Source organism: Nothoprocta perdicaria, unplaced genomic scaffold (genome assembly GCF_003342845.1).
Source record: "Nothoprocta perdicaria isolate Ctin4 unplaced genomic scaffold, notPer1 scaffold_9, whole genome shotgun sequence".
In the NCBI taxonomy this organism is placed as follows: Eukaryota; Metazoa; Chordata; class Aves; order Tinamiformes; family Tinamidae; genus Nothoprocta; species Nothoprocta perdicaria.
The window spans coordinates 3546143-3618231 of NW_020456198.1; the positions used below are offsets into that span (position 1 = coordinate 3546143).

At 42.0% G+C, this 72089-nt stretch overlaps 1 long non-coding RNA gene across 1 annotated transcript; it reads left to right on the forward strand.

The window, feature by feature from the left end:
• The first annotated feature begins 12764 nt into the window (after window positions 1-12764).
• LOC112958796 lies at window positions 12765-35281 on the forward strand. Its single transcript, XR_003251506.1, has 4 exons — window positions 12765-12848; window positions 29236-29346; window positions 33644-33753; window positions 34695-35281. It is a non-coding gene; the product is annotated as an uncharacterized LOC112958796 (long non-coding RNA).
• Window positions 35282-72089: the final 36808 nt, after the last annotated feature.

Here is a 72089-nt window from a genome sequence, read left to right on the forward strand (position 1 = left end):
TTGGCTTAGAGCTCCTTTCCTGCTATTTCCAGTGAGGAGAAGAACTAAAGTAACTGATAAGACCTGCAAAATGGCAGATGTGTGTGAGGAGAGGGCCCTGTGATTTGGTGGTTCCTTCCCAGAGTTGTCCCCTTTTGTCATGGAAAGTGCAACTCTATCTGCTGTTGTTTTCCTTGTAACTTTTTCCTTTGGGGGAGATTGTTGAGAGGGACTCCAGGACAGAAGAGTTCAGAGTGTTCGGTCTGGCACTTGGCCTCATCATAGGGACTGGTTAAGTAATAGACACCATCCATCTATTACCACTTTCCCAGCCATCTTCTCTCACTCTATCTGCTGTTTCAGATACATTAAAGGCTGCTCTTAAAGGCAAGGTAGATACTCGAATAATGCTTTTTCAGCCAAAGCAAAAAGGTACAGTTTTCCCACAGAGGCTGAGGACCTCCTTGTCTCAAATCTCAGGTGAAACAGTAGCTGGTGTTGTCTACTGCTGATTCCAGCAAGGAATGAGGATTATCAAACCTACTGGTACAGGTCTAGGGAGGTTTTGTGAAGAGCCCACATTCTCCTGAGAAGGAATATGCCTGGAAGTTACCTAATATATATGACATTTCTGATGGTGTCATCGTGTCAGAAGCAGGGGATCTCTAGCCTGAGCAGTTATGGTGGTGTTGGAAGAGAGACTTCTGTGGTAGTTTCTGACCACGCTTCCTGAGGATTGACCAAGGACAAAGAAATCTTAAAGGTTACTTGGACTTGTGCCATGTCAATGTAGTAACCGTGACTTATGTAACCCCTACTCAGGGCTGTGCTTAACAGGAGACTATCTAGGAATTCAGTGTTTATACACCATAATGTCTTGGTGTCTTTGCTCTGATCTTTTTTTTTTTTAAAGCATAAGGTTAAAAAACCTCCCACTTCAGCTTTAAAAACCTCTTTGAGTCATTGAGACTGAGGAATTAATGAGTTCTTTTTCTGTCTCAAATCTAAAATAAGTTACAGAATTAATCTTGACCCTGCTGAGGGGTCTGAGGCTAAAGTCTGCTTTGGTTCTTTGCAGTATTTTGCAATAGAAGTAGATGCAGAACAGCCAGCCTCTGGGGCAGAGGAAATCTGCTGTCACTCTAGTAAGCACTGGAGAGACTCCGGGTCCTCCTACAAGCTCTTACTGGGTCCCTGAAGTTGGTTTACACTTTTAGACAGATATCCAGCTATGTTGCAAGAAGGGAATGGCTTTTTACCCTGGACGGCACGCTCAGATAAGGATCGCTTGCTGCCAGAGAACCTGTTTTTCAGAGCAATGATACCAAGTGAACAGGATTGGTGACGAGGGTTTGCCTTTCCTAGGCAAGCTTCATCCCAGGAGAGAGTGGTGCACAGTAGTCAAGAGCTCTGACATTGCAGCAACAGAATAACCATGAATCTGGGGTACTTCGTGGCCTGTGAGTACTGCTGAGACTTTGTGTAGCTTCTGGCAATGGCTCTTGGATGGAGACATGGTGCCAGCAATTTAGTGATAAAACCATAGCAGCGGATGTGCATGCTTTACACTAGCTGAAGAAGTGATAGAGTTTGTATTAATTCTATGCACAGGGTGTAGAAGTTGCAGGCAGAATTGCAAGACCGAATTTTTCTGTAGGGAATACGTCTCCATCTGCTTAAAAAACAACCTGGGTTATAATGCTAAGCCTGCTGTAGCTCTAGTGTATTTTTTGTGCCTCTGTGGCAATAAGCCTGTTCAGTTACATATTGCTTTATGCATAAATCTCAATGCATATGCCATCCCACTCTACTGCACTCATTGGGTTACATTGATATATATTTAAGCAGGGCTTGCTCATGTAAAAAGAAAATATGTGCATCTTTAAACAAATTCTCCTTCTTTTATATTCCTGTTTAACTTTAGTGGTTTCAGCAAAGATCTGACTGTTACTAACCTCATGCTTTGGCTTCGCTGTGTATTATAAATTTACTGTGGACTTGCAGGAGGTCTTAGCAAAGCAAGGCTTGCCACTGCTCGTGGTAGAAGACTGGGAGAAGTTGTTATATTCACACAGGGGAAGTCATTAAGTTAAAGGCTGTGTGTTTTTTTTTTTTTGCTTGCAATACAGGGATTGAGATTTGCAAAAGCAGCACAGCTGCCTGCAATAATTGTCTTCTGATAGAATATGCATATAAGGTTGATGAAAGCTGTCGGAGTACCATAAGACTTAAATGTGCAGCCCATTGGCTGCATAAGCAGCACTGTAAAGCATTGGCACTGCCAGTGTTCTGGCTATTCCAGTTATTTAGAGTAGAACTAATATCTGAGTCAGATTTTTCTCTTCTTACAGTAGTTGCATTAACACTTTCCTGGCAATTTGTACAGACAAGGTAGTGACTCCTAGTGCTATTTGTACAAATAAGTGATTTGCATATCATAATGTAAAATATGCTCTCAGGTAGGTAAGTGAAGAGAAATGAGATCTTGCTATGTCATCAGCTGGTGTAAAGTGCTGCCTGTGATTACTTTTAATGGAGATGTTAATTTCGCAAACTACTTGAAAAAATAAATGCAAAGTATCAGCACATTAAAAATGAAATACTGAGCAGCACAGTGTAGTGTCAAGGTCAGTTTGCATGTTTGGTTGTACTGGAGACCAAACTCCGGATAACAATGCGTATAGGTACTCAACTATTCCTGAAGAAAAGTCAGGCACATGGAAAACAATATTTTTATTTTGGGGTGTAACTTACATACTACATTTACAGACTTCATGTAGTGAAACTAAAAGCATTTGTCATAGACTGAAACATACATGAGTAATGAATTGTATGTATCATAAAATAACATATGTTGTATTAAATTTCACGAAATGTTTCCAATAAATCATATGGATGCATATCATCCATTAGAGGGTAGGAGCTTTGGGGGTTTTAATCCCAGATTGAAAGCTTACTTCCTTTTTGACTGGAACAAGTCATTTAACTTTTAAGTCATCTTTTATTGAGAGTCATTTTTGTCCCTGACAATAGTGTTGTAAGGATTCTTTTTAAGTAATAGTCTATAAAATTAAGGAACAAAGGTTCTATAACAGACAAGTGTCATATAGAACTATTTATACACTGTGTATTTAAAACACATGCACCAGATAGGAGACTTGAGACAATAAGCTGTATTGAAGCACCATCAATCATACAACTTCCCTTGTCCCCAGAACAGCCCTTGGAGGTCAGTCTGTCACTCTGGCAAAGCACTAACTTGACCAGACTACAGATGCAGTCTGCTTAAAGAGAAACATATTGCCAGAATATGGTTGTGGTTAGGAATGATGGTGGAAAAATGGGCTTTTCTTTACTTGGTTGATGTCATCTACTTGAGAAGCACTGTCCCTAGTTGCTTCCTTGATGGCAGTCTCTCCTGTCCTCTCCCAAAGCAGCAGCAATGTGGTGCATTAGCAGTGTCGTGAGTCCTTCTCTGAAGCCAGGATAGAGGAAACAGGCAGTCATTGCCCTGTGCCATCTACTGATGGTAGACTGCAAAAAACCTTATCACCAGCAAGCAGCCAGGAATAGCCTTGTTTGAACTCCAAATATCAGACTGCCAGCTGGGAGGGGCCATTGTTTTATTTATTAACTGAAGAAAGTTGACAGGCGCCTGCTGAATGACAAGGGACATGGAATCAGAAATGTCATTCTTAAGCTTTAGTTCGATTATCTAAAAATACAATTTTATGATAACTTTTATTTTAAGATCTTTCTTGCAACACTTTTCCATCTTTGTCCTTCAAAGACTTCCAAGTAAGAGGGTTGTGAGATGGTTGCTGATACGAGGGAGAGCTTAAACATCAAGGTGTTGTCCAATAATAATAATGCATTACATTAGTAATGTGCATTACACACCACTACAATAGTAAGGCCCTAGTTTATGCTGTGTCTTTTTCTGGGCTCCCTGGTAGAGCTGGAGTAAATTCAGTGGAGGCAGCAGGACTGTGGGACATGGAGCAAAGAGCTGGGCCTGTTCAGCTTGGAAAAGGGAAAGTCTTCTAGAACCACCCAGGTGGTGGTAGAGAAGATGGAGGCCTTTTTCTCAGGGAATGCACAGCACTGGACACAGGTTGCTGCTGTTTAATTACTCCAATTTAGTCGCTTATAAAGAAACATCCAGAGGAGCCATATTTCCCCATTGAGTCCAGGTGATACCTACTTGCCCGACATTACCAGGCCTTGGTAACAGCTGAACAAAGTTGCCTTCCATGAGGATTTTCTGCAGGGTTGTGGCTAAGGAAAATTGGTACAGGTGTGATAATGGTGATTCTGATTGAGGAGCATCATGAAAACTACATATCTTGAGTCTGAAGGCCTAGTTCAGAGCCAGATGGAGCTAAGGGCAGGCTACTATGAATGTATCTCCAGTTGTGCTTGTTATTTTTAAGGACAGTGATCTGAAGACTTCAGCATTTTAGAATTGGTGTCTGTCATCCTCAAACTTGTTGATCCAGTCAAAAACATGACCTGTTTTACAAGGTGAGTTTTTGTGTGACTATTTTGATAACTGAAATTTGGGAAGAGTGTTAGCAACAGAAGTGCTTCTCAAGCATTAGTGACAGACAGCTTCATAGGGAAACCATGGTGAGAAATAACCATGGAAACAGTATCATCCGAGTCTGTGGCGTGGTGAAAACAAGCTCTTTGCTGCTGTTTTCCATTATCTCAGCTTGCATGTGGTGGCAGAAAACCAGGATAACTGCTAGGTGTGAAAGAGCTTACCTCTGAAGCAAGGAAAGGGTGGTTTGGCGCTGCTGTTGTGTGCACATCCGCAGTCATTGGCAAAACCAAGGTTTTGGGATGTGCCTGGAGGATCACGGCAGTTACTCCAGCCACAGAGGGAGGGTGATTACATGGCTCAGGGATGCCCAGTGCTATCTGCGTGCTCTTCAACCTTGTGAGGATTTCTTATCTAAAACTGACAGGATAGTGTTGAAGGGGAAGAGAAAATCCTTTGAATGTCATGGGCTTTACTAGATAAAGCAGGAGAGACCATTGCCCATTTTTACAGTTCTCCTAATAGTGTATAATCAGGAAAGCTGAAGATCTAACCCATCCATTGACAAAAGAGCTCTCATCCCTCATTAAAGTACTGGAGTGAGAGCTGCAATCAATTATAAAAGTGCCAAGGGTGATTTAAAAAAAAAAAAAGTTCTTTTGGGGATTCAGCTTCCTTTTTTTTCCTTTTTCTTTTTTTTTTTTTGCCTAGAAAAATCAAGATTATGACATAAGATCCCTAAGAAGGGAGAGGAACAAATTGGGGAAGAACAAGGCATTAATTTTACAGCAAAGAAACAAATAAAAAATGAAATAATGGAAGAACATCTCAGATATGGGGCAGCCAGACAATTCAATAGGAGATGAGAAGGATGTGTAGGACTGAAGATATGCACATCACATGCCAAGAGCTGAAAAGAAGGCATTCAAGAGCATGGTCTGTGGAGGTGTATGTGGAAGTATCTCCAGGTAGAAAAATAATTCAGAGGGGAAAGTCTTGATGAGATTTTTTTAGGGAACTTTTTCAGGCCTGAGTCAAAATCCCAGGTGCAGAAGCAGGTGAGCTGGATCCACATGCCATCACTGACATGCAAATCTTTAGCACAAAGTTTTGCTAGTGATCTAGACTCTACTATGAACATAGCTAAATTTCATTTTAGTCATTTATTTTCCAGGTTACAGTGCTTAACTGTTGTCTTTGAGAAGAATGGGAGAAACAATGAAAAGAAACATGAATATCTACAGATTTTTTTCTCTTCTTGACTCTCCTCCATATGCATTTAATTTTCTTACATTCTGAGAGCGAAGGCTCTGGAAGGCTTTGTCTGAAGTCCATAAAATTACTGTATGTCTCTGTATTACTGAACAGAACCAATTTTGTGTGTGACGGTTTAGTATATGCAGAGCTAAAACAGACTGTAACTTGAATAGAGATGTTTTACTCGGCCAAGACCTTAATATCATAGTATTTAAAAAGGGCAAATTTCTAAAGAGCAGAAACTGAGGAAAAGATCAATAGAGATGGAAAGGAAAGTCAAGTAGGAAGAGAAGAGCTGTTGAGAAAAGAGCTCAATTTCTTCCCTCTCTAAAGAGCCAAAATTTCAAGAGGGAGTTGATCGTGAGTTGCTTCAGATTAGATTTTACTTCTGATTAATCTATTCATCATTACCAAAGCCCAGAAAAAGAGCTGAGTAGTACTACCGAGTAAACATTTTCATTTGATGGGAAGGAGTTAAACAGTGTGGCCACACTTGAGGACACTATATTAAAGTGCTGACAGATGTCCAGGTCCACTTTCCTCCATAATTAAAGCATTATTTGAATAAAATCTGAAAGGCTGTTGCCAGATCTCTTCTTTCAACCTTCTTTCATTACATTTAAGATTCAGGTTTTGAATAAATGTTGGCAGAAACTTGAACCACAGTTAAATCCAGACTACATTTGACAAATAGAGAAGTGAGCACAACTGACACTTGTAGCCAAGTGCTCACTGGAGCTCTGTAACTCTTTGCAAGGGATAATTCAGTCATCGTTTGTGGTGTTCTTTGGGAATTAGCTTTTTCCCTCCTTTCATTTCCAGAAATGGGATTTTAGCAAAAGAATTTCATTTTTATTGTGTCACAATATTGCCCCCGAACTTTAATCAAAAGTAGTGTGCATTTCATTCATCTGTTTCTCAATCATAAGCAAAAACTTTTTGACACTTGCTTCAAAATGGCTGTTTTGCTGTAAAATATCAATCTTTTTTGTGGATGCTCATTCTAACAATTCAGCCAAGCTGATACACTCTGTACATGACTGTGTTTCATGAAGCCCACAGAAACAAATCTGTCTCCTCTGCTGTGATCAGAATCTTGTACTGTTTTTGCTGCATGACCTTGCAGTGAGATCTCCTCACCCAAAACTATGCTATTTCATGCCTATTAGTGTATAGAAATTGCTGATTGGGTTTCCACTTGCTTTTTGTTTCAGCGCTTCTGGGAGTGGGACCTGAATTTTCATTTGGGTTCCAAATCTGCTGGATGTTTTTTACTTTTCCTGTATACCTGTGGGATCCCAGCAGTGGAAGAGATGGGAAGAGGGAACTATTGCTAAGAAAGTGTCATACCTAGGAATGCATCTGCAATGCTTCATTCAGCAAGTGCGGATTAGGTACCTAAATTTATTCTCTGTTCCCCAGGGATGACACTATATCCCTGGAAGGCAGAGTAATAAACATGCCATCAAAGCTGGATTAAAAAAAATTCTACCTAGTGAACAGAAAGCCAGCTGAGTAGCTTTATTAGTGCTAAAAACACTGAGCATAAAATACAGTCTAAGTACTGTGGCAGGGTAGGGGAAATAAAAAGAGCTGAGGATAAGTCTGGTCTTTTTCACTAATCTAAAAAAACTATTTCAGAGTACACAGCTCTAAAATCTTCACAGCTGAGACAGGGCAAGGGGTCCTTGTCATGCTGCTGCACTAAATGCATGCAAGACATCCGCGCTTGGTGTTTATCTCCTTGCAACCTGCTATCAAGACTGGAGAAAGCCTCTGCTCCTCAGAGATGGAATTTGCCCTCGCCTGTCTCAAGGGCTGGAGCTGAATACAGGGCTCCAGCTGAGTCTGCTGGCCCGAGGTGAGCAATTGAGTGTTTAAATAGAACCTTTATTTTCTGATATGCTAACACTGCAGTTGATACTGCTTTAAATTTGGGGGAGAGAGGAAAAGAAAACCACTCACACACACAAAATAGTTTCTGGCAGTGAGCTACCTGCATTACTAATGTGTTAGGCTTTCTAAGTTTTGCTGTGATTTCACCGCAATGGTAGTTATTTCCTGGAGAGAGTGAGTAAACAAGGCTATATCCAAGCTTTCTACATCTGCTATCCTGCACATCCTTTTTTGTTTCTGCTTTGTTTTTTCTCTGCTTGTAATGATTATTAGCTGATGTTGTAGGTACCAAAGAAGATGTTTAGGTTCATGTTTGTTAGAGGAATGACAAAAATATAACAATGTAAATAAGGACTAAAAACTGTTGATTTGAATGCCAAAAGCAATATAGCAGAGGCAGTCTGAAGCTATGAAGGGAGGCAAAGCCTGACTGCTTGCCTAGAGCAGATCTTTTTGTGTGTATCTTGATGTCCAAAAATGCTTCCTCTTTGACTCTGGATTGTATCTAAACCAGGGCTGAGCAGAACTCCCTGCTCCAGAGGATGCCTTGATGGCCTTGTAGACAAACCATAGCCTGTTATAATCCTGGGTTCTCAGAGAAGGAAACATTTTGGAGCTATGTCAAATTTCAGCTATTCGCATCCTTTAGGAAAGGGAGCCCCCACTGCAGCAATGTATTTAACTTTCCCGTCTGCTGAAAACCAAGATACTGCTCAATTCCATAATTTTTATTTATTTTAACCTAAGCAGGCATGTTGTTGCAAGAGGAAAAAATAAATCTTTGGATAGCTAAAGCATCTAAGAGCAAAGTTTCTTCCCTTCCTGCCCCACGCTGCAGGCAGAAAGCTTAACTTGTGTTAGAATTGTGTTTTCTGGACTGGTGTGTGAATGAAATAGTACTGAGGAGTGAGAAAACCCCTCCACGGAGTAACTAGAGGGAGTACTGGAAATCAAAAGCACCTTGCTTGCTTTAAAGTAATCATCTCTGGCGAGACTTCCTGACATACAGGGAGCAGTCTTGGCTCAAAATGTAATTTCAGGATTGTGCAGGCCTTTTCTTTCTGTGTGCATTGCTTTTGTGCCACTCATATATCATATTTCTGCTTCGTGTTACATAGTTTCTCTTCTGCTGCTAGTGCTCTGTGGGTGTCCGTCCTCAGCGATTCTCTTGTTATGCATGTAAATAACAAAAAAAAAAAAGGCAAATTTCAAACTTTGAGGTCAGTTTGATTCGGCTGGTCGTCTTATGGAAGTCTCCGTAAAATGTCTGATTTGTGAGCCAAGCAATAAATTCATTCCTTGATGCTGAGATGGTTCTTAATCGAAAACTTTTGTGACTTTCTTGATGATACTAGCCTGAATTTGTTATATAATGATTCAGGGCTTTGCTGTAAAACTTCTAAACTATGTAATTAGTTTTGTACAAACTGTTCTTTTGGAATAAACTGGAGTCACTTGACCTTTGGGAGGGTTGTGTGGGTGAAGTGATTTATGTTTTTGTTCTTTGGGTTTCACATTAACAAGGCAATTGAGTGTGTGCTAAATATAAGATATGGAAATTGCTCTTTGGGTGCTTCATGCTGTGTTGCAGCTAGAAGCTTCTAGCTGCTTCTGCAACTATGCAATGGCAAGGAAGAGGTGTTTCCCTACAGGAGCTGTTGTCTCTTATAACCCATGTCTGCTGGATTTCTGTCTGTGCTGCAGCGTGGGAGCCAGGGCTGAAATTTTGCACTGAATGCCTTGTGTTTGGATGGCTCAAGATAGGTGGGATCTGTCTCTGTTTCTCCCTGGTGGAAGGAGGATTTTGGCCACTGAGGAAGAATGCAGCTCAACGGGATTAGCAAGGGGGAGCATTAGGGCCTAAGTGTCTTCTGCACTGATTATTGTAAGCTGCAGGGATAAACTTCTGGTGATTTTTAATAAGATAATGTTCTTCTAAGACCAGCCAGGGCCAGATGAGCCTGCTGAGGTCCCCTTCCAGCTAATGCATCTCTGGGTGCCCTGGCACGGAGGGAGAGCTCTGTTGTGCTGGGTAAATCTGCAGCACATTGCAAGGATGATGACTGAAGACTACTGCTCCTTGCTTTCTCCTGCCACCGCTCACTGTCATCTGTCGTGGTGATTTAAACCCAGCTCCTTCCTTCTCCCCCTTGCTGCCTCTGCTGTCACTGGTGGCATTTTCCAGATCCCTCTCCAGACTCGACTCTCATGCTGAGCCTGAACAGCCCCGCATTTTAGCTCGCCTTACAGCAACCACCTCTGGCAGGGATGATGTACAGTAGTCTCTTTTATTTACACTAGTGGTGCTTTAATGAGAAATACCCTGTATTTCTCCCTAAGAACAGGCCGGCTGCTATCCTATCGCTTGTCCTGGTTCCTGGGATGTCTGTGGAAAGGGTGTATGGATTTCTCAGACCTCCAAGTGAAAAAATGTTCCTGTAAATTTTGTCCTGCTGTTCATAGGTATATTGGAATCTATGAGATTTTTCTGTGGCTCGGAATGCCAGGCTGCTCCCTGCCTCTAAACAAGGCTTTGACTTATAGGCGTTCTGTGTGGAAAAACAGCAATCCATGATTTACAAGAGTATTCAGTCAACAACAATGCATTCCCAAGTGGTCACTAAAAAGTGCAGTAGGATGCTGAGGCTGTCTTAGACTCAAGGCCAGTCTTGTGATGCTCAAGCTTTAAATACTGCTCAAGGGAAGATCCAGATGAGAGCTACATTTGCTCTGCAGAGATGTAGCAGGGTGATATGAGACTCTCAATAAAAATGCAGCCTCTGGACCCTCCAAGAAGGTACCAAGCACTGGTAGGCTCAGCCCTGCCACATAACATCTGCAAAATTCAGACTTGATCCCCACCACACGTGCCCCAAGCTGTGGTTTCTGCTTGGACTTTGTCTTGAGGAAGGTGTAGATTTTGCTTGGGTTGGACGCAGCTCAAAAGATGCAGCCAAAGCCTGGCCAGTAACCTCCACGTGTGTCACATGTAACACACTGTTATGGTCGTGAATTCAGGAAGCATTTCCTCCTGCATTTGGATAAAACCAGATGCTCTTTTGCTTCCCTGAGTGCTCTAGAGATATCTGTGCTTGTCACTGCCAGCTTGAACAGCTTAGAGCAGCTGGAGACCTATTAGCTTTGGTGATTTTGGGAAGAGCCATTCCTCGCTGTTAGGGTTTGTTGTCTGGTAGTTTTCTACAGCTTTTCTGAGGAGTTCTTGGAGGTTTTTTGTTTTGTTTCGGGTTTTTTTTCCCTTCCTCCAACAAATCTTCTCTTGGGGTGTAGTTTGGTGTCAAAATGATAATATATAGGTGGCCATTTTTCTATTTGCTTCCTATCTACTCGCTGACACTGATGCCTTCCTGGAGGGAACAGACCCCTTGAGGTGAATAAAAAACCTCTGTAATAAAAAGGAAAAAAAAAAGTACTTCATGCTCTCTGATGCCAAAGGGGACATGCTTGCAATAGCAGCAGGTAGTTGCTGCCTGGATCTTTCTGCCAGTGCCTCTTTAGCCTGGCTTTTTGGAGGGGAATTTTTTGGCTTTAGTGATATACTTCTTGCAAGATAAGGAATTATGGCCTCTTGTCTGACAGGGCCTAACAAGTTTGCCCCATTAAGAATATTCCATTAAAAGTTTATCCTATGTGCTTCAAGCTGCTCGTGTCATAAGTCTCCAGATGTGTCTTTGAATTTGTCTTTATCCCTTGTTTGTGATAACCTTGCTTGGCAGCTTACTCTGCGTGCAATACTGTGTCCATTACCTTATGGAGTTCTGCTTCAGTGCCCTGCTCTCTGCCCTCATGTTTTTGGGTTTTTTAGTGTGTGTTTTTGTTTTGTGAGACACTCAAACTTAGGAAACACGAACTTGAAGTTTGTTAGGATTTTTTAGACTTATAGCTTTTTGGTTGAGGCCCAAACAAGTTAAAATACAGTTCAGCTATTTCACCTTATCGCATTGGTAAAATGCTGTATCTGCAGAAGCTGCATCCATCCCCCTGTTTCTGCTGTTTTACTGCTTAGTTATTCTGCCTTTGCTATTCAGTGAGTCCAGCAAAGCTCTTCTTTCCCATGCTTTGATTGAAACTTCCTCCCGTTTCAGCTGTGCTTTACCAAGAGGACTTTGTCCTTGGCAGCGAAGGAAAGACACAGCTCCTTGACACCGGCTCGTGAAGCCCATGCTGAGAATTCTTGTTTTAATACAATACCAGGCTTCCTAAGGAAGGCAATCAGGGCAGCATGCACACATCACCCGTGCCGTGTAAAGCCACTGCATCACTTGGACTGGGATGATGTCTTTTGTTAATGCACTCTCTGGACCCATTTGCATTCAGACATAGAGTGGAAAATTGTAAGGACTTCATGAGAGCTATAATGAGTAAAGCCTCTCAGGGGATGGTTTTGGGGGGCCTGTGTTTCCAGCTTGGAATTTTTGCATCTTTTTGCTTTGCTTGCAAATACTTTACTTCAAACCCTGCATTTTTCTTTTTCATTCTAGTTAAGTCATTTTAATTATTGGCAAGATGTTTTTTTTCTTTATGGCATTCTACAGCAGTAACAGTATCTCAGCTGCAGATAAAGCAAATGGTTAATCTTCAGTTTTGAAATGATCAGGAAACTGTCTGGTATTTATGTTCCATTTCTCCTGATGATGTACAAATATTTATAAAAAAGAGATGGTCCTTATCTTTCCCTTCTCAAATCTACTATCAAAGTCTGCTGCTGCTTGCAACCGCTTGCTGCATGATGGGTTTGAAACTGTTTAGAATCAGTTTCTACGGGGTTGAGTGACCTGGGTGCTGGGATCTGAATGTATATATGGGAACATACATCTTTTAGATATGCTTTCTCTCTCCTGCTCTGCTTTTCTGATTAAGCTTCCTGTCCTGTAAACCTATTTCTGATGTGAGTGCTATGCTCTTCCACGTGTTCTTGAATACTTTTCCATCATTGTTTTTTAGTTTTATGCAATAATGGGCAAATCTCTCTAAAAACTCACTGCCTAGAGAGTATGAAATAAGTGGAAGTGAACATTTCAACAGCATAAAATGCTGAAATCAAATTTTTATCTGCCCTGACAGGAAAAGAAAACATTAAAGAAAGAGCAAGCAAGAGTGGAATTAAGGACTACTCTCTCATGTGTTGCATGATCGAGAACCATAAGAATTTCAGGTATTCTTAGATTACATTATTCTCTAGCTTGTCATTAGCCATTTGAGATGAATTGATATCCCTTTAGTACTTTCGTTTCTGCAGTGTAAGAATGGCATTGAGTCAGGATGCTGTATGTTACCCTATGGATGGCCACGCTGCAGTTGTTTTGGGGAGAAACAGGGGAAGTTCTGCCTGGCTCATGCATGGGCAACCAGACGATCAGGAAAACTGATCTAAAAATTGCTGTCAGAATGGCTGAGGTGCTGCTCTCTTTCCCAGCAAGTATTTCTTCTGTTCTTGGTTAATTGTGTTAACACCTCCAGTGTTGCCTCTGGAGGTGAACTGCAGTGTTGCCTAATGGAAGGAGCATGAGAGTGAGAATAGATTGCCCTAAATTTTCATATTCTGCTATGTGAAGTAATTTTTGCTTGTTTTCTTAATTCTTTTAATTCTGACTGCAGTGGCCTACTAGAGAAAATAAAAAGCACCTTTAAAATACTTTTCTAAATGTTGCAAGATAACCATTGTGTACTACTCTAATACTTATACTGCTGTAAAGGCTGCTCCTGTTGTGAGACAAACAGGGTTCATAATCTGGTGTGGACTTCCAAGCATGCGATGGGAAAGTCCCAGTAGCCCCACACAGTAGAGGAGCAAAAACAGGAGCAGAAATCCTGCCATTGCCCTCCCTGCCCACCGTGTACTCTGCAAAATGGGGAATTCTGAGCATCCTTTTTCTCTAAATGACCAGAGAACCTGATCTGATAATTCTTTTTCTAATTATCTTGCATCTGTACCTTGCTTGATTTAGGCCTTAATGCGCTGAATTGTTTTGCTTACTCAGGTCCTTGGGTTCTTATCCAAGTACTCTCATAGACCTTTCCCCCTCGTTTGGACAGCACTTTTTCCTTCCTGGGCAGAAACAAAACATGGTCACTTTTTGTTTGTTTTTTTTTCTTGGTACTCCTCACCAAAAACTTCCTGTGTCTTTGTAAGCTTCTTCCCTCTTTTTCTTAAAGTTGTTATATATACAGCTACGAAGTCTTCCACTTCTTATCAAACATAAAGGTCTTGGGTCCTTCCTGAATATGGTGGTCAAGTATGTTTGCATGGACCCTACAGGAATTCAGAGTCTGATGCAGTGCTCTCAAGTTGATCGATTATTTTGTTTTCTGTGAAAGCAAAACACTTTGGACACCTTATTTTAGCTCCAAGTATATCTAGTGTCTCTTTCTTTGCTCTTAGCTGTCCAGTGTGAGGACAGAACAGGACCTGTTTCTAGGTGCTGGGATAATCCAGTCAAACGGCAAAGGTTGTGAATGGATCAACGGCAAAGGTGTGAATGGATCAGGCCTTTCTCCATCTTGGAAGATGAACAAGAGTCTGTGACTGTTAGATTGCTGGATCAAAACACTCGATATTTTATCAACAGAGAAGGGATGTGATTGATGTACTGACCAGTCTGGGCAATCTAAATGCAGAGATGTGTCTACTAGCAATGGGAAAAGGAAGGCTGACATCTCTTTGACAGGGTCTTAAAGAAGCTTTGTGCATCCTGGGGAATCGTTGATATCTAGCTGGAGGAGTCTGAAAAAATGAATTGATGCTGGGCAAAGGGAGGCTCTTTCACTGCATTCACTGCCAGTCATGTGTAGCGTGCCGTCTCCTACGAATTAAGGATGAAACAAAGGGAGGGGTTGAGAGGCATGACAAATTAAACCTCTGGATAACCCCGTGTCAATAAATCACTTGCCCCAAACGCTAGAACTTGGTGCATCAATATGCCAGGAAAAGCAGAACTTTACACTCTACTTGCTTGATGCTGCAGCTTCACCTGAGTGCATAAAATATCAAATTTTGGTAAAACTGTGCAGGGCTGTTACTTCAGGTTTCATCTGCAGGTGATGCATGAGTATTTTCAGACAAATGAAATAAATTTGCACCTTTGTTAATGCTCTTCTATTAGATTGAAGACACGATAGCTTCCATGAGTCTGAGTTGAATGGTTATTTTTATTATTATTGCTATTTTTTTATTTTCTCTTTGGACTAAAATGCCTCATAAGTAATCCTTTGAGATGGATTTTAGACTTCTATGTATATTTTTGGTTTATTTACCGTTTGTATTTCAATAACTTCTAGGACCAGGGTCATATTTTAATTGCATTTTTCTCTAGACATCTTTTTCGTAGTAGCATACCACAGCTCAGGTAGACTTAAGGCCTACAGAAGATATAATATTTTTAAATTATGTTAAAAATGCATAACATCTAGCTATAATGCTGCCTGGATAACTGGGTAAGTAGGAAATCAAGGGGCAATATCACTGCATGTGCAGTACCAAGTCTCCATAGTGAGAGAAATAATCTGGAGGTCATTCAGGCTCTTGAGAGCCCAAGCTGGGTAATGGGAATAAGAGATGCTGATGTGGATGGGGTGGCCCTGAGCAAAGCTCCAAGGAAGGACAGGCAGGGCTCTACCTGCCTGTTTGCCTTTCAAACTCAGTCTATTGATCATGTCAAACCAATTTGAAAGAGAAGGGAAGCTTCAAATATATTAAAATATAAATTCCCCCTTTCCGGGGGATTGTCCACCTTAGCTGCCTCATCCATGCAGGGCCAGCTGAAGGGTTTGCAGCTTGATCCAGGTCCTGGTAGCTGAATTCTGGAAAAGGCTCCAGGATGCAAGCAGATTCTGTCTCTTGCATCTTTTTCTGTTTTTCATTGTGGCTGCTCAAAACCCCCACCTTTAAGGTAAGGCAAGGGGACGAGGGGCCTGAGCCTGCAAAGCTGGGAGTCTGTGGGCTCTAGTCTTGCCAGAGGTTGATCCCACTTCTGCTCAGGGAAGCTTTTGGCCTTAGCTATTTTGATGAATCGGCATAAAACTGAGCACTTCTTGTAGCCTAAAACCACTCTCATCATCAAGCCTTACTGAACAAATGAGATATTGTTCGCTGTCTCTCTGAGCATTATTTATAAGAACTTTTGCTTTTTTCCCCCTGTAGCAAAGAAATATAATTGGAGTAACAACTGGTTTACCACTATCTTGTTTAGAAAAAATCTAATAAATGTTTAACATTTTAGAGTTCAGCACATGTTCCAGCAATACAGCATCTGCGTTTTCTCTTCTCTTTTTCTCTCTTTGAGCTTGGCACACAGAGTACCATTTAAATACCATGGTGAAAAGGGCAAGCATTCGATTTAATGCCTTTGAAATTATTCTGGAATTAAGTCCTGGGCTATATATCTCGGTCAAGCAGTGCTACATGTAGCTGCATGCAGCTAATGAGCCATCAAAGGCAATGTTTTAGATCCACATGTATACAGCACACAGTTCCTTTGTTTTTGCTCTCATAGTACAAATCACCAACCTTGATTCTTAATAAAATACAGGTAAAAGGAAAAAACAAAAGCAAAAGAAAAAAGACACTTGATCAGAGAGATCAAGTTTTTCTTGCCCTTGCTGCTATTTCTTTCATGAGCATTTTGTGCCATGTTATTTTGTAGTTCTTGGAAGCTCTGTCCCCCTTGCTGTGTTGGGAAAGGCTCAGGGTACAGTCCATAACAACTAGTCTTTTATCAAAGCCTCCGTTTGTGTTAGTTGACATACTTTTATGAGCTAAGAGATAGTGCTATCTCAAAGAGCTCACACTGAAAATGCACAAGATGGCAAGAAGGTGGGAGAGGGGAAGTTCATGCGGTGCGTGTGGCACAGGGGCATTAGAATCATCGAATACTTCTAATTATTAGATGGCTTCAGAGTAATGCATGAATTGCTTGGCAGCTCTCGATCAGCCCCGTTCCTCTGTGCAGAGCCCTGTCACCCTGGTGAGTTCATTCAGGAAATGGAAAATCAGCAGGTGCATTGCCAGGAAGGTCGATCTTTATCAAAGTTTTGGGCAACCAGTGGAACTTATTTGAGGGTTTAGTTTCCTGTACAGGTTTAACACTAACAAGGTGCTGAGAAACACCCTGGATTCCTTCAAACTAGACCTACCCTGAAGTTTTACTTTATGTGGAGCCATGGCTCTAGGTCTGTGAAGCTGTGTGCTCACACGCATGCATGCACCTTTCTCTAGAAGCAAAGCCCAGCTGCAGTATTCCCAGGTGATAGAAGGAGCTGGAATGAGTATGATAATCCTCTAAAATAGCAGGTGATCTGGTAAGCAATAAAGAAGAGCTCTTAAGAGAATGCAGAGTGAGGATCTGTATGAGTCCTTCCACGTGCTACATTAAGCAGGATACTCCCAAGCTCTTGCAGATGATCTTTAGAATATAATTTGAGCCAAATAATAGGCTTGCACATTTTGTTTAAATATTGTGGTGCTGACTCGCTAATAGAGTGTTAGGAGGTTATGATGTTTATCGAGGCTTGACTTCTGTTAGTTCTTGACACTCAAGCAACTTGAATCAGGTTTGGTGGGAATTTAAACCTCCTGGAAAAGTGCTATGGAATATAAAGTGAACTTTGCTTTTCTAATTAATGTTGTGTTTGAAAAAAATTTATATGTTTATGTATGGACATATCTATAGCATATGCGTTTTTGGTTCTTTCCTATACTGTAAGCTCTACTCATATTTTAGAGGAAGAGTAGCATCAATGGATAAAGCTATGGCTGCCATGCATGTAGATCCATGGCAAGATTGGGAAGGAGCATCTGCAGGGGAAGGCTGGTCAGCTCACACCAGGGTATGGAAGTTACTGCTGTGCTGTGGCACTGGCCTCTTGCCTGGCTGCTGACAAGCTCTTGGTAGGTTCCCAGGGAGTTTGGGTTTCTGGGGTCTGCTGGCTCAGAGCCACCCTGCGCTTCAGGCTGTTCCTGGCTCCAGGGTCCAGTGTCTGCAGGTTTAGCATGGATGTGTCCCATGAGCTGCCCAGCTGAGGACACCCAAATTCAAGGTTTCCTTGCTGAAAAGCCAGCAGTTTGTCCACCTATGATGTGCTCCCCAATGGTTTGGGAATGGATGTGGGGACACCCAGATCCCTGGTGGGTTACTGGAGCTGAAAGCAAACTGGGTATCTGGCACCAAGAAATCTCACCTCTTGTCTACTTTAGAAAAGCTACAATAGCATTGCAATGTTCTTATTATTTCCCATTTGTAAGGAATGTTGTAATTTCTAGACCTCTTTCCCCAGAATGGAATGGAGATAATTTTTTACCAGACTCCCCATGGACTGCATTTCAGGCAGCCCTGTCCTTAAGGGCTCCTCAGATTTCCTGTGTCATGTATTCTTTCTCCAGACTTTAACCTCTGCTCTTCAGTGCTGGTGCCTTTGGTTTTCAGGGTTCATTTGCTTTGACCATGCATATGCTAAAAAGTGGTTGCTTGCCTCTTTGTTCAGTGGCTAGAGGAATTTTCTAGTGCTGACTTTTCCCAAAGGCCAATTTAGATGCTATTTCCTCTTTGCCTCTGTCCTTCAAATAACCTTGGGACCCAAGAGAAGCAATTTGTGCTCTCTTCTTGGTCTCTACTCCTGTTAATACGTATGCTTCTTTTTCTGTTGCTGTCTATAATACGCTGCTTAAATCTGAAGCTTGCTGGTCCTTGCTGGTGTGGCCTTCCACCAAGGTTTTTGTTTTGAATTGTAGTGGGGAACTCCAGCAAGGAATGGAGGATGGGACATGTTTTCACCCCCAAATGTCCACGTTGGGGAGCAAACTTAAATGGAAGGCAACTTAAGTCTCCAAGTCAGTAGCAGCTGAAGGAATTGGGCTCTGCATGGGCAACTGTAGCCTGTCCTCTCATCTTGATGACTTCTGAGCTTCAATCTTGCTGATAAGGTCAGTCTGTCCCCCAAGGGAAGGGCTGTTATGTTCAGCCGGTGACATTTTATAAATTTAAGAAAGTGTCTGTGCAACAATGTTTTTCACATAAATAATCAACACATTATTTAATAATCTTCAGCTATAGAAAGGAGGTAAAAAGGTCAATTTTTGTCTAATGTTGTGCTGTTATTCAGTTGTAGCTGGAAAAAATGGCACAACCTTGGAGCAAACACTGGTCTTGGGGCTTTCTGAATGGCTTAAACCTGGGCACAGAACTGGAACGGTTTCATCATTCCTACACCAGTAACAGTCTTGGCCAAAAGCCTTGCCCCTCGGTTGCAGAGGGGAAAGAACTCACTTGGGTCTGGGAAGTGCCTCAGGAATACGCACCTTTATTCTGGGATTACAGGTCTGGTGTTGCAGTAAGAGTTGTCCTAACCTGTGTTTTTCATGAGCTGGTGAAGACTGCACATTGGCAATGCTGCCCTCTGGAAATAGAGGATGTACTGGAGAGTCTCAGCTGTATTAAAAATTAAAGGATTTGGCCAGAGGTGAAGGCCCCTCTGCGCATCAGCAAATACAATTAAGTGTCCTCCATTTCATGGCTCTGTGCTGGAGCATTCGGGAATTTAATTTAATAGGGCAGTGTGTCACAAGTGCCTCTTCTTGGATGTTAGCATTATTTTTAATCAAAGCATTAAATAATAATGCTTTTAAAAAGAAACAAAACTCACTTCAGCGGAACATTGAGTCCTGAAGTGCCCCGAACAATAATGCTGCTCCACATTCCTGCTCTGTGTGTGGTGAGGAGACCAAGACAAGCACAGGATTTTCTATTATGAGACCTGAGCCACAGCAGCTGATGAGGAATGGAACAAGAAAGGTGGAAGGGAGTCTATAACAACAGGGAGGTAATGCTGCTGTCTTAAAAAGAATAGCTATTTTCATAATCTCTGACATTAGCTGCACTCTTGGGTTTATTTTATATTTTAATTGTTTGTCACCTGATTGACAACTGAGGGGCTCGTGTCCTGCTTTTATGGGTAGCACGGAGCGGGCAGCAGTGTGAAGCTTCTCCAGGCCGTTGTGCCCCAGCTGGGACACGGAGGGGACTGCATCCATGCCCAGGCTGCCCTTCCTCTGCGCCCTTCCCCTCCCGGCTTTCCCCGCTGAGCCTAGCGAAAAGGGCTCCAATTAGTTCCAATTGTGGTGACGGTTTTGCTTGAGGTTAGGCACCTGTCTGCAAAGAATGGGAACGAGCCACCTCATTAAGCCGCCGAAGGGCTGTTTGACCGTGGCTGCTCTCTGTCCTAGTAACCTGGCCGAGTTTTGCCTGGGGGAGGAGGCTGGGCATCTGTTTGGACCAGGCTTGGCATGGTCCCATTGGCACCAAGGTGCTGCTCTGCCCTGCTCTGAGTTTTCAATTTGTAAGAGCGCTCTTGGGTATAGCTGGGCTCTCCCAAAAGAGAGCCTAGTCCATGGACTCCTCCAAACATAGCGTGAAGAATCCATCTCTCTGGCTTTGTACTTCACCTGCACAAAAACCTTGTAAATGTTATAATAAAGTTTGGGTTTATTTTAGCTGCAAGACATTTAAAATCTGGTGAAGCAGCGGAGGAATAGACACACACAAGCGGCAAAGTCCTTGGCAGGGACTGGAAGCGGGGGAAATTATGTTGCAAGGAGGACAGCGGGAGTGATCCCCTATCCATATCAGGATGAAGAGCATCCTTCAGTACTGAGGATAATTCTAACCAAAAATCACAATGGGGTAGCTGCCAGAGTAGTTGGGAACAGGCAGGAGGGAGCACAAGCCAGAAATTTGTAGATTACCACAGATCTGCTGCAAAGATCTCCACTTCTAAAAGGATTAATCAATCCCATGGAAAATGGCAGTACTCAAATGATTTTCCCCCTTCATGCAGCATATCTGTGGTGCTGATTTTTGTGCTACAGCATTATATTTCACCCAGTGAAATCAGAGACCTCTCAAAGTCAACAGGATTTATGCAGCTGGTTTTGGAAAGGCCTGGATTTTACCCTCCCTGGGAGCAAACTGTTCACTTATAAATAGGTACTCAGGGAGGGTGTGATTACACAACCCATAACCGCAAGCAAAGCTTTTCATTCACATGCCTGGGCCAATTAAAAGTTGCAAGAGGCAAATTCAGCTTTGGGGTTACTTGGCTATGTGCTCTGTTAGTGTGGAAATGCTATTCCCCCCTCCTGATGGTTTCTTAGCGAATTGCCTGCTTCTTGGAGAAACTCCCCCAGAAACAGTTGTACTGAGTGTGTTTCAAGAGTTTTCCGTTTTCTTTTGAAATATCTAATCTCATAGACACCTCTTAACATGGTTGTGTTCTAAATCCCCTCAGACTTGTTAGTTTGCAGTTCGAAAGGATGAGATGATAAAACACACACTCTTAGAATATAATAGTTTTGCTTGCTCCTTCCAATAAGCTCTTGAATTACTTTGTGCATTGGAGTCAATTAGGTTTTCCTTTTTTGTAATTAAAGTTCATATGATGTGTTCATTTAAACAAGATGTTCATGTCACTTCTTTCCTACTCTCGTGCTGCATCCATCTATATTCTCCTGGAATGAGCCGCTTGGTGCATTTTGATTTAAGCTTGTGTTGTTGGTGATTTGTGTTTTATGACCTTTCTTGTGTTCCAACAGTTTGGTGCCTGGGGCAGCAGAAGACTCCTATGGAGATAGATCTGTGCGAAGTTCTGTCTGTTCTCTGTTTCCTTCTGTCATTGCCTTCTGCTTCCACTTCTGTTTCTTCTATTACAGAGGCTTTCCAAGGAGGACTTGTTGGTTAGGGCACACTAGACCTCGGTCTGGATTGTTGGAGTTCATTTCCTAGCTTTGCTGTGTGCTGCAGAAAGAATGTGAGCAGCATTTGTGCTATTGTCTATTACAATAGCAGTCAGAGGCCCAACGCAAACACAGGGCCCTTTGTGCTCACCATAGTGCGGGCAGAAGTCCTGCCCCCAAAGCATCCACATGCACAGGACGGGCATTGAGCTAGGGAATGCCCAGTGCTGGGGGTTTCCCACTTCTTAGCTGTATTTTGAGAGTTGGTTTCTCTTTGCAGAGCTGGAAGAATGATTTTCTCTGTCAATATTGAGTTTAAATCTTCATCATATGTGGAAAGGTCAAATATTTTGGTGATGAGCAATGATAAAGAACTTTTCTTTGTACTTTTCATGCCCCCTACTTTGAGTTGCATTAATCTATTCACTTTCTTCTCACTTCCCTTTTTTTGTTTAAGCACAAGCTCATGGTGAGTCCAGCAGCGCCCATCCAGCTATAAAACTTTGTTTTCCATAAGTGATCATCTTCATGTGCAGCAATGTCGTCAAGCTCCTTAGAGATTCTGTAGAACTTGTGTAATTGCTCTATTCCTGTTTGGATACAAGGGAGAAACTGGCTGAAAGGGCTTTCAGTTGCTGTGGTTTCAGAAAGCTGTGGTTTACCTTTCCATCCTGTTTAGAGGAACCAAATATAGAGAATATCATGTTTTTTTCCTTTGGAAAGCTTTTGCTCTTTGCCTTGATCTTCAGAAATGGAAGATGATCTTTTAGATACAAGCTTTTTTTAAGAGTCTCAGGATTAAGTATTCTATCCAAATCTACATATTGAAACGTCAGTAAAATACATCCTTATGAAGGTTGTTGTTTGACCTTTAGCTATAGGGACAATGTGCATGTGCAAGGAAGAAAGCATTCTTGATGACAGGTGGTATAGGACAATTTTCACCACCATAGTCAAGAGTAGGTGCATTAGCTCTAGCTCTTTCCATCTCAGCCGTGCAGTTCTAGCAGAGCTCTCTAGCTGGCCAGGACTTCTTACATGTAAGGAAGCTTATCCTGATTTTCATCACTGCTGGCTATGGAGCACTGATTGCAATAATCAGTGTATCTTGGACCTAACTCGTCCTGGAGAGTTTTGATGACTAGGAGCAGTCAAAGAGTTTCTAGTTCCAAGCACAACTTCCTTCAGGACTCCTTGGGTGAACAAGAATCATAGTTGGTGATTTCATCTGTAAAACAGCTCAGCTGAAGGGTAGATTCTTGGCTCTGTTTCCTCTTGGCTTAGGAGGTGCAGTTTGAGTTAAAGAATATTAGTCATCATGTGCTGCCTGTGGGACATTGCTCCTGGGAAAGTAGGCTACACCTGGTTACCAGAAAAGCTTTAATGGTTCTTTTTCATTAGTCATGTACTACACTAATAGGCATAAATATCTGCCAAAGGCTACCTGGCAGTTTAATGCTGATATTCACTATTTTAAAGCCTTTGATCAGTGCTCCAAGTTTTCATTTGTTATGAAGATGCAGTCAAATGTCAATAACTTTATGCTAAAAAGTAAGTCTCAAATACATTTTATTATACGAAGGCTTTTATCTCATACACACTCAAAGAACAGCCTTTGAATGTGATGCAGTGCTTCCATTAAAATAATATATATTTGTAGTGGATCCAAACAAAGTAATTATATTTTTGTGTTGTCAGAGAATTTCATTAGTTGTTTGCAGGAAATAATTGCATATGACTTTAAGTACGTAGTGTTTTCCTTTCCCATGTTTTCAGTAAATTTTCGTTGCCTCTCATATTATCCCTTTGCTATGAAAAGCAAAGGGACCTCGTATGAGCAAGGAGCCTGTTGCAGGAGATGCCAGTTCCTGGAAAAGGTGCTTGGCTTTCTGAAGAGCCTTCTGACTTTGGCCACTTAGGCTTTCAGTGATCAGCTTTAGCCTCTCATGGGCACACGTTCTCCTCTGTGCATTTTTTAGTAACATCAGTAATGAGTGTAATTAGTCCTGATAAGTAGGGCAATTTGTCCTTTACAGGCATCGCTAACATATTAGGAAAGTAAAATATTTTTCTTCTCTGCATTTTTGTTGGTAAAACTGTGTTCTTATTTTCTGCACGATAACAATGCAGGGAGATTGTTTGGTGGTTAATGAAAATGTGCTCTTGTCCTGAAAGCTTTTTAGGATGGGCTCCAAGAAGCTGTAGATGTGCTTTGGTGAGTGTAGAGATGTAGGATGTGCTTCATGTTAAGCACGTAAGACACTTTGCATGAAAGTGGGATTTAGAACTTGAACTTTTCAAGGTTTTTTTTGAGCTTATAAATCCTTTGCTCTGTCAGATATGAAAATACCCCCTATGGTCTTAACTTCTAATTTTTACTTCATGTTAAGGCTTTGTCTATATAATGTTGGTGACTAACGACCTGAATGGGAGCACTTAGTCCTTTTAGAGCAATATTATAAAACATGTCACTTAGGCTCTAAGGAACATTACTTTCCTACCGTGTTGTTCCATAGTTGCTACTGCATTTCAAAGGGGACATAAGGCACACACAGCTATGGTTACCTAATGGTGCCAGAAGAGCACAGTCGTTTTCCACTTCGTGCTGCATTGTTAATGGTCGAGTATGAATCATAGATATTGCTTGGTACATTTTCATAATGCTGCATAGTGATTCGGATGTGTGTATCTGCAATAAATGGGAGGGAGGTGCACGGCTAATTCCCTGTGCAGTGCTGACATCCTGTCTCTAGCTTTGTCCCTGATCTTTTACTTACGTGTCTCACACAGCCGGTTATTGCATTACATCCTTGTATTATATAAATAAAGCCTTGACCTTTATCCTTCCCAATATTGGTTCCGGGCCATTTTAATTCAATTTGCAAAAGAAAGCCTGAGTGTTAAAGCCATTTGAATCCTTACACACCTAAGATGACAATGGGGCTATTCCTGGTGCAGAGAAAGTATGAAAGTTAAGGAATTGCCTTCTATCTTTTTGCTGTTGCTAAATGAAAGTGTTTCTTCAGATGGAAAGTATGTAGGAAGTCTTTTTTGGGCAGGGAGTGCATCTACTCCTCTGCACTGCAAAGCATCACGGTCCGCAGAAATTATTAACAACGGAGCATTTTGTTTATTATTTCATCAAATAGCTCTGAAACAGCAGCTCCCCGTAGGCGAGCTCCTTCCCCTGCTGCAGGCAAAACTCCAGTAGTCTCTTGCTTTCTGTTTTCCCCCGTGCCCATATGTTACAGCCCCTTAGGGCTTATGCCTATGATAAAGCCAGGTGCCTGAGTGCCCTGCAGACGTGGTGACAGTGCAGAGGGCCATCCTGGGAGGTGCAGAAGAGCTTCCAAGATGAGTTCTGGTCCCTCTTTCCCCACAGCAGCCTGGGGACAGGGAGCATTGCAGCAGAGATGAGGAAGCCCGGGAGACTCGCATCTCAGTCCCGTTGTGACCACCATGGTGTGGCATTGGCCACCAAGCCATGGACCACGTAAACATGGTGTGATGTTTCTGTGGGGATCTAAACCACTGCATCCGAGTTCCAGCTCCCCGACAGCAAATGGGGAGAAAGGCACTTAATTGTCTTCCGTGAATATTGTGGGATAAATTCATTAAGTTTTGGAGTACTAAAGCTAGGCGCAATCTGGCCTTTATTAAAATAGCTGTGAATGTGATGCTGTTAGTATCCCTGAGCAAATCCGAGCACAAGTAATTTGTTTAGAACAATGGAGATGTAGATCCTCTAATTAGCAGGACAACTCAAATTAACACTATTTTTTAAAAGTTGAGGTTGCATGATGTGAAAGATAATTGGTTTTTAATATGTTAGGACAGCAGTACCATTAAGTGACATACAGCATAAGCTTAGTTAACTTCTGTTGGACATTTAATAGTGTTTGTAGAAAGAAATGTGATTTAGAGCATTGCAAGAGATTTTTGGGGGCAGATGTTGGAGAGAAGCGAGGAAAGGAAAATAAATTCAAGCTTACTCAAATTTTTCACCCATTTCTACCATTTTTATTAAAAGTGGTTTCATATAATTTTCCCCCAGATGTAAACCTGGGTGCAGTTATGGAATCAAAATGAAGGAGTATATTTCATTGTTCATGTGTCTGTCCCACCAGTAGAAAAACAGTTTGCCAGTGTCCATAGGTTTCTTTTGGAGGAACTAAAATAAACCTTGATTACTGATAAGCTGCCTAACTCCATTTAGGTTTTCCCCCTCTGATTCTTCATATAATTATCTGTAAGCAGTGATTGCGTGGATCTGCCTGAATTCCATGTAAATGATATGTCTTTGGCGTATGGGAGTTTCTCTAAATCATTTAGAGCAAGGCATTCTTCCATGCTTGGCAGAAGAAGGATACAGAGAGCTTTTGTACCTCAGCTGCATCAAGCTGAATATTTCTTTAATGACCCAGAAGAATGTACTTGATTGCACTGTGCGAGTTTGGCCTTTATTGTTCCTAGATAGTTCTTGCAGGTAACGGATTGACTCGTTCCACACCATTAGTCCTGGAGATACCCTGTCCACCCTCTTGAATCAACCACCTCTGCTCACGTGGTAAAGGCCTGTTCTGCTGGTGGAATAATTGTGCAATGGCTAAAAGAATGCCAGGGAACAGCTATTAATAACAAAGTTGGCACTCCCTGCAAGCAGGCTCTTTTCCAATGAAAATCTTCTCCAGATAGGCATGAAGAGAAGTAAATGAGCCTTGGCTTCATTTGACTTCTTTTCCTTTTGGGTAGTTGTGCAGAAGGTGATCCTCAGGTAAGGAAATGTTTCACCTGGACATAGTGTGAATATAAACTACTTAAAAGTAAAAATCCTTTCCACCCTCACTTCACACACGTTGCAGAAATCAAATGGTTTTTTGATAGTCTAGTAGTAACAAGACAATAGCTCTTGCATGAGAGATTATTAATCCTCCAAAAAGGGAAGAGAGAACCTGATGAAAGCTGGGGTCTGTTTTTACGCTTGGCCACACTGTGATGCATTTAATTTTGAAGAGTGTTAAATACATCTGAACGGTTTCCTCCCCCTTTTGATTTACAGAAAATAGTAAATGCCAAGCCATAGTTAACAAAGTAAGTAGGTTGTGCTGTCATCAGCTTAGACATGGTCCTGGGAAATAATATAAAAAAAAAATGAGGAAAAATATATTTCCATATTGTCATGTGCTTATTTTTCACTTATAAGCTCTAAATCTAAAGTAGCTGTTTAAATTAATCTAGGCTCAATCCTCAGCTAGAAGTGGAAAAGAAGTTGTCTTGCTCATGTCATAAACTGGCATAGTCAGAGCTCAGCATGAGAAAACTAAGATGAAAGAAATTGCTATTCTTGGTCACAGATTTCGAGCAAATTTGAAGGCAGAAAAATTTTCAATGAAAGATTCTTTCTGAAACGATTTGTGTTTTCTGGCACGGGAAACAGAAATGGAGTTAAACTGCTGCTGCTGTCTCTCTTCAGAAGCAAAGGAATTGGTGCAGTCGAGGTGAGCGTTTCCCCTGGGTTTGCTTGCACAGCATTCAGCACTGCAAGGATGAGCATCCCTGCACTGAGCTAGGGCATGCGCTACTGAGGAGGAGCGAGACTTGACCTGTGTTTGCAGCAGCTTCTGGAAGGAAATTCCTGGCATCCTGACTGGGCAGGGTGAATCTCTGACTCTGAATGCACCATACCAGGCGTGGAGTTTTGCCTACACTTTTTCTACCAAATCTGTGTGTTATAGAGGGATTTTAACACAGCCAACATAATTTGGGTGCATGTGTGCCTCCCCATGAATAAGCACTAACATTTGCTTCATTCGTGGTCTCTGGATGTCAAGCAGTGGTAGCAAGAGGAGCAGTCCTGTCTTATACCCTGAGAGCTTAACTTGGGCAGAATGACACACACACACACTCAGGCACAAAAAAGGGACTTCCCAGCTGCATCTGGTGGGATGCAAGGAGGGCAGGGCTGGCTGTGCCCATATGTGCAGACGTATCAGATGTAAGCATGCATGCAGTTAGTTTTCACACGTTTGCTGCAGCTTCCCCTGCCTCCACGGAGGCCTCCCACAGCCTTGCTCCTCCTTGATCTTGCTGGGAAAAGCTGGATTTATGGCAGCGCAGGCGGTTCCTTGGCCTCCCGCTGCGGCGCCAGAAGTGGGACAGTAGCTTCCTTGCAGTGTCAGGCAGGGAGGCGAGTCGGGCTCCAAGGAGGCTTGGACTTGCTCACCCACCCGTTTATCAGCCGTCACTGCACAGGGGATGTGCATGGGAGGCTGCAAGGTGTCTTTTGCATCAGGTGGAGGGGCTTCTTTGTAAATCAGTGCTCTCCCACTTGTGTTTTAGCAAAGTGCTCACAAAAACTGTCTCCTGAGTAGTTTGCTAGGTAAGCCCTGCTTTAAATACAGTAGCAGGGTTGGGAAGTGATTTGTGCCTCAAATTGGAGGTTCTTTTAACCAAGACCAAGGAAGAAAGATATAAGGGATGCTCAATGTGTTTGTAAGAAGCACAACTTGCAGCTCACTGTGATTTCTTTTTGGGGGGGCATCTCAGGTCTGCTTTAACTTGGTGGCACGGTGCTTTGCTCCTGTAGCGTGCAGTTTGTCCAGGGTCTGTGGGTGAAAGTAAGCTGGGGAAAATCCATTTTGCTTTGACCTGCAGCTTTTAATCCCTTTTCTCAGCACAGCTGCTCTTTGGGGCACCTTGCTTGGTGCTAGAGGCATCGCCCTGTGCCAGGGGCTGCATCCGTGGATGCCGGGCTGTGAACTGGGCTCCGCTTCCCGCGCGGGCGGATGGGGACAACGGGGCTGGACGTCAGGCGGCTGAATCGCTGCCCGGCCGTGCGCTGTGACTCGAGCCACGCAGGCCCACAGGAAACGAGCCACCTGCACCATTTCCTTCCATTTAAGTGAGTTATTTTTAAGTGCAAAAGGCAACGAGCTGTGTTCTTGTTTCTCAAGGGCTCCATGTCCCCTAGACAGTCCTGAAAGCCCTGGTAGGATCAGGTGCGTCTCTTAGAGGCACCAATCTCATCTTCATTCATTCAGTGCAAGGTGTTAATGTCAATTGTATCAATGAGGTATTCATTAAAATTACTAGGCAGGTGGAAGAAACGGGCAGTGTGATTTTTGTCTGAGCTGCACTCAGCCCCATTCCTGAGAAGATAATGGAAAATTATTGAATTTCTTGTTGTTCTTATTGAACAACAGTCCCTGTCCTGCTTCTGTGTTGGGCCATGTTGTCCATACTTGTGTGTAGTATCCAAGATTCGTACAGTCCTAGTGGTAACAAGGCTCTCAGCAGCAATATTGATCTTCTGCTGGTGCTGTCTACAGTGATATTTTCTGTAAACTGCATAAATTAGGATAAAAACAGGAATCAAAGTCTGTCTCTGGGCCAATGATGCTTTCTCCTATGGACTTCTCTTACAAGCTCTAGAATTTAAGATGCTTCTAGACTATGAATCAGTATAGAATAGTCTGTCCCAGGGAATACAGTCCTGATTTCAAAGAGGTCTGCTGTGTAAATCAGCTCTGGAAACATCTGTGTGGCCTAATACAAGTGAAAATGGTTGGTGGGTTTTTTCTTCTTTTTGAAGAAAAGTGCTCTGCTTGCTCTCTTCCATTTGGTTCTTATTCTGGGTCATTGCTATTGAGCGTTTAATTAAAATTAATGTTAATCAAAGAGAGAAAAAGAAATAGCACATTACTGCATTTATCAGCTCAACATCTGTCTTTGCGGTGGTGGATTTTAGTGTGGATGTAGTGGATTTAGTGTGAATTTTAACCATAGTTAAGGAGCATTTATATTCTCTCTCTTTCTGCAGGGAACAAGAGGGCAAGATGATCCCTGAGCCGTATTTCCAGCTGTTGCCTGCAACTGCTTCTGGAAGAGGCACACGCTTTTTCACTTCACCCCTGTAAACCTGAGCGCACCTGTAAGTGATCTTTTGGGCTTTTTCCTTGTCTTTGTGGGGTTATTTGTTATAAAGCAAAGCTCTGCAGATGCACACACAGACTAGATAGAATTTATAATTCCACATCTTATTCTTCTCCCATGATAAAAATATTGGAGCTTTTTTGGGCATTTTATTCCTTTATGAGATCTGAAGCACCTTTGAAGTTTATTAGCCTATAAACAAGGTAGAGACTGCAGACCTCCATCTAAACTCAATAGAACTCCTTCTGGACTTCTGATCTTTCCTCTTACAACCTCCTAACCCTATTTTTAAAATATTTTCACAAGAATGAGGATGCTTGCATAAATTCTTAGTCTTTGTTCAATAAATAATTGATAATATTAATATGAACAGGCAAGACCTTGTTACATAAGGCTGATGTACAATACTTTTCATTGATATCTGTAGCTTTTGTAGTTTCAGTCTCCTTTTTCTGAATGCCATTTTTTGGATTATAACTTTTCTTTCCACTGTTTGTATTTTCCCAGTTGACAAAGGCTGTTTTTTATTCATTTTCTTACAAAACATGAACCAGCCTAGCTCTTCTCATTAACATCCTTATTATCATAAGCACTGCCACGGGTAGCATCAATCCCATTAGCAGTATGGGGCTGAGTGCTGCATTTATTAGCCAGCTCGTATTCACTCTTGGAGCTTTGTGGCAGCACAGGAAAAATATTGCAGGGCTGTGTTTCAGGGCAGGTATTTTTCCTTAACTATTTCTCAGGAGTGCAAGAAAAGTAAAATAAAAAGATGAACAACAGCTTTTATGAGAAACTTATAAGGGGCTGAAACCTAGAGAAGACTGAACACTGGCTCATTCTCCCTAGGGAAACCAAGAAACCATGCAGGCTTGCAGAGCTGGAGCTCCCTCCTTCTGGAGAGTAAAACAGGAGGAGTTAAATCAAAACGAGCCTTTATACAGAGTCAACACCCTGATGCTCTACGGTAGCTTCTCCAGAGGAATGTGATAATATGTACTATAATAGCAGCTACCAGAACGGTACCTGGAACTCTCAGGAAATACGTGGTTTATACCCATTACTGAGTGATGGAAAACACTGAATCCTCATAACAAAATTATATAAACATGGTATTTCAGTGAGCGCAGCAGAACACTTTAGATCTTAAAAGTGACTGAGGTCTTGTGGTCCTTGTCAGTTATTTACAAGCCTCTTGAAATATTTCCTTATCTGCCTTTCCCATAAGAAACTGGCAACTACAATAAATAAGTCTGAAGTTGCAGTAGATCAAGTGGAGAATTGTTATTGCATTGTTAGATGGGAAGTAGTAGTAGAAGGAAGGTCAAAATACTTTTTTACCTTCTGGAAAGTTGTTTTGAATGAAAGTAACATAAAACTTCATATAAATCTATAGAAAGAGATATAAGAAAATAATTATAAAGAGGTATTTAGAGAATAAAATTAAACTTGGCTCTATTCAATGTATTTCTAAACAGGAAACAAACAATTAGCATGCCATTGAGCTAGCCACAGAACTTTGGTTAACGCGCTCTATCATGAGGAGAAAGAAGACCATAGCCTGGACCTGCATTAAATCAGAAATTTTAGAAAGAGGAAGAAAATTGAAAGGGTTCACATTGATATTGGTTGAGTTGCATCAGTGTATGTCTGTTCCTTGTTAATTTTGATCTTATGATCTTTTAATCTTTGCCCATGCAAATTTGCAAATCAATGCTCCAAAGGGGGGTACACATCCAGTAGATGCAGATAAAATGAGGAACTGGTTCTTGTGAAAGAGGTTGCTGATCTCCTGCTCTGCCCGTGCTTTATGGAAAATCAAACTGGACAATGATGCCCACACTTGCCAGAAATTGCACCGTGATCGTGGCGGGCAGCACAACAGCTTTGATGGCTGAGGATTCCATGCAGTCCTCTGCTCCGGCTGTGACGTGATGAATCTGAGAAATGGGCTGTCGTGCCTGGAAATTTTTCTTCATTTAAAAAAAAAAAAAAATCTTCATTAAAAAAAAAAATTGTCCAGCTTGCTTTTCAGTTTAATGATGATGGCTTTTTAATAAATCGTGTCAAAGCAAGGTAAATTGTGTGGGAAAGGTGCTCTTTGAGCTGTTTTAGATTTGTTAAGACTGACCTAGCAATGGCTTTTTAAAGGACATCTCTTAAATGTGTGCTTAATTTTGGTGAGCTCTAAGGATGTGCTTAGTTTTTGAGGGCATATCTGAGTGCTCTCCTGAAGAATGATACTTGGGGATCTAATATCTTTCCTGGACACTAAATCTGCTATGAAGCAATGTCACCATAATTCAGGAGGTGTCTTTCCTGAATTAGGTAGTAACAGAGATGGAACACAAAATGGGAGTAGATGGAGTGCCAGATCTGCATGGCTTAGTCCTGGAAAATGTACGGGTAATAACACCTGGCAATGGAAGCATCAGGCCATTGTTCACAAGAGGACAAGCTATGGTAAATGGAGTAATTTAAAAAAGCACGAACCTTGGTGTTGCCCCGAAAGAAATGATTAAAATTCTTTTCAGAATATCCAGCTTGGGCTCAGAGCAAAATTTATCATTTCTAGTGGTGCTTTGAACATTTTAACATCAATATTTAAAGTATCCTTTGTGTTGACTCATACCACTTGCAGGGATGTCAAAGGAGCCTCTTATCATCACACTGTGATGCAAGGGCAACAGAGATGCTGATCAAGAGGATCAGTAGCTTGACTTCTGCTTTAGAAATATCAAACAGCTCCTCGGGGTAGTGATAGTGATCAGCTCTGATTTGTGCCTAATTCAGGTTCTTTTGTCTCAGTAGATCACTGACCTCATTTTTTTTGTTGTTGTTGTTCTTCTTTGGCAAGTGATGAGTTGGAATGGATGATACTAATTTAGGGCATGTTTCTAAGGGCTCAGGAGAGACTCAGGCTCCATTATGCAAGGTACCGTCTAAACACGTAGCCAGTGCTTACAGTCTGAGTAAATAACACAGGAACATAGAAGTTCAGCACGCAACGACCCCGAGAGAGGAGGTGATGGTCTGGAATCAGCCCAGCTGCTCTAGCTTCTAGTACATTGCCTTTTGCCATTGGATCTTGTCTTGTTGACATCTGGGCTAAAGCAAAAAGTAGTGAGTCATATATCCCAAATGAGACATTTACTAGGATTATCTGGGGAAAGTCTGGCACCAGCAGGACGTGAATAAAATGAATTTTTTTAAAAAAAGTGAGAGATTATAGACAGGTGTCTCTAACTTGAAAGTACCTGCTTAATGCAGTAATGTTTAAATCATTATTCACAATGAGAGATCCTTGTGCAGCTAGTCACCTCTGCCTCAAAATACATTGAGATCAGGCCTGAGATTTATTTCATGCTCTTGGTCTCAGGTGTAGCAATTAAAGAAATGTTCTGTATTGTGGAGAACAACAGATACGTGCAGTGGAGCATCCTGTACTGACAAACATTTTGCTTTTAATAGTTCCTTTGGGTACATATTGGTGCCTGGTTTTATTTTTCTGTTTATACTTTATTTTTCTGTTTTATGGAGCTGTTTCCTTGATGGAGGTTTTCAGTTTCTTACCTTGGAGGCTGGGTTGGGGTTGCATGGATAATGGCACAGCAGCATTAAGTGCGGAACAGGAGACAGCCTTTTGTTTTTTAAGGTCTTGATAAGCTCTTGCTAATTTGAATCCTCTCATAAGAAATCACTAGAGTGATGCAAAATGCTGGCTGCTGCTTCTCCAAATGTGATGATCTTAATTTCTAAAGAGTAGAATTTGACCCTTTGGTTGCAATGTGACACCTTTATACATTGCTCAGTGTAAATGCTTTTTTCTTATAAATAATGCAGTAAAAATTTGTGATCTTCACATGCTTATTATTTACACGGAGTGGCAGCTATATCATGACTAAGCACCGTGGCTATAGAGTTCTAATTTGGGAACTCCTTTTCTGGGGGAAAAAAAAAACCCTTCATTTATGTATTTTTCTCAAACTATGGTTGTGGTAAATTCATGATGAGCGAAAGATTAAAGCTCTGCCAGAAAAAAAGATATGTCATACTCCTTCATCTATCCTAGTTTTCAAAAGAGAATGAAATATGCAGTAATCCACACAGATAGTAGAAATATTGAATCACTCCTGCAATGGGTTGTATTCACAGATATACAAGATGAAAAAAACATTTGATTTAGCCCTCTGCTGATACAGTGGCAGTAGATTACAAGGATTAACCTGTTTTATGAAATGTTACCTATCAAGTGGCTATAATTCAAAATTTTCTTCTTTTTTCTCTTCTCCTAGAAAAACAAACTAATCGTGACAAATAACAGCCCTTAAGTCAATTTGCTTCTCTGGAGACAATTCCTGATCTTTCTCATCTAATTTCGTGCACAGGAATACTTTCAGTTGTGGTAAGAAAGTTTTTCACATCCATAAATCATGTGAGAGTTTGGGACCACCATATGTCAAATTAGTCCCTGACTTTATTCAACCATACCTGCATCATGGCCTGATATGACATGATACGATTTGGGCATAATTTGGGGCAAGAATTTTTGAAGCAAACGTGGAATGTGCTCCAGGGGCCCCTGAATTTGTGACTCAAATTCAATATTCCCCTCTCTGCCTTTAGGAAGCTTTGAGACCTACCCTTGTTTTGATTAGTTTTCCTCCACTGCTTTTTTTAGATCACATCTAATAAAGCAAATGCCTGTGAATTGGCATTGGGAGGTGTATGTCTAGGAAATACATTGTCTGAATTATAACATGCTAATTTGGAAATACCTTTTCCACCTTGGGTTACCTTTGTGAGGGAAAAATGCTCCGTTTCAAGCTCCAGCTAACTGATTACATGACAGTTCTGAAACTGTGCTCTCAATTAATATGCTCCAAAGGCCACCAGAGATGACTTATGTTTGGGCACCTCACAGCAAAACAGGGAAATAAAAAGCCTTAGGAGAACTTTGACAAACAGCTTGGACTGTTTGACCAACTATGCACAGCTGTTGCTGAATGAGGAATGCTAACAACATGCCAAATAGATGAGCGGTGATCATCAGGGAAGCAGCTTTTGTTTGCCCTAAACCTTTTCCTTCCACTTGCAGAAGAGGAAATACGCTGAATTACCTGCAGGAGGTGTGCCTGCTTTTGCTATTAGCTATACCTGCTTTGTGCATTAATCCCTATCTGGCCAGACTCTTTGTAGATGTAGCTGTAGCCTCCCTGAGTTCAGGGGAGCTACGCCCATCCAGAGCATCAAGCCCAAAGTTAGGAGAGGCTTTCAGATGATTGATTTCATCCCACTCATTTAAACAGAGTCAAACAGAACCGTCCCTGCTGCTCCGCTCCACAGATTCAGGCGATGATGTCTCCTCATAAATCCAGGCTGCAGTAACACCAGCGTGACCCATCACTTCATTACATCAATATGCGAAGCTGTGCATCGTACTGAGGAGGAGTTTATCTGGCTGCAGTGGGAACCGATCCAGGAACAAAGGAAGGAGTTAGAAATCTGATTATTTCTGGGCCAGTTCTGTATGAGCTTCTCCATTTTCCTGTTGTCAGCTAGTTTTTCTTTTCTTCATCCTCCTTCCCTACACAAAGAGGCGAAGGATCCAGCTAGCACAGGCATTCTGATTAGCATCACCATCCAGCCAATGTCCTAACAAAGTGGTTGGCAGGGTCTGAATTTCAGCTCAGGGTAGGATGAAATGTATGCTATTGGGTCAGATATGAGCATATGCAAAATCAGGGACCCACCTAACGACCAGGAGCAACAGGAGCATGGTGGGTCTCCAGACACGCCTGTCTGGCCGTTCCTCATTGCGTGCTGTCTGGGAGGGGCGGGCTAATTTCATTAATTTTGTACAAATAAGAAATTCTAGTTCTGGTGCTACCTCTGCACAGTTCTAGTACTACCTCTGTAGTACTTTCTGTACTACCTTTCTAGTACAGAAAGGTAATTTTCCAATTACCAGATATGTTGAGGTTTTTTTGCAGGCTTTTTCACTGTCAGCACAAGGGAATTAAAGCCAGCAAGATGATGTTAGGCTGCTCTGTGCAGAAGGTTCAGTGCAGAGTTGATGCAGACAGCAGGGAGAGAGACCCATCTACTTCACTTTATTTTTAAGATTTTGCTTGATGATCATTTTCCAATGATTTAAAAGATAGTGTGGAGCCAGCATGAGCAGCTAGCTTGTTTAGTCTGATGTGGTGCATATCGCTTATTTATTCCTTCCATGGCATTGCATTTTCCGTATATTTATTTAATAGTTTGCATTTGACTAAAGCACGTCTTTCCGAATGGTACGCAAACTAGATTTAAAGATTGCTGAAATTTGCTATGTTTTGCACAACACTGAATACTATATCACCATGTTGAGACCCTCCTTTTCAGTATTCCTCCAATTTCTTTATGCAAGTTTTGCAGACCTGATGACTTAAACAGGGATAACTCTTATAGGAGCTCTCCAAGATTATAAAATATTTCATTGCTCTTGCATGAATCACTCATCCAGATAGCCTGAGACTTGTGTGGCGGGACTGTGAACTCTGCTGCTTTTGCGAGAGGAGGTGTTGCTGAGAGACCTTGTGGCTGAATGTCCTCGGCTACAGTGTGGTGACAATGCCTCAATTACCGCCTTTGGTGTCTGCTCCTGTGTTGAAGATGGGAATAGGCAGGAGTTTTATTCCACCAAAAGGTTTTCAGCCTTTGCAAGACTTTATTTATTTACCAAGTCTTTATTCAAAATCCAAAGGTTTTGGTTGGGAAGTTCTCCTGCAGTGCCTTGTGGAATTAATAGTAGTGTTGTGTCCCAGGGGTGTACCTCCCTGGTCCCACTCTTTGCTTTGTATACTCTGTGCTGTAAACTCAAAACCTGTCAAAACTACCTCTGCTAAAAGTAGTTTCTATTCTTATTCTAGTGGACAGTGAATCCTTTTCTATGAGTGAAGGACAAAATGCATTCTTTTACTGGTATCACTTTGCATTGCCAGGTAAGTACCAGGTTGCAGCAACACCCTTTTGACCACTTACACGCAGAAATTAAAGCAAATCTCTATCATAATAGAAATAATCTTGAAAATGAGGACCACAATGCAATTCCAGGGTCTGACTAAAACACAAGGGACCTCTAGTTATGAAATGCAGTGAAGACCATAGCCTTGAATTACCTTTCCCAACTTTCTCCTTTGTCACGTTTCATATTTTGTCCTCTACAAAAGGGTATCCTAGAGCCAAAGGTTGAGAGTAGCACGGATATAACTAATAGGTGGCTCCAAACCCCACTCTGACGTCTCATGGTGACGTTCCTCAGACTTAGAATAAATATTGGGATTCGTTTAGAAAACTTGGATTTTAGAGCCGTGCTTTTTCTCTTGCACGTCGTCCAAGAATGATGACGTGCTGGGAAGGGAGTTCATCGCCAGGTCGGTACAACGGGACACAGGGGAAAGAGCTTTATCAGATGCAATGGATCTTAGTAATTATGCAGCAGATGCCTGAAGTTCTCAGCTACTCATTTCTGCTGGGCAAGAGAAATGGTGTCCCCTTCAAAGTTCAGTTTGGGAGGGACGGAGTCGCAGCTGCCAGCAAAGTGCCTCTAGTGAAGCAGAGGATGTCTGAGAGCAGAACGGGCTTGGCTGAGGATGGGAATAAAATCCACTAGACAAAAAAAAAAAAATCTGAGTTGGAACCTGTAGTATTTCCGCTGGGTTTCTCTCTAAAACAGATGTGAATTAATCCGTTCAGCATCTTGTCCTTTCAGCAATTGTTCCTCATTGATGAGCCTTGCGTCTAGTTTTCTAAAACAGCACTGCATCTTACAGTCTTTAAATCAAAAATTTTTTTAAACTCAACTTGAAATGTATTCCTGAATGCTTACAGTTAAGGAGGACCTCAATTCAATAGAAATGTCTAAAAAAAATTATATTTTACCATTAATAGACTCTTACGTAACAGTTGAGACTATATATTTGCTGCCAAAATTCTGAAGAATGTCAGTTCACTAAGCTGAAGAAATTACTTGTTAGGCACCTGGAACTGGAGTTTGAGTAATAAACTAGCTTTTGACATTTGTAGCCTCTTCTGCAGGTGCAAAAAGAACATTTATTTATTATTTTATCTGTTTTACTTCAGTTAATGACTAGACTATTCCAAGTTGGGGAAATAACAGGGAGTTGAAAGAACAGGAAAATTTGTTTATTCCCATAGCATGGGAATCTTATGCATTGAAGGGACCCCATGTGTGGGAGTCTGAGATCTACTAACTCTAATCTTGAATATGGTAGCAAAGAAAAAAGTTCAGCTGGTTAACTACTGATAATATGTCTATGATTAGGAACATCAATTACCTTTAAATGCAAGGTGTATTTTGATTATATTTTCTAAAATATTCTGTACACAATGTAGTTCTATTGAAAAAGAATATGTTCTGTATATTTTTTGGAAGCAACGTGAAACAGAACACATCAAAAAGTCAACGAAATGGCTAAAAATGCTATTTCCTACAACTTTAGCAGTTTTAGCATATTCTCCTAGTTAACAAAAACTAGTATCATTCAATCACAAAGCTACTTTAATTGCAATTAAATTTTGACTTCTTAATCTGTTAGTTGGCACAAATGTTGTGCAAATGGACTTACTGAAATAGTGATTTATAGGTTCTGCTTCAAATCACAGTTGATGAAACTGATTTAAGTTAAAATGATATAAATTGGTCCATCCTGCTTTAGAACTGATTAAGGATGTGCCTTGAAAGTATGTGTGTTTAGTGTTCTGACTCTGTGGGCCCTTGATATCACTCAAGCCTTAAGTGGAAGGAATGGGATTTTTATTTAGTGCAACAATCTCAATCTCTGCTTTTAAGGCCACTGAGGAATAGATGAACATTTATAATTGCTACATTGATCAGTAACACAAATTAAAAATGTGAATTTCAAATAAAATTAACCTTTGCAGCATGTCCTGCAGAGACAGACAGACAGTAAAATCATTGCAAGGGTTCCCTTTGTCCTTGAGGTAATTTTCCACAAATCAGCATATGCTCCAGTGTGCTTTATTGCTCTGCAGCAAGCAGCCTTTGGAGTCTAAATGTCCAAAAAATCAACTCTGATAAGCAAAAGAACAACATGGACAGTTTGAGGCTGGCAAGTCACTGTATGGGTGGTTGTGGTTTTGTGTCTCTTCAGGCAGACTGTGTATTTTGGGACTAAGATCAGAGTGTTTAGGCTAGGACCAAATGGGCTTATAATTACATACGGGCAGACTCTGACCTGCTAATTGAGGCTTATGCTGCCCCACATCTATTCTACCCAGGTAAAGGGACTTTGTTTTGTTTTTCTTTCTTTTACTAAAGAAAAGGAATCCATTGAAAAAAAGTTCTCTGGCTTTCAGTGTTTTGCTACTTAAAACCCTTTGGTGGGAACCCATGGTCAGTCAGGAGCTGATCCTCCTTGGTAAACCACCTGAGTAGGAGAGGACACATTGTACCTGTAGTCTGTGTGGTTTATATGTGTAAAATAAGAACTAGATCCGTGCTGGAGAATATAAGTGTGTGTGATAGGCTTGATCTATGTATGTGTCATGCTTCTCATGCTTAAAAACATGCAACTTTAGCAGGTAGGTTTTATTTTGATGACACTATGTAAAATCTGAGGAGGACCCAAATTGCTGCTTCCAAGAGCAGATGTCCCCAAAGCAAGTGGATGAGGTCAGACATGAGCAAATGTTGCAGTCTTTCATGGGTAGATGTATGGGGCAAAGAGTGGGGCAGCCGAAGTAGGACAACCATGGAAAAAAGGAAGCAGAAGTGGAGTGCCCACTTGTGCCTCTTACCTCTCCTGGAGAACTGTTGTCTTCAGGTCTACAGTGCTTCTCCCAGAATTTTAGCTCCTTCTGGCAACCTTTAGTACCTTTTCCTATATATGTCACTTGACATTGAAGAAATAGTCCCTGTTTTTCCCAGTTTGTGTGCCCCTGGAGTCTTTACCAGAACTGAAGTGCTGGAAACTGGATGCTAAATCATCCTGACCTTTTGACAAATCTTAGCTAATGCAAAAGCTTATGCACATCCTATTGCATAATGCATCTTTTTTTTTCCTTCTTTCTGAAAGTGAACTGACCCAGTGGAGAAAAATGGTAGTCTCATTATCTCTTGATCCCAGGGCCCCAGAACAACATAAATAGAGAACCAATGGGGACATTAAAAGCTTCCGTTTCTTTCCCTTTTTCTATTCTGTTAAAATACTTCTTGAACTTTCTAAACAAAATGAAGACAAGCGAAGCTGATGAGGTGGGAGGAGGCCATATCTTCCCTTTCAGGGACATGCAAGGTGGCTTTGTGCTGAGCCACTTTGGTTCTTGCTCTGAGGGTCAAGGGATCAGGGATGGTCAAGACGAGCTGATGTAGAGGATATCAGCAAGGAATAGTGAGTGAATAGCCAGTCAAATATTTGGGGTGTTTTCCAACATCTTTGGTACAGAATGCAGGTTTATAATACAGGGGAAAAAAAGTGCCTATGTGCCTGTCTTGCTCAGCAGGTCCTTTTTGCTGCTAGCAATGGCTTGGCTTGGAGGACCCAGTCAGTACACAATAAGTTGCTGCTGTTTGAATGCATTCAAAGACCGTTTAACTTCCAGTCATTTGGTTAAGCAAGTCCTGCTTTGCATGCTGCCTTTTTTCCTTTGTTTTTTCTTTTTCTCCCCCCTGTCTCTCACCCAAATAAATTGCAGTCTGTACAGGAATCTCTTTCTCTCTCCCTATGCCATATTCCTAACATTGTTTTTCTGAAGTGGAATGAAATATTGCACATGGATCTTTTCCCATGTATGGTTAGCTTTTCTGATCTCTCTTATTACAGATATTTATACAGATGTACTGGCAATAGCAAATCTATCGCAATATTTATTGGACTGGATCTTAGGTTATTTATAACGTGGTTAGCTGACTATTTATTCGACATGTGTCACAGTAGCTATTTAACAGTTCTGTAACTGTCTAGCTGGGATTATGACATTAAACAATTTATCAGATTTAATCCAGGGACTGCAGAGGAAGAGTAAATTCTAAGAAAGTTATAGCCATTGTAGTTCTAGAGGACAAATAACAAACTCAACCCAAAAAAATGTTGTTTTAAAGAGCAATTCTCAGAAGGGCTGAGGGAGGGGAATACTTAGGATGTTGGGAAGTCCAGGTGCAGATTTTAAGTTCTTTAAAGTGCACCAGTGTTCTGCCTAGCAGCTGACCTTTCCCTCATGAAATGGACATTTTTCATTTAGAAAAGGAAATGAGAATCTTCTTCTTTGAATTTTGCCCTGATTGAGTAGTTAAAAAGTTCTGTGGGACCATTTTCTGTAGGAAGCAATTTTGGAGAAATCGAGCATTTCGCGGGCAGGTGTTGCTTTAACAATATTTGTGGTGTTTTGTGTTAAAGTGGTATTGACTCTTTTATTTCATTTTGAGGAGTTCAAACCACAACATTTTTGCTACAGCAATGTTTTAGAATTTCATAGTTATCACTGTTAACCACATCACCATCTTGACATTTTTTGTGCCATCAGGATAAAAAGCCTTTGTATTTCCTAGTCTCTCTCTTTTCTTTAGTCAGAATATAAATATAAATGTTGAATTTCCAATGAATAAATCTGCATGAGGCTCTCCTGAAAGAAATAGGGGAGCATAAGAGGAAAAAAAAAATTCCCGAAGGAATTATGTTTTTCCTTTTTAAAAAAAGATTTCTCTAATCTTAAAGAATCTGCCTTTTTTTTTTTTTAAGAAAACCGAATCCCAGGTGATCATGCAGAGATGTAGTCTGGCTTGAAATACTGCACCAGAAAAGTCAGCATCGGTATTTATTTTAAATACAGAAACTGAGGTATGGAGCCATTAAATTGATTTTCCCTTTTAATACAATAGACTGACATCAAATACTGAGAGTCCCAAGCCCCAGTAATGAGGGTGCTCTGCTGGCCTCCAGTACGATGATGATATTCAGATGTGCACAAAACTGATCCCTTTGAACTTGCTGTTCCCCACATTGGTTGCAGCAAATGCATTCCTGTGGGAGCAGATGAGACCTCAGGAAGATTTCTCAGGTGTGATGTCTTCCTGTTGGCTTGGACACCAAGCTGGGCAGCCTTGGGGCTCCACTTCTTGCAAGGGTGAAGTGAGGAGCAAGGAAGGAAAGGAATTGTCCACTTCGTCTTGTGCTCAGAACCTCATAAAAAGTGGTGGACTTCATCTTAACTTTTCACTTTTCCAGGCTAATTCAAGTTGTTCAGCCCCTAGAGATATTGGACTATCTTCCATACTTGCATATAGTTCGTGCATCATGGCCCCTAGTTTTCAGTGGAGCCCATGGCTGTTGTGGACCAATAAATACATATTTTTCCTTTGCTTCAGTAGACAGATAGACCTGAAACATTTTCACCTTTAGATAATACAGCCTTGCGTGACATAAGATGAGAAACCAAACATTGCAGGAGCAAAAGGGCACTGGATAGAATTCTTCATCCACATTGCTAAAACAGGCTGTGAAGCATAGTAATAATGATCCTTATAAAGTGTGTAGCTGCCAATCAGGTTCAAATTAACAGCTGTGGGAAATTACAGAAGGTAATTTGGGGCAACTGTGCATTTTCTTAAATTCATTAGAAGTCCATGGAGAATTAAAAAGAGCATAACTGAAAATGGAGCTGAACTAGAACATGTTTCTCTACTCATGCTAAGGTCTTGATGCACACAGAACTTCAGGGGAGGCAAATTAAAGTAGATTTTTAGCATATTCCATTTTTTAAAGAAGGTTTACAAGGAAGGAAAAATAGGGTAATGTAAAGGAGCTGAAGATTCATGTTTCTGTAATAGCTGTTTCAGGATTATCCTACCTGCGAAATTATTCTCTGTGGGTGGCAATTCTGTTGATTCTTTTATTTATTTCTTAGCTATTCTCTTTCTCCTGTAAACAGATCTTGAATATTAACCTGCATGTATGAGTGTTAACCTGCAGTCTTCTCTTAGCTAAAACTTCCTCTAGCTTTATTACACCTGGGCAAAGCCTCCTACAGAGAACCAAAAGGAACACACACAAAAAAAGGGTCAGAAATATGCTCACAATAATTCATTTTTGTTTGAGCTCATTCATTCTAATTGTTCTCCTGAGGCTTGATCCAGAGTTCAGTGAAATGCAAAGTGTGATCTCTGGGCTTTGGGTCAGGTTCTCGGGTCATCTCCACACAGTGAGGGCTGAATAACGAGCAGCACCACACGTGGTGTGAGCCGCTGGGGCCTTACCCTCCTGATGGCTGCTAGAGTTTGGCCACTGCTTTCACTAAACTTAGTCTTGAGGCTGTAGGAGACCATTTCCCCTAATTCCTTCTGCACTAAAAACCAGTCATAGACCTTAATGATCATCCGAGTGGTGAGCCCCAGCAATGTGCATGTCGTACTGTGGCACTTGGCTCTTTATCCAAGTTTTTTTCCTGCCTTGTTATATTTAAAACTTATGGGAGGTGGTTGTCTTCTCTTGTCTTCTTACAGGAATGGGCTTGGTGTGATCCAAGACTAAGGGCCTCATTACCTCAATAAGTGTGGTAAGATCTTGGCATATTGAGCTCTACTTAAATGTGGGATCTAGAAACAGATGTGCAAATATTGAGCATTTTCCATGATGCAAAAAGGAGTGTTCAAGTTTGGAAGCAAAAGAGTTAAAACTCCCTTCTCTTACCGGCTTTCCAAAGAAGCCAACCTTCCTGTCTAAGTTCTCCTTTCATTAATCTAATAAGGGTTTACTTTGTTCATAATTTGCTACACCCTTCAATAAGCATTGTAATATTTGTGCAGGGCAAGTATATAAATCATTGTTGCCCTTCTGTACATTTTCACTTATCTACTTCTTTCAAGGTCACTAACCTACCTTATAGTTTTCATCTGGTTTAAATATTCCGCTATTACCTTCTACACCTCACTTCCTAGTCCATGCCCATTTAGATATATGCAGCTGCATCTCCTCAAATAGCTATTGATCCATGTCCCCTTACTAAAGGTTACTAACTTCATCAGCAGCAATGATATCAATTACATCCGTTCAGGTTCACTTGCACCTTCTTGCTGATTAGAAAGGGGAAACTCTTTCCAGTTTGGATGTTATTGACCATCCCTTCTGCCCTTGATGTCAAGGAGAAAAATTATCTTCAGTTTAAACAACCCCATTTTGTCACACTTAGACTTTCCACCCCTGGCCATGCAGTGGAGTTAATCAATCCCTAGTGACCTCTTAGAGCCAGCAGTGTAGCTGGATAAGACCCCAATCCAGCAAAGCACTTAACTATATCTTCATGTAAACCTGGGAGCAGTCCCATTTTCAGTGTGATTTGGTGATAAGTGTGTTTCAAAGTTGAGCATCGTGAAAGATTCTGCTTCTTGCAAGTGCTATGCAAGGCCCAGCACGAGTTGGTGGGTATCAACCAATGTTCCTTAGGACCTCTGCAAACCCATGGGGCTTTTAGGATGCTTGAGTTTCTTGTGTTAACTCTTAAAGGAATGGAAACTTTTTGGAAGGAGGCAGGGTAACCTTTCCGTGGGATGGAAGTGCAATATTTTACAAGTCTCTTTGTGGTCTGAATGCTTTAATTAGAGTAAAATGGGACAGAAAGAGGTACTGCAGTGTGTTCTGCTATCCCAAAGTTACCTCTGATGGGAGCACAGGGTGTTTTGGAGGTGATGGAAAAATTATCTATGTGCTCATAAGATTCTTCTTTAGGAGGAGAGGGCAATAAAAGAAGGAAAAGGGTAATGAAAAGATGGACCAGGCTCTTTGGGAGGATGCTTTCATGCAGCACCTGAAAGGATTAGCTGCTGCTGGGTCTGAGCTTGAGTATACCCTTATTTCCAGGAAATATTCTGTGAGCATGTTGATATAAATTGCTAAGATGAGCCTGGTTTTGCTGATTTCTTTGCATGAATCACATGGTAAAAAGGAAGTAAACATTTTTTCAAAGGAAAATAACTAAAGACAACAAGAATTGTGTTCACTGTGCATTGACTAGAGACCACGGTTGGTCAGCAGATATCTGCCCTGCTCTACTTAGACTTATTGCAATGGAACAAAAAAAGCAGGGCTGGAAGGGACTGGAGGAGGTTGTCCCATCCTCTCCTCCACAAACCTTTCCTGACACATATTTGCCTAAAATGATTCTTTAAAACCAACTGTGATGCAGACCTCCCAGGAGATCTGCTCTTGTGCCTAATGATCCTTGCAGCGAGGAAGTTTTTCCTAACGCCTTACTTAACTCTCCCTTGCTGTGTTTAAGCCCATTACTTTTGGTGTTCCCCCTGTGGATGCGGATAACGGTTTATTGCCTTCCTCATCACGGAAGCCTTTTACATAACTGAAGAGCGTTATCACGTTGCCTCTCCATCTTCCTTGCTGTAGACTGAATAGCCTAGATAGGAGGATGAAAGCTGGAATGGGGTGTTGGAGAAAAGGAGTCAGAGCAGGAAATCGCCAGGGACTTTCCATCCTGGAAGATGGGTGGTTGGGAAGGGCACTGGGCTCTGCACATGCAGCACCCATACCTTGCATTCAGCTGAGGGCTAGCTGCTTTGTATCCAGAGGAAGGGAGAGAAACGTCTGCCAGGCTGTGCTGCCTCTATCCCGGGGTGTGCTTGGAAGGAAGGCGCTCATTTCTTATGGGGACAAGGAACAAATGCAGCTTGCAAGCTGCTTCTCTGGGTTTGCACCCAGCCGAGCTGTTTTGTTCCTTGAACGCACGTTTGCTGCTGCCCCTAAATGCTATACATAGGTATATGTATATTGTCAGGACAAAAAAAAAAAAAAAAAAAACACCCCAAAAATTAATGTTCCTGATTTGCAGAAGCTTGAGAAGCCCTGCTTGTGAGCCTGAGCCCTTTTCATGTGCAGGGAAGCCACCCATCAATATATCTCAGGGGCTGACAGCCTTGCAGAAACCCACTGCCTGGAACCGGAGTCATGTATGTACAGCACCCACCTGCAGTGACCCACTGGGCTCGTGGCCCTTCTCCAGCGCTGCCACCACTGGAGATGCAGCATGTGCCCACCCTGAGCAGTGCCTATCCCAGAACAGCTCCCAGTCTGAAAGTTTCCAAGGAAAGACAGGACTTAACATGTTAAAAATGGAGCTTTGCCATTTGAGAGTCCCTGTGACACCCCTTGCTGCAAGCTCTCTGGGAACAGTGTTTAAATGGAGCACTGCTCCCCTATGTGGGATTTCCATTTTATTTACATCAGCAAAACACTGGTTGTCAAGCAAGACCCCAGTTTGAGGCTATTTTGGGTGGTTTGGGAGCCCTTCTCCGACTTTGCCCTGCCAGCTGGTTGCAGCCTTGCTCCAGCATCCCTTCCCATTGCCCAGCTTGCTCAGCACCAGCGCTTGGAGGTTAAGGCTTCACCATTCAATAGCATGGTTTAAAAAAAAAAATAAAAAAAAAAAGATTAGTTTGATAAATTACAGTCTAAGTAATATCGTTGTTGTTGTTTTGGGGTTTTTTTGTTTCTTTCTACTCGTTCTTCCCAGCCCGAGGACTGTGGAGATGACATTGGTATTTCTCAATTCAAGCCACATTTTGCCCAAACCAAAGGCGAGCCGTGCAAGAGAGAACCCCCTTTGTTCTGCTCCTCGCTGGCCCCTCACCTGCCACAGCCAAACTGCAGAGTAATTCCTAACAGCTGAGGTTAGCCGGGGACAGCTAATCCCGGAAAGCTGCCTCGGGATGCCAGCACCAACACGGAGCATTTGAGTTTCAGCAGCAGCTCACATGCAATTTCCCTCGAAGTACTGCAAAAGCATCCCTCTATATGCAGGTACAGGCATATTTAATTGGAAAATATGTAATGGGAATAATTGGAAAATTTTACATAAAAATTTTTGTAAATTGGAAAAATACATAATGTTATTTGTATTTTAATGTTATTTGTATTAATTTGTATTTGTATTAATTTGTATTATATTATTTGTATTAATTACCTAAAATTACAAAAAATTACATACAGTAAAATTCCAAGAAATTTGGAATTGAGTGTGAGGAGAATCTTAATGGCAAAAGGGACGAGGACATCTCAGGGTTCAGCACACCACCAAGGTGGCAGCAATAAGCTTGCTCCGAGGCAAGCCCATCTTGCAAGGGGTGAACAGGAAACAAATGGAACATATTCAACAAAATTCTTTGTTTTTTTCCTTTGGAGAAAATCGGCAGAGATAATATGTTGTTTTTTTCAGGGGAGGTTTTAATTTTCTCATAGGCTGTTCCCTTTTTGGCCCCAAGAATTCATGGCATAAAGTTCAAATTCCCCATCAGTTCTGCTTAACAGAAAAAAAAAAATCACGTTGTTTGCTTTAAGAGCATACACATTTTTTTTCCTAATAAAAAAGTTCATTCTCTTTTTTTCCTTTGCTGTTAACCACTTGAACATGAGTAATGAAAATGTTATTTGCATGGGACAAAGGAAATATTTTCTTTTAAGTTATCTCATCTTACTAATTGATTACAATGGGATCACTTGCATGTGTGGGGTGAGCAGCATCTGGTCCCTGATCCTTCTGCTTGGAGGAGGGCTGGAATAAACCTTCCCAAGGGAGTAAACGACTAGAAGTCCTTGGGTAGTTAAAGTGGATTGTCCCACTGAACCAGTTTAGCCTCTGGTAGCAAATACCTTTGGTGTCTGAAAAGAACGTGTCATAAAAATATCAGAAATTTCTGTGGAAGGTGGAATATGAAAGAATATAGTTAAAAAATAAGATAGTCTAAAAGTAAAAAATATTTGTTTGGAGGAAAAATGTGTTCTTTTGAGGCTCGACGGAAAAGACATATATATATTTTCTGTTGTTCTGTGTAGATTATCACTGCTTGCCTGCTAACACAGAACATGCTTTCTGCTGATGCAAAGTAAGAACACAAACCCACAAAATGCCTGAGTTTCAATCAGAAAAGGAAGTGATTAATATAGAAGATTACAGTATTACTTTGCAATTCCTTTGAGATGCAGATCGCTTAGTGTTTGAAAGTGATGTGAGGCTAATAATCTTCAAACATTCATGGACGGAGAAGTTTCCTAATCTGGCTGCTGGAGTTTCCTAAATGCCATTTCCACAACAGACCTTGGGAGATGGCTACTGTGTCCAGAGATGGTTTTGAAACTATGGCAAATAACGTTGTTTCCATAAATATGGCCTAGGGACTGACATAACCAAAACATCTTCCAGGTCCGCCAGTCAGGAATGGAGGAAAAAAAAAAAAAAAAAAAAAAAACAGAGAAAATACACCAAGAGAGTTGGAAAAGCCACTGTGAAGATGCAATTCCGTGGACAACTTGATAGCCCGTCTGAGCAATCTGTGGCCGTGATCTGCTTCCCCTTGTCTCTCTCTGCTCTCTACTGCCAAGAAGTAGATCAAAAACCTATTTTTGTCTCTTCTTCCATGGCCAGATAGCAGTCCCCGCAGCCCTGGGGAGGTGGGGAAGACACTACATGGTGGTCACAAGTCATCCAGGCTCCCTTCACCTTTGGTGACATCTTGACAGAAGGAGAAGGGCCTGGAGACATCTAGGGGGTTGTGTTGCTCTGCTTATTGACATTCCTCTTTCATTCCCAGCTACCACCTCCTCTTCTTATTCTCAAATTGTCCAATTTATGAGTGTTATTAAGTTAAACATGGCAATTGTACTTAACCGTCAAGTTACCTGGAAGACATGCCAGTAAGATGCTCTGGTTTTCCAGCTAGAAAATAGAAAAAAATAATTAACTAAATGGAATACATCATCACCAACTGTGCAGATGAGTGGTCTGTCCATCCAGGAGATGCTGCCTTTTGTCAGGGGTCTACTGAACAGCACAGGTGAGTCCTTTGGTGATGGTAACCTCCGTTTCAGGAAAAATGGTGCCATCCTGAAGTGTGGCTTTGCTGCGTGTTGCGACTGAGCTGATGCACATGGTGCAAATTGTAAAATAGACCTTATTTAAATTTCACTAAAATGTTGTTAATGCTCTGCTGCTTTTACCCAGGGAATTGCAGGCACCATGATGGGAAAGCAAATGGCAAAGGAGTGGCCATTTCATTTTGTTCTTAAGGACTCTTGAGTCTAGCTTTTCAGACCAATTTTTACTTTTTCACAGCGCATCTGTCATGATTCCTCCTCTGGAAAAAAGAGATGAGAATAAATGGGAGCTGAGCAGAGTTGAAGCTGACTCAGACCTTTGACCTAAGCTTTGTGTAAAGCTACATGAAGCCTTAGAGGTTGGTAAATGTTCATGAACTTTTTCCAGTTTCTGCTCCAGCCTCCTTTATCTTTAATATTTTCATACTTTTACACATTCTATTTCTAATAGAAAGTCTAATATAAAGTCTAATTAAATTAATAGAAAGACTTTCACTGATTTGAGTGGCTCTTGATTTGGTCCTTCCTTGACCCAAAGGGCTGGGCTGATGTCTGTAGATGAGGTAGTGCAGAACAACTGATGAGGATCTGACGTAATTAATGTCCTGCCTCTCCCTCTGCTTCTGCATGAGTTACTGCTCCTTGAGGAGTCTCCAGCAGCTCCTCAAGCCCAGTGCCACTTTCCTTTCCAGCCCCGAACTCCTGTAGCTCTGAAACTTGTTTCCATTCTACAGAAGTTGAGGAAATATGAAGATAATTATAAAGAAATAAATAGGCCTCAAACACTACATGTTGACTCAAGGACCACTTATTTTGAATTCCAAAGCTGTTAGAAATCTTATATTTTTCTTCTCACTCATCTTGTATTCTCTTTTTTATTGGCTGTAGTGGCTCTACTGATGCATTTTTTTTGTAAATCTATTTGATCTATCTATTTCTAGAAGTCATGCAGTGCAGTGTTACTGGAAAGGGAGCAAAACGTGACAAAAACAAATCCAGCACACTTTCCATAGCTCCTATTCCTTCAAGACCCATTTGTCCCGTTTCTCCTTTGAAATGTTTCCTCCTATCTTTTCTTTTCTGGCCTGCTTGTGCTATTAGTTTCATCAGCCATTTGGTATCCACATTCTGGCTAAAAACCAGGGAAGTCTTCCTGGCAGTGAAGTGGGAAGGGATTTCTTAGGAGAATAATAATGACTCATTCACCAAGTAATGGTCCTCTTGTCTCATTGGGAAGACCTATCTTACCCCTGAAATGAGTACTTTGCCTGCTTCAATCCCTCCAGTCTTCCCAGCCACATGTGATATGAGTTTTGACCCAGTTTAAGCCTCAGAGAACTCTATATTTTAGCTGTCCCCCAGTTTGGCTAGAGTTTGGGTTTGTGGGTTATCTCCACCTTTGGCTGCTATGGGACCAGTTGGGCTCCTTGCAGGCTCCTCTCCAACCAGAAAGGTTATTGCAGAGCTTCAAGCAAGTCACGATGGCTGAGCAAGCAACGGGAGCAGCTCAGCCGTGGCGTGCAGCCTCCCTGGCCCGTGTCCCACCAGCCTGTTAGGACAAGTTCACCCCAACTGGCGGTTCTGGCAAACTCGGAAATCTCCATGAAGTTCATGTTAGTTCAGCAGCAGCTCACATTGCCAGCACTTCAGTAGCTCCTTCAAACCCTCCCAGTCACCACTGGAAGATTTGTATGAAACTACCATGCAGCCCCTCCGAGCGAGTGCTGGATGCAGGAAAGCCTCTGTTTTTCTCTAGCTTGCTTTGCAGCAGTTACTGTTCTAATATCTTCTCCCAGCTTGGAAGATTTCAAGTCCTCTGCTGTATTTGAATTCTGTATAAGGCATGACAGCATCTAGATTAACTTCCAAAATAGCCTAGAGCACAGAAAAATAGCTTTATATAAAACCATTGTTTTTCACTCAGTGATTCAGTGTCTACAGCTGAGAGGTCTTGCAGAGCTGAGGGTGTTCCTGCTAGATAATTTGGTTTTTTTTTCTTTTTTTCCCTTTAGTTTGACCCAAAAAAGTCTTTTTGCATATTAGTTGCGGTCAAGTTTTGTAGAAAGGCTTGCTGGAAAAAAAAGCTTTTTTTTTACGCTGGAAATTGAATTGCTTTCAGTTTGTTTGGGCTTTCTTAATGAATTATATTATGCAAATATTAGCAATATTCCTGACATTTTCCCCCTTCTTCTTACTTATGACGCAGAACAAGAATTAATTAAATCTGACACATTTTGTCCCCAGCTTCATGGTGAACGTTTGCCTATTGCCCGTGTGCTCTGGGCACAATGTGTGACTGGGTCTGTTTTTCCTTTTCCCTCCTGATGGCTTTTTTAGTGATTTGGCAGCCCCTGCCTCTCTGTTGTCAAGCATGTGTTTGGTTTGACCTGCGTGCTGTCAAAGCCACGGTGTCACACTGTCCTGTACCTGCAGATGCAGAAGGGCAGTGAGAACAGGCATTCAGTCATGCAATCTATTGTTACTAACTGTAGGACTAGGGAATAATTAAAAAATAGTAATTTAAAGGAGAAAAAACATTCTACTTTCTTCAGAGCGCTGGAAAACTTCTTCTTGTGCTTGTTCTACAGCAGAATCCACTGGATTATAATGTGGCATTGGGCAGGTAGTGCAGACTCAGAAAACAAGATTAGGATTTTTTTTCTGGGTATGGAATGAAGACCAGGTAGCCACTCTTTTTCTGGGGTGTTTAAGCTGAATGGACTTGGGAGATGGCAAAATAATTTAGTTCATTGGCAAGTGAGCAACTGTGCTGTTACGAAAGTGAAGAGAGGCAGCTGGTAGGAGCTGGTAGCAGCCCAAGGTTGGGGCTTGTTGAGGTTCCCTAGTCTTCAATAGAAAGTTGCTGTTGTGGTTTCAAGGGCATTTTAGTTTTCCAGTCCCTTTTCCGTTACACAAGAGCACAGCCTGGGAGCAGGGATAAAGGTTAGCATAGCAGGAGCTCACCTGAGCTCATCTGATTCGTGTGATGTACAATAATTACAGCAGCATATGCTTTCGCCTGGCAGCATTTTCCAGCTACAAACTGTTTTAGAAATAGTTACATTGCATCAACGATTTGCATAGAATATCACCTTATTCAGCCATTGAGGTGAGCCAATGCTGGGTAGAGAAAGGGAATTTAAGTGACTTCCTTAAGGTCAAGCAGTATTCCAGAGGGAGAAGCTGGCTAAGCTTGGGGATTACTGCCTCCCAGTGCTCTGCTCAAGAAATGTGGGCACTCTTTGGGAGAAAATAGTGTGTAATATGGCAGTGTGCACCGCTACGATAAGGTAAAATGGCTCTAGCTTGGTAGGTTACTCATGTTGGGGTTCAAGAGACGCTCTGATTCCCTGGCATTGCAGAGGCTGCCGGCCATGGTGCTTGCGGTTGGTGGTGGCCGAATCTTGCGAGACATCCCAGTGTTCCCAGTTGGGCAGCTCCCATGGGCTGTATTTTCTTCAGGACAACCTAGGCCATCAGCAGGAGATTAATACAAGTGTTGATGAGCTGGGCTGAGACTTCTATTTATTTTGGAAGAAACTCCATCTTGAAGCCTCTCTTTAAACTTGGCAAAAATGGCCGGAGTTCTAACCCTTCTAACAAAAAAAAGTTAACCCTTTCTCTTCATTTTGAGGTATTTTCTGTTCCATTAACTGCAGGGCTTTAATGCCAAGGAGACTAACAGCCAAGCATCCCTGTAGGCCTCATATTAAAGCAACAGTAGTTGTATATCCATCTGTTTATGGCCAAGAAGCTGTCATGTGACTCATGCGACAAGCCATGAGGGAGCAGCACCTCTGACTTTTAATACTGGAGATATCCTAATTTTAGGAAACTAATTAAGCCACCGACAGCTGAGTGAATTTCTGCACACACTCACACACACAAAATTTACATTGAAAAATAGGCCAAAATGAGGACTAATGTGTTTGTACTTGAAGGAGAAAGGGAAAAACAGGCCTTTTGTTCCTGGGTCTTTCTCTTAATTTGCAGCACAAATGCAATTATGAGAAGCAACCTCTGCAGAATAGGTCTGAGTACTGACTAATTATGTTTCAATAGAAACTAGTAGGGTCCCACATTTTACTTGGCTTGGATGTTTCAAGGCGAATAATAAGTTACATAATAAAACAATAGATTCATTAAACATTGATTTAAATGTTTATTTTGCTATAAGGAATGAAATTTTTATTGGAACGGAATTAAACAGAGGTTTATGTGCTTGTATTCCCCACAGCCCTTTATATTCTAGTAATATAGCAATATTCATAAATTATACCAGAGTTTTCAAATTGCCTCAGGAGTGACCTAGGCAAGAAACCCTTAACAACCTGCTGAGAGACTTTAAAATTAAATTCAGCTGTAATATCATTGTGACTAATTTATAGTGAGTTTGCTTGCTACAAAGATACTTTTAAAGACACTAGAGTGCATGGTGAGAGTAGATAAAACATTAGTTTAGTAACATGTAGTTGTTGCACTAGCGAAGATTTATTTAATGTCTCATTGCTCTATTGAACATAGCAAAGCATTCCATCCTCTGAGAGAGAGAAAAAATCTGAATTATAAAATGAAACGTGTAAATAGTGGGGTCTTCATCCAAGCAAAGCACAGAAAACACTAGGCAGAAAATTAAGCCTTGATGTTGTTGTTGAAACCTTTGCAGCCAGGTACATCTGTGCATGTGGGTGAACATGCATGCAGGAACATATTTGTCTATCTATATATCTGGAGAGAGAGAGAAAGATATATGTGTATATATAAATGTGCATGTATATAAATGTAAGGAGAATGTGCCATAGATGGCCTTAAAGTCATATAGTGCTTATTAGTAATAGTTACTGCCTTGATGAAGTATTAGCATACAGTTATAGCGCAGTCATGCAGTCACATTTTAGGGCCTTATAGCACGTTACTTAGCAACACTTGCTAATGTTGAGTTAGTAATGAAGAAACGGAGTAAAAGAAATATGCAGTATATTAAAGTAATAAAATAAGCTGCAGTATGACTTAAGAAAGCTGTATGAAAACAAAGATGTTGTCGTCTTTTTTTTTTTTTTTTTTGGCATAGAGAATATGGAAAAAGAACCTAAGAGCTGTTTTGAAGCAACAGATTTTAAATATCTAAGTAACAGAAGCAGGTATCACATTGGTTTTTATTGTAGTTCTTGCCTGGGGAAAGCATTAGAATTGCTCAGCTTTTGCAGATCCTCTCCTTGCCATTTCTAGCCCATACTGAGGCATTCAATAGCCAATTAAAATAATCTTTCCTTTGGAAAGCCAGCATGTGTCAGGGTTAATACGGAAGTCTCCTTTCTACTGTATCTCCTTTCCCTATTCATTCATTTGCTTCCTCCAATATTAAGTGCATCTGTAGGCATATCTCAAGGAAAAGGCAGGGCCATAAAAATACAGACTTTTCTAGTTGTCCATGAATCTTGAACACGCTGGAGATCTGGCTCCGGCATTTATCAAGGTTTATCTCTACCTGTTTAAATTGGAAATCTCACAAAAATCCATCTCCTGTGAGTCTTCCAAAGTTTCTTGATTTCATTTGGGTCAGAAATGCCACCAGAGATGCAATTCTCAGAGTGCTTCTGAGCTCCTGCCAGGAACAGAGAGTGCTGGGCTTTGCCACTAAAAAATAAAATAAAATGTTTTCTTTTTGAAAAGTCACCACATTTTATAAGACTTTTAAAAAAGGAAAGTTCTGACCTAGTTCAATCTCAGGTCTGCCTAAAAGAGTTGGCCAGATTTACTGATGTCAAATAGAATATGTTTTGGTAGAACGTTAGTTTGTAATGGAAAAACTGTCATTGGAAGCCTTGCTTGGATAGGGTGAATGCAGTGCTTTAAATTTTAAGAGTCTTAAATAACAGGTACAAATGAAGACTGTTGTAAATTTTGTAAGTAGAGCTGTAGTTCTAACTTGAATAGATTTAGGCAGCTGAAATCCAGCTGGACAATGCTAGAGATCTGCTAGAGATCCTTGTCCGACCAAGACAAGGAAATCCTCCTCTTTCTGATGTGTTTTTAGCAGGAGAACCGCTGTGCAAAGGGACACCATACTAAAGGCAGCTAGTCATACCCTTCCTGAATGGACTGAGCTTATTTTTCCCCCAAATAATGTGACTTTTGGCCTCTAAATCTGTTTATGACCACTTGAAATGCCATTGTGACTACAGCAGAGGCCTTTTACAGGACAAAGTTACTAGTAAATATAAATTTAATTCAGTGATCTTAGAATAATAAAAATATGGAAAGATCAACATTGGCAGGAAAGCTCTAATATGAAATATGAAAATTTATACTGGAAATAGCATGGTCCTATGCACATTTATTTTAGCGGACATTCTGTCTCTTCTGGTCTCCAGCAACTATTCTTAGTCAAAATGCTGCAGACATTGAAAAAGATCCTCAGGAAAAAGTCCTCATTTTGTAACTTTTAGCACTGTTTATTTTGAACGAACAAAACTGTCTCCTTCCTTAAGATGTTTAATGATTATTTGAAAGCAACTTGATGGATAGAAAAGTGTGTACTCCCACTTGGGGCAAATGTATTTTTGGCCAAATTCGTCATAATTAATCTCTGTCTAAGTGGAATGCATTAATTTCTCCTACTGGTGGTGACTTTCCTCCTGTTTCTTGTACTAAGTTAGCCGGTTCTGTTCTAGAGGTGCAGATTAACTCACTGATTAAGCTGGATGGCAACTGGGTATACAAGTTATGTCACTGTTATCCAAACGATCTTTTAAAGAACATGGTGTACTCATTTTTCCAGATATTGTGCACACAATGTTTAATCGCAGACTTCTGTAGCTTGTTATTTCTACAACGCAGATTAGTGCAATTTAGAGCCCCTCCGGCTTTGCCAGCACTCGGCGACATAAAGTAAACCCACACATGGGGGGGAAAAAAAAATGTTTAATTACATTGGGGACTAAGAGGAAAACCAAATGCGCTTTACGGAAGTCTGAAAATAATGGTCTGAAGCATCGCTAGAAAGGGCAATGATATAATTTACTAATGTTTTCCGTGAAGCAAAAGCTTTATTTGTGAGATTCTCTTGGCGGTACCTGAGCAGTGGGGGCATCTCGCCAGGATCGGGGTCCTGGTGTGTTATGTAGCAAGAGGTGCTTCACATCCCCCAAACTCCTGGTGGCTGCAGGCAGTGAGGAGGGACGGGGAGCTCGATGGCAGGAGCATCCTCACGTCGGAGCCGCCGGAGCCTGCGCACCAGCTCTCCTTTCCCCTTGGCTTTGGCACTCGGAGGACGGCCCCTGCGAGCAGCCGAGGCCCTTTTTTAGTAAAACCGCTTTGTCTCCTGAGCGCTCCAAAGAAAAGGCTGCCCAGCCTCCCCTGGCCTGCCGCTCCATGCAGGAGAGGTGCCAACATGCCAGAAATATTCCTCATCCTCTGGGAAGCAGCGGCTCGGGCGCTCCATGGCCAAGGTGCCGGGCTGGATTTCTGGGGAGAAAGCAGCTTGTTCTCCCTGCTCCATCAGCCCCGCTCTGGGCACCACTGCTTTGCTCACCGGGGAGAGAAACCGTGGGCTCTCCTTTTGGCCCGGGATAACAAATAACTGGCACGGGACTGTGGACACCATGCACAGGCAGCACGTCAGTGGGGTGAAGCCTCTGCATATGAACTTCTCCATGTCAACAGCCCTGAGCAACCCACTTGGCTCCTGCTTGGGCACTGTCAGGGCACTGAGAAGGAAAAATGACCCATAGGTGGTGATGGTCTGTGGTTGAGTGGGCTCATGCCCCTTTCTCAGTCTGGTTGTCTCCTAAGTTGAGAAAAGCCTTTGGGCGTGGGAGCTTAAGTTAGAGGGGGAGCAGGTAGGGAGAAGAAGCACAGCTGGACCTCATAGAAATGAGTTGGCAACAGGTGGAAGTGGAATTAGAGTTAAAAAGCTATTTATGAATGAGGGCAAGGGGAGGTGCTAGTGTGAGGGTAAGGTTTTTGAGTCAGGACAGAGGGGAATGGAGGTATAAAGGATAGGTTTGCACATATAGGCCTGGAAAAGGGGCTTTTTGCTTACTAGGATGCATCCTTCCCAGGAGCCTATAGCTCCTGCTTCAATGTTCCTCACCAAGTGCTGGAATGTTCCTGTGTTCCCACAGTCTTTCTGTTCTGGAGACCGTCAGCATCTGTGCAGCTGCTGTGTGAGCAAGTGTGATACCAGGTATGAGGGGATGCCTCTGGCCAGGGGAAACCAGGCCCCCTGTGTTGGAATGATCCTTGGGGATGCTGGCAGGGGCTGCCTTTTCTGAGGTGGTGATAGGGGAAGTGTTTGGGTTTGTCCCTCCCTTTCTGTGGGGGTCCTGACAGCCTGGAAGGCTCCACTTCCGCACTGAATTGCGGGAGAAGGTGGTTGTCCATCAGCCCCTGCTCCCTAGAAGATGGGAAGTGAGCTGGGGCAGCAGGTCCATAGTCTCGTGCTTAGATGCTCATGTGTCTATGCTGACTTGGGTTCAATTACTGGAACCAAACTCTTTTTTTAAGAATCCCAACTGCTATGTTTGTGGCCAGTGGTTGATTTGGGGAGGTGCTGAGTATTCCCAAGTGCAATAGGCATTAATGTGAGCTTGGTTTTGCATGTACAGTGCTAAGACCTGTGGAAAAATGAGTGTATCTGGACAGGTTCGATACCCCCAGATTAGTACAACTCTTTGGCTTTAATCTATTTGCCAGTTCCCCCCCCCCATCTCATAACACTGATTTAAATGCAGGATATTTCTATTGCTTTTGGCTGACCTGTTAATGAAAAGTGCAGAAAGCTCGTGGGGCTATTAACAATTTTGTCCTCTGTGCTCAAGTAGCAGGCAGCAAGTAAGGCATGGTGCCATGCACAGGCCATAAGCAGAAAACCAAACACAGCATCATTAAAAAGTACCTTCCACCTTGTGCAAAGAAGGGGGCAGAAAATCCCTGAGGAACAAACAGAGTGATCCTGCCATCAAAAGCTGTGTCATAATGTCAGGGTCCAAAGGGAAAGCGTTTAGCATTAGGAAAGCGTTTAGCAGATCTAAAATCCCATACTGTCTACATGATCTTTTTTGCATACATGAGTCTCTCCTGAAGATTTTATTTTATTAATAATATCTAAAACTTCTCTTAGTTTACTGTTTTATGCAGCCATATGCCTATTTTTTTTTCATGCATTAGTATAAGAATAAATGCAAACTTATGTCTGAGAATTTTATTAGGGAACTAAAGTGAGTGAATAATGGTAGTTGTTTAAGTCTCCATTTTTTTTTTTCCAGTCTGTTTTTATTTTCAAAATACTGAAGCTTCTCTTTTACTCACTCTTCTGACACAAGCTAGTTCTGTTGTTGTTTATTTATCTTGGTCCTAGGTATGATACTGCGCTGTGAATAAGCTAGTCCCTGACCGTGAATTCCTCTTGCCACCGGGGACAGTGACATTACTGGGCCCTGTAGTAGGAGTTGAAGATAATTGATCAGTCACAGTATCTCCAGACCTTGCTAGGCACCCATACTGTTAACCTGAATGCTCAGTCTTTATATTTTTCTACTGAAACTGCTTAACAACATCTTTGTTACCACAAATTCTTGCCTATTTGTCATAAACACAAAAATACAAAAACAGGAAAGTACAAAACAGGAATTAACAAGAGGATTTTCCTCATGACTTCAGTTCCTCATTAGGAGGTTTATCATCAGGCTTTGGTAAAACCTTCCTTGAATTATTTTAAGGTTCTAATGATTTAAAAAAAACCAACAACAACAAAAAACCTCAGGGAGGTCATGCACAGGGGTCCTTAATACCCCTACAGAACCATCTGGCATTAGATTACATGCAGGGAAAGAACAAAATCTGGCAGTAATATTCATCTCCATTAACCCAGAATACAGGCTGATATGATTATAGCAGAGAAAATACTCTCACTCTTTCACCAGGAAAAGCTCTTAATAGACCTGGGCTAAACTGGTTTGTTGAACGGATGACTTCTTGGAGCACACATCTGCCCTCATCGAGTCTATTTGCTTTTTACATAGATATTTTATGTTTAAACCTGTTTAACCTTGGCAGCTAATATATGCTTTTTAAAAAAGTATAAGAGTTTCCTAGGCATGAAGAACTGCGTTTGGAGCTCCTGACTTTCTGTGGGCACGTGGTGTTAGCAGCATAAGTGTAATGCAAGGCTATGACCATGCTTTTCTTCCGCCTCTGTTAAAAAGCATCAGTGACATCCTGGTTCCATCAACATTCCCAGCAAAACTCCTGCTGATGGCAGCAGTAATGGGATAAACTCCTCTTGCCCCATCCCTTGAAGACTCCAAACCAGCAAAACACTCGATGTGAGGGTTCTTGTGCAAATGCAGGTTAAGAGAATGAGAAATCTGGAGGTGGAGGAAGGGGGAAAGGATATAGTTGCTTTTCACTGAGATTACCCATTTTTCACCCTAACAGCTGGTCAGGCTCTGCTCAACCTTCTATGCTTCTCGTTACCTCTTGAATTGCTTTCATCTTCTTGCTCTCCATCAGTGCAATGACTCCTGCAGACATGGTCCATATTCTCTCTCTCTCCTCCAAGTTTCCCTTTCCTTTCATCTGCACTTTCAGCTTCTCCTCTCCCACTGTAAGTGTAGTTGGACAGCTCCTCTCCTTCATCTGATGTTATGATTCATCTACTATATGAAAAGCAAAACCATATGGAAGACAAAAAAAAAAGGCCATTTATCTCAAAGCCTATTAAGATGTGAACATCTCACACTAAAGCTCCATTTCAGCAGAGCTTTCTGGCACATGCTGATATCATCCCTTTTCACTAGAAGGATAGACTGCTGAATCAGCCTAAATGATCATCTTGGTTCAACATCTGGTTTGTACTTAGCATGGCCATGCATGTAATTTATTTATTCCTTTTAATAAATAATTAAATAAAAAGGACTACTTTGTCTTTTGCATGTCCTGAGGAGCCACCTATGCCAGTTTTCCATTAGAAGATCATGGTATTTCCCAAAGTGGAACTGTTGCCTTCCTGAGATAGGGTGGTAGTAGTTCAGTAAATACAATATACTTCAGCCCCTTAACAAAGGCTTGCTCTATGTATGCTAATTAGATGTTCACCCCTTATTGACCAAGCAGGGATGGTGTTAATTAACTGACCATCACTTTATGGATGGGTAGACCTGAGGCCAGATCCTTATCTGTGCTGATCTGGGGATAGTGAGGCTTAGCACATGATCCTGCTCTTTATGTTTTCCCTCTGCAAAATGCAATGACATCTATTTAAATTTGGGATGAAAGACTCCATCTTTCACACTTCTGGAGAATGAAAAGACAGGGAGCTGTGACTCTAGTGGATGTCCTTCAGTCTCTGCTCTTATAGATCTTTCTTCTTTGGTGTTGTAGAGCACTTGCTGATGGATTTGTGCTTCATTTGGAAACCAGCACCCAGCACAGACTGTTCTCTAGCTATAAACATGAATACACTCGTGTAGCCATTTGTATGTAGTGCTTTCTGGGTGCACCAGGGTTTTAATAGTTTTCTCTAAAGTGGCCGCGATGGGGAGCAAGAACCAGCAACAAAAGGAAGTGCTCGCACAGGAGCAAGAATAGAAAGGAGCAAAGGGCAGGAAGTTGCTAAGAGACCAAGCAGCCGAGAGCAGGGAATTAATGGCAAATATCAAAGTGGCTATTGGAAACAGCGTGTTTTTTGCACAAGGGCTCGTTCCTTGAATAAGAGCTGCTATCGGAATGCATCAGAACCAGTCTGGTTTCAAGTGGGATTTTAACAACTTGTAGCCAACCATCTTCCCATTTCTGGCTTTATGTTCCACAGAGGCAGTTGCTATGTAAGTGAAGTCTTTAAATTAACTTGTATTGTAGAGCAACAAAACAAGTCACGTGCTGGGGTGAGGGGAAATGCAAGTTATTAGGGCTTAAAGAACCCTCAGTCACAGTTATTAGAAACTACTTGGAATAAGATTTTAGGGCGGTTTTTTTTGTTTGTTTGTTTGTTTTGGTCTTCTAGAGGAATTATTTCAGTGTTTCTTTTCAAGTAACTGAGCACCAGAGGTTGTGCAAAGCATGAAGCACTGAGTGCTTCCCAGCCACTTTCCTGGAGCCACACATTTCTGCTTTTCTGGTTCTGATGTTCCCTTGCCCCTAATATGCCAAAGGCTTCTTGGCTATAGAAGATTCCACTTATTGCTGTAAATTACTCGTTTACAAAGAAAACAAAATGAAGGGAGGAAAAAAAAGGGGGGGTTGAGGAGGGGGAAGAGGGTGAGAGGAGGAACAAAATACAAATAGAGGGTGAGAACAGGAACAAAAAACAAATAAAGGAAGTGAAGGGTGATTACCTGATAACTAGAAGTTTGTAAGGAGTAGAAAAGCACTATACTACCCCCTGATATCTCCCTGCTGTGGAGCCAGTTGAAACTAAATGCCCCTTGCAGACCCCACAGGACACTAGTGATGCTGATTTAGCTTTGCTTGCATGGGCAAAATTTCTGTGATGTTTCAATCATTGCTTTTGGAGAGCTGCTCCAATGGTAATATTGCAATTATTTCATGCATTCTCCACTCCCTCTGAGATATCATCAGAAAGTAGTAGCTTACACTGAGATTATTTTAGTGATATCAAGGGGTGTGGAAGAATGCTGCTAATTAGTAAGCCCTCGAGGTACAAAGTTATAAATAACCCTGGAGCAGTGAGAGTGGATCCAGATCTTCAGCCTAACATTATCTTAGGCTGAGTAGACTGATTACACTGGGGAAAGTGATTGAGTTTTCCTGTTGAGCTGAACAGCAGGCCTTGTTTTGATTGATAAAGCCTCCTTGTCAGATGGTACAGCGTGTTATCAATTTATCAAGCCAGCTGCCAAGCCCATGACAGCAGCGCTGGAATCCAGAACTTCAGTCTGGGGCAAGCAATTGTTGTGGAGGGAAATGACAATCTTGTACTTTCATTTATAAAAAAAAAATAAAATAAAATTGCACCTATCCCAATTTCCCTTGCCAAAAAGCTAAAATGCTTTTGGAGTCCAGCCAGAAGTTGAAGATTGTGATAAGCAACTGAAGTTTTTCAGCTGAGAGATTGCTGAGAAAACAAGCCTGTTCTACCCAATATGGTTACGGCAGTGAGGAAACACCAGGGCCGTGGGACGGGGAGATGGGCAATGTTGCCTGTTCTTGGCCTCTTTGGAGGCTCAGCAGCTACGTCTGTCATCTCACAGCATTAGCAGAAGCTGATGCCCTATCCTCTAACACAGCTGCATCCAGCAAACATCTCAATTCCTTTTAAATTGCCATCCTATCTCCATGCAACTTATTGTACTGTGCCAAAATTTGCTTTTTCTAGGGCTTGCTTAAGACTTTCCCCCCACTTCTTTTTCATGCGCTGTGCTGTGTTTCTCAAACACAACGCAAACCAGCCCCTTCCAGAGGCCTGACAGCACTATCGCCCTGCGATAACTTGGGGAATTCGGCTTTTAAAAAGTTAAGGCCCTCTTCAGGGAAGAAGGGGAGGGGGAAAGAAAAAACACACGCAGACACACACAAATCCCACAAAACAAACATCCCTTCAAAATACCAACCCCGCCATAAGCGTGGACTTGCACAGCTGTTCCCAAAAGCAGTATTAGAGCCCCGCACGTAAGGAGCGCTTCTGCAGGACCACACAAGTTTACTGCTCTTCTTAAAGCCTAGCCTCGCAACTAGGAAACTCCTGCCAAGCTGCTTGAGACAGTGGCACCTGGGAAGTATTATATGAGTCTGCATTGCATCATGAGAACCCTATTTGCACTTAATTACACATCTCCCTCTCCCACCCCGCTCCACTCCCCCCCTTCATATAACAAGCAAGACAGATGCTGCATCTACAAAGTGAGAACGAAACATGGTTTTTAAGTGGAATCTGACAGCTAGAAGGCAAAGAGCAGGCTTGAGACAAGATCCCAGTAATGAAGATCCTCGCTGAATAGTTCAAACCAGTGAATTTCAGTGTAGTTTGCAGTGGTGATCCTTTTTTCCTAAAGAAGCTGAGATCTAAACAGGCTATCTTGCACTCCTGTGTCCTTTGGCCAAGTGATATGGAAATGCTCCAGGAGAGGTCTTGATCTCCCTCTTCTCCCTTGGCCTCTCTCTAGGAGCTCGTCTTTGAGTTAGGGGTCCAGAAGATTCAGTGGATCTTCTGCTAGGGTGTTGTGTACAGCACAGGTCATTCCCATGCTTTTAAGATTCCTCATGGAAGTACATTCAGATGTCCCACAAGTATTAACCCGTGGATTGCACTGGTGCCTCTGTGTGGAGGGCAGGAGGTTGTAGGACTGAAAAACAAGACTCCATCTTCTGACGCAAACCTCTCTTGGCCCCACGACCTGATGGGGAAAGGTTCGGGTGTAATACAGTTCATGGAATTGGGAAGAAATGAGGAAGAAATTCAGTATTCTGCTGTTCCATGTGAACTTTTGTGCATCAGAAATGACCTAAAAGCCTCTCTCTTCCCAATGTGTCCTGAGATTTTGACCCCTTCTTGCCTTGTCCTCTCCAGGTAGGGCACTGATAGAGCCAACCCCCAGGGTCGCTCCTAATTTTTCCTCACCACTCCCTATTTCTGCTGTTATTTGCCTCGTCACAGCCACATCCCTGTGCCGCACTTATCCGGAGCAGATCTCCCTGCACTGGTACAGCTGGTGGTCACAGATCCTTCCTTAGTCAACACCCATCTACACCACCTGAGACCCAAGATGGTTATTCCCGAGAAAGGCAGAAAGGCAAGATATTTCTATTTGGGAAGACAATATAATTTTGTTTCATCACACAACCCTTCTGTATATTTTCTGATAATGGTGAAAATAAAATATCTTAATCTTTTTTAAAGTGATTCACTGGAAGCACAGATTTCTAAGGGCATTTCCAGCTCCGGCACTTTCCTCCCAGGCTTGCTGCTGTGTGTACTTAGGGGCTCTGGCCTTTTATCCTCCCCTCATTTACAAGTCAAATCCCCCATCCCCTGCCATGTAATCCAAGACAGGAAATATCTCTTCTGTTTACATCAGGCCATGGTAGTGCAGTCACTAATCTGGCACAAGGCTGGGCTGTCATAGAGGAATGATCGTCTTCCCACTGCCCTTTTCCCACCATCTGCTTCCACTGGTCAGAGATTTCACAGGTCCAGGCTTTAATTTTATTGTTTCTTTAACGATGCCCCCTTTTACGAGAGAGGGTGTTTATCAGATGTAATGCAGCTGAATGAGTTAAGTATCAAAGGCCAATGGTGTGAATGAGCCATGGAGGAAATGGAAATTGAGCGGGGAAAGTTTCCGCTTATCTAGTTCAATAATTTTACACATAGTGATTACGAGCTTGCCTGAGAAGGGGTGTTGCTCCAGATTTTGTATGGGCTTAATCCCCATTCATCTGCATGGAAACCACATGACACGAAGTTTAGGTTAATGCAGGGTTAACATACACGTCCTCTGTACAGTTCCTCTGATTGATGGCGTTCGGTGTAAAATAGGGGATCTTTTGTGGTTTCACCTTAAAACCTGTCTGATTAAATCTATCATGTGTACAGACATATTTTGTCTTTAAAAATAAGAAAGTACATATGAGCAAAGGTAAAGTTTGACACTTTTTAAGGCCGCCGGGTGAATTCACACTGTGGATTAATCATTAACATTTCATTCACTTTCATTTTAACACCTATTAGGGCAAGCAAGCATCAGCACACTGGCGAAAAACAATAGCTCGGCTTTCCTGTTTACTTTGTCACCTGGTTTCAGCCTGTTTTCCTCCTAACTGCAGACCAAGGCTAGCTGAGGTCTTACCTAGTTAGCACATTCAGAAAACATATATGTTTAGCTTTGTAACTAAAACAGTGAGTCATTGCAATCGACTGTTTTACCTGCTGAGAAGCACCGTGTCTTTATGTAGCACAGAGCACTGTTTACACTGCAGCCCAGATTGGCTTCTCTTAGGTTTAAAAATATTTCTTTAATGAGATTGCAATTGATTTCCTCTCTGTTAAGCTCTAATAAGCTATCCTGCACGATTTTAAATGTGTTTTGGAATTTAATGAATTGTCTGGTTTAATGATGTGTCTGTTTTAATGACATGTGAATCCCGATCAGCAAAAGGCACTTTACACAGAGATGAGGACAGGGTTTTTTTTTCCTTGCAGATTTTCTGGAGCTGTGTCCTGGGATCAAGTTCCCCAGCAACAGAATAGCTCAGGTTTCTTTCTGTCCTGGGAAAAGCCAGGAGGATGATCTCATGGACATCTCTGCTTTTCAGCTCTCTCCAGAATATGGTAAACTGGACAGTAGCTGGAAGTTTCCACAATTAAATTCCGTTAAGAATTGGAAAGCTAATATTCATTCACAATGAAGGCTTTTTAATCTGAAAGACTGTTATCTAGGTATTTAATTTTTTAATAGGCTGTTCTGGCTAAGAAATGTAAAGTGAAATTGCTATGAAATAGCCATGACATTAAAAAGCATCTATAATCAATGATGCTTTTGCTCAGACTCCCACAACATTTTTGTAGCTGTATTTCTTTTTCTTTTTGTCCATTAATGAGGGGTAATAATCAGCAGCACAACAGAACTTAGCTGTGTTACCAATATCTGTATGAAAGATAGGATTTGATAGATTAAAAGTTGAGCTTAATTCAACTTCTACATAGAGGGAGGAGTTTGTCAAAAAATGAAGCTATTTTACTGCCCGAACAAAAAAATTATTACTTGGAACTTCATGAAAAAGGGTTTGGATCCTGCTGGAACTGGAGCACTGGAAGTGTCTGTTCCTGCGTTAGTTTATTGGACGTCATTCCTAGTTACACATGTGCCTAAGTATTTTGCGGAGCTGGGCCCTCAAAGCCTGCACAAACACCCACGTGTTTCCAGAGACTATCCAGGGACAGTAACACTTTCGGTGCTCCGAAAGAGCAGCCCGCTTGGTCTCCATCGAGCCAAGAAGGGACCTGGGTCTGTGTTTTGCCATCGAGGAGATGCAGGACACGGGGGAAGGTCCGAGCATCGCACCCGTCAGAGGGCATCTGGAGGTGGCGGTTTTCCTCTGGCTGGAGAACAGATTTCCGGAGGCGGATGAAGGATTCCTAGACTCCCGGGGTTATTGCTGCTATTCCAGCCAGAATCTCCAGCCCTCACCTCCCCAGGCAAACTGGATAGATCTGGAGCAATGCAAGTGGTTTTATTACAGGGTGCGAGAGCAAAATGTTGAACTCTTCTCGCTGTTATATAGGAGTGTGTTGCTCCAGGAACAGAGAAGAGAAGGAGCTGGGACTCTTACTCGTGTTGCAGACATGAGGGAGGCTGAAAACGGCTCTGGCATGAGCCTCTCATCCCAGAGAGCAGGTGGAGCATGGACTGGCCCCAAAGCGAGAGGTCTTTAGCATTTCCAGGGAGAACTCGGTGTGCACATTCAGCTGCTCGGGTTCTGCCTACTTGCCCCTATAAGCTGCAGATTGACAAATCGGGCTCGTATTGCATGGAAAAGGCTTTCATCTTGGTTTAAATATGTTCATGTTTGGAAAAATAAAATGGGTGAAGTCTCCTCTTGTGTTTAAAAAGAATCACTGGACAAGTGCCAATATTGAAAGATGCAAAAGACATTCAAGAAATGCACATACAGGCAGACCGAGCAGTGGGACTGAATTAAAACACTCAGTTTTGTGTTTTAATTGATTTAAAATTTTATATGTATATTAAAGAACACTCAGTAAAATGTCTTTCCTCAGTAAAAGGAAAGACATTTCCTTTTGCTTTCTCTCTTCTGTTCTCTCTTCTGAAACTGTAGATTGTTGTGTCCTGCTGAACATCAGAGTAGTTGTATGCCAGCAATTACACATTTCTAGCAGGATAAACCTATGCTTTCTCATAATGCTGCAAAAATATAAATAAATAGATTTGGGGACAATTTGTCCAACAAGGATCTACAGCACAGAGCGGATTCTGGAGTCATCTTCAAAGTGTTTGCTGATGTTTTAAAAATGACCTATGGACATCATTCTAGCTTGTTAAGAGTCCAGGGGGATTTTCAATATGATAGACTTGGGTTATTAAATTACTTTTGGAAATGTGGAGTTGACCTCCAGTGGCAAATATTTCTATGAAAAACATTGGCAAACTTTTCATTTGATGAACTTTTCTCCATTATGTTTCTTTTCTAAAATCAAAACAAACAATAGAAAGATATTGGATGAGCAGAGAGGGAAAAAAAAAAGGCCAATTCTGCTGCCTTTTCCGATAAGAAATACAAAACTACTTAACTGCTAATAAACATTGGATACACCAGCTTTTAGCAAATACTGCAAGTCCAAGATATCTCAAACTTGCATGTGAAATGAGACAAAGCCACCATCTAGTCCACACTGATTTGGATTAGAGCTGGCCAGAAGTGTTCCACGATAGCAAACACTCATTGTGCAACACTGATTGATGGAAACGTGCCATCTCCAATGGACATTCCTCAGAACGGACTTTCTGCTCAGAAAATGTGAGTGGCCAAAGGGGAGATGCAGGGACAGGCGCCCAGGAGTTGCGACATGGCTCTGGAATACGGGAGGCCCCGTTCTGCTTGGTTGGGAGATCTGAAATGGGATTTCCTCATCACAGCGCAACCCCCTGACTACTAGATTAGGCTGACGGGCTCTCTAATCTGGCAAATGCTTCACTGTTTATACAGATCAAGCACTTCAAGCAAGAGTGAGCAAAAGGCCTGTCCTGAGTGGAAAAAGGTCTTTAACCTGAGTCTCTTGCATTTAGATGAGTACTCGTAAATGTTTTTTTAAAATGAAAAAGATGCTTTTGATTTTGACTGTTCATAAGTCCAGCCCACAGAGATGGATTTCCCAGATGATGGATTTCACAGAGCTTGCAACTGTTTAGGGAGGATTTTAATTTAGCCCAACAGAGATGGCCTCAGATTTTCAGGCATTTTCCTTTGTGTTCTCCAGATGACCTCTTACATTTGCAGAATCAGGGCAATAAAAGAAAATCTTTACAGACTCTGCTGCCCTAGGGCACATAACATATGTTTGATATCACTACACTATGACCAGCTCCTCATCTGATCTGCTGGCCATCTCCAGCTGCTCTTAAACACGGCCCATCCCTCATGGTGGATATTGATCCTGTAGCTGCCTCTGGATCTCTTGGGTACACTTCCAAGTGAAATCCTATATCTGGCCCCTTTCCTGGGCAATTGGCCCCAAAGTCCAGCCCTTTAAACCCCAAACTTCATGCTGGAGCAGTTATGTGCCTCCAGCTGTTTTGTGACAGCTCATTAACCCAATAAGAAAAACTGTGATAAAATAAAATAAAAAAAACACAAGGAACGCTGGCTTAGCAGAGATAAGTTCTGAGCACAGGAAATGTTTTTAAACAGCTGGAGGGTTAAACCAACAAAATTCTAAGCTCCTCCCCATGGATCCATTCAAGTCTTCTTGGAAGTCCAGGGTCTGGACGGCGTCCCCAGGCTGGGTAGCCCATCCTGTTTCCTCAGCTCTGACTTCTTGGACGTGTTAGTGCAGCGGCTGCAAGCAGCTTGACCCTCTCTCGCACTTTGTTTCTGGATTTCTTACTCAGTCCACAGTGATCTTTCACTTTAGTATAGCAAAAGAATTAGTATAGCAAAACAATAGCAAGGTAAAATAATCTTCAAGAACAAAATATCAAGGTCTGCAAAGCAAAGCCAAGACTAGAGTCATCTGCTCTGTATCTCCTAGTGCTGGGAATTACCAATGAATTGAGTTAATCCTAAAGGTAAAATAATTGAAAGTGGCACAGGTCAGATCCCCAAGTCTTGATGGTCCAGATGCTTCGGAGGTGGAACTGCATCCATGTGACGCACCCAAGCTCAGTTTCTTTGCAGCAAGACACCTGACACTTCTGTGGACACAAGCAGAAAGTCGAAGCAAAGCACTATTGTTTCATAGACACAAGCAGAATATGTTGACACGTACAGGACATCGTGTTTTACAGCCGTTTAACCCCTTTCTGCTCACCGATCCGCTCATTGTTCTACAACGTGCTCCACAGCATGAGCAGGAATGATCCCCCATAGAAGAGCAATGAGCAAGGGGAGGGCAGCTCCACACTCAGGCATGCCAGGAGCTGGGGAGCTGACCAAGCAGCGTCCAGGGGAGGGGTGGGCAGCAAGCAGATCTGCTTATCTTCTTATATATCAGGCAGAAACACCCCAAGGGGAGCTGCAACCCAAACCGAGCTCAAGTGGTTTGGCACAGGGTGTGATACAGCCTTCACGTCGCTCGCATTACCCAGGCAAAGGATGCAAAACGCTATTGTATAAAATTCTTCCCTCTGGGCAGAAATGGAGCTTGTTTTCTCGCTGCCTGCCAGCTCCCCGAGTTGTTTGGTAATTGTTCATGCTGATGAATGAACGGCAAAACTGAAACAGAGCTGCAGAACACGGTTCAAACAGGAAGATAAAAGGGTGGGTAATTCAGGGAACCTGAGTCCAGGAGCGCAATATGAAAATAAAGATAAATGAGAGCTATATTTCTAAATGTGAAGAAAGCAGCACATGGGACAGATAAAAACTGAGGGGAAAAAGTGAAGGAGAATTAGGGCTATATGGCCTTGCTTGCCATGTGTTGGTTGGATCACCACACCAAAAGAAGTCTGATTTTCTAGACATTAGAGAGAGGATATTTGAGTTTGCAACTCTGCACCACGATGCAAGCATCCATTCTGCTCTGTGCTCTGACTTTCTGAGTACGCTGCCAGCCTCCTGTCCTGCTCTGTGTGTTTCTGAGCCCGGTGGCAGTGCGACACGTAGACCTGTTGGCTCATGCTAGGATGAGCAATGAGCCTTGGCTGCTTTTGTCACACAGGGAAGCAAACTGAGCCGGTCCTCCACCTCCAGGTGTTGCCACAGGTTTCCACACTGCACAGCGCTGCAGCAGGGCCATGTGCTTCAGAGCGACTTGGTGCAAGGGGGGATTCTACATGACTTGCAGGCAGCAGGGATGCAGAGACCTGAGGACTTTTTGGTGATGTATCATGTTTCATTGAGTCACACATTAAGAGAGTTTAAGACCTGAGGGGGCAGATAGATCACCTGTACCAGCCCCCTGGTATCTCAGGCTGTTAAATTTCACCCGTCCATCCCTGTGCAAGGCAAGTAACCTGCCGAACCTGTATTTGGCTTGCACACATCTTGCAGGAAGGCATCCAGTCTGGATTTAGAGATACGAAGAGATGGATGATCTATCACTTCACAGGGTTCGTTTCAAAGGTTAATCCTCCTCACTCTGAGAATGCAATGCCTTATTTCTCATCTGAATTTGTCTGGCTTCAGTCCCTACCCTGTCATTCTTGCTCTGCCTTCCCCCATGGGTTAGGCAGCCTTTCAGCACATGGTGTTTTCTCCTCAAAGCTCTTTATGCCCAAAAGTCAAGGCATTTCTTAATCTTCCTTTAAAGAGCAACCTCTGCAAGTGTGGCCAAGCAAGTGTTTCCTTAGCACTCCTGTGCCTCCTTTGCAGCAAATGTCACTGTGCCTCCTTTGCAGCAAAACCTCCCACTCTTCTGCACTCCTGGAAGTTAGACTACATCTATCAGCACTGTTGCGCACGCTGCATACCTAGGAAAGGCAGCATTTGGGGATTGTACAAGCCTTTTTGCCATAGCATCATGTCATGTCTGTGCTCCAGGTACCATTTGGAAGGTGCATGACGTCCATCCCCTGTCCCTGGATGCCTAGGTTGGATTTGGATGTGTTGAATCACAGAATTCATCCGGTTTCACCAGAGATGAGATGAATTTTCACCATGAAATTCATCTTGTTTCACCAAAACCAACGCACCAAGTAATCGGGGTGACAGACTGCTCCCAATGCCATGAGTTCTTGTTTTGCACACAGATGTTATCAGTGGTATTTTCTGCCTCTAATCATAAGTTTCTAATCAGTGTCCTAATCATATTATAATCAGGGGTTGCCGCAACACAATGTGTTCTGTGTTCTTAGAAAATATTTTTTTTTAGTTAACAGGAAAGAACTTGAAAACTGCGAGCCAAGGGAGTTCTTTGTATTTTTTCCTTTGGTTTTACCTTTATTTTGACAGTTACATCTCTATCTCTTCCACAGGCCATTGCACAAAATGTGGCTCCACCTAGATCTGGGGTCAGACAGGAGGTTATGAAAATTTACCCACCAATTCACTCTGTGCACTGCAGCTTTTGTGAAATGAATTCATTTAGAAGTTTAATTACTGGAGATTAAATATATGACAGTTGGGCTAGACTAGAACATAATACTGCTGCTCAGCCAACCTTGAACCTGCACATTTTGACTTGCTCAGCAAAACCCCATCAGATTTGTAGAACCATGAGATTTACCTGTGAACGTTTTGGGTTTGTTGTTTTGTGGGAGCTGGCTTTTCCTTCTGTGATTTACGTGATGTTGAGGGATTAGGTTAATAGGACTTAAGTCTCCACCTCCTTTTCTCTGCCTTGAAAATGTGCCCAGTGACAGATTAAAGAAAGTTAATACTATATACACAGCAGCCCTTCACACAATTTCTTGCAAGATGCTTTTCCAGATTTATTTTGCTAAAAAAAGGCATAAAATACATCAGTTGAAGCCCACTTTCAGCTTCGCTGAGTCATAAAAAATTATGACATTTGATGGAAAAGGATGCAAATATAACAGTTTCCAAGAAATAGGGGTAAAAGAAACTTCAAAAGTCCAAAAGGACAGAAAATGAATCTGCAAAATGAAATAAAAAAGAAAGTTTTGAATTATTTCACTTTGTTTCTTTCAATCAGCTCAAGAAATGACCCATACTGATTATGAGGAAACAACCCATGTCAAGCCTGTGACTTTTTAGTTACCCTATTCTGATAGCAAATTGATCCTCTTGGCTTATCTATTCTCACTTGACTAATTTTTCCTCTGAAAGCAGCTCACACCCCAGCCTCAGGCCAGTTCCCACCTGGGAATATTTTCCATATGCCCATGTGTTTTTTGATTGTGTCCTTGGATTTGCAGACCAAATACCCCACCTGTCTCACCTGAAGGCTTTGAGGAAGAGGCTAAATATGCTCACCTGGGCTGGAGAGGAGATGGCTGAAATTCTTGATTCTGGTGATTATGTTATATTTATCCAAGCTAGAAGGGCTCCAGAGGCAGATTTGGAGGCATTTTCTGTTTGAGTTCATAGAGGATGTACTTAAACTGAGATGTCACCTTATTCATTTTCCTGCTGTTATGAAAGACCCAGCTGCATGTAGATCATTCTCCACCAATATAAATCCAAGATGAGCCCAATTACTTGCATGTTTCACCTGTCTAGAATGATATCCAGCTTACCTGTTCTATGGTGGAAGATACAGACACTAGGAGCACAAGGTGACAACAGTCAATGTTTTAAGACTGTTAATGACTGAAGTCTCTTCTCCTCAACCTCTGCTATTAGTTGGTTGAGGAGGTTCCTCGGAGTGAGTGCAGGCTGCAGAACTTCTGTTCTTATATGTTTTTCTCTCCAGAGTGACTGTGTGAGGACTGAAGATCCAGTTTGAGCATGGGGATTCATCCAAGCACCATCATGGTCCCTGAAGAGGAGGATGAGGAAGGATGAAGCAGAGTCTGGTGAGCCACAGAGATTGCCTTTTCCCTAAAGTGCCCCAGCTCTTCTCAGCAGAAACCTGCTCCAAACCTCCTTTGAAGCTGGGATATCAATACTTTCCCATCCCTGCTTCATTTTGTTGTGGCTTTCTACTCATGGTGGTTAAGTACCAATGGTAAATGGGTAGGAGATGTGCAGAGCATATTTAACTGTTCCTGTATTTGCTAATGCAGTTTTAGTTAGTTTT